This window comes from Chelonia mydas, chromosome 8, assembly GCF_015237465.2.
Source record: "Chelonia mydas isolate rCheMyd1 chromosome 8, rCheMyd1.pri.v2, whole genome shotgun sequence".
Lineage (NCBI taxonomy): Eukaryota > Metazoa > Chordata > Testudines > Cheloniidae > Chelonia > Chelonia mydas.
Window position 1 is genome coordinate 52,903,893 of NC_057854.1, and position 71,355 is coordinate 52,975,247.

The following is a 71,355-nucleotide window of genomic DNA, read 5'->3' on the forward strand; positions in this document are numbered from 1 at the left end:
TAAATGGAGCTGCAGCTATTTATTTTCCCTGTATTAAATGACCGTTTAGAACAGAGGGTCTCCTACAGTTGTGAACTGTTTGTTAAGATAGCAGGCTTCATATTGACTCATTTCCCCCTCTAGCCTTGATTCCACGCCGTCCAATCTTACTGATTGATGGCATGAAAACCTATTAAGACAGTATTAAGGAAACAAGCTAAGAATACGAGTGCAGCTGTTTAGTTGTATTCCACCCCTTCTTTTTTTATCTACCATTAGTTTCTTCTCTGATGAGGGGAATTACATGCATTTGTTCTGAATAGCCCCTCTTCCCTGCAGCTCCTATTACTTTAATATCCTCAGACTACTTTGCAGCTTGGTTTTGCATCCTGAGGGTCTGGTACCCTTCTATGGTACCATTGATGTAATGGGACTAATTGTGCTTTAAGTCAGGCATATGCTTAAGTACTTTGCTGAATCAGTGCCTAAATGTTTGCAGATCTGTTTGCCATTCATTATTCACCAAAGAAGTATCTGACAAAAGCTGGCAAGCCGCCAGGCAGAAAGGAGATTGTTGTTTTTTTTCAGTTTAGGTAGTGAAAAATGGCTCTGGGTACCCCCCCGCCCCCCAAAGAATTCTCAGCTGGCTCAAATTTAGAAGCATTACCTCTTCGAGAGCAATGAACATTTTGGCATTGTGACAGAAGCATCTCCATGAATCTCCTGAAACAGATTGAGAACCACTAGCCTAGAAATTGGCATGGTCTATACTGTAAGGTTCAGCCGTGTGCTCGTTGCAAGCTCAGAATAAGAATGGAAGATGAGCTGTGAGAGAAGACTTTTGAAAAACCTGTTTCTGTTTTTTGTTATTCCTTATTTTCAGTTTTGTAAAGTGAACTTTGTGCTTGTGAAAGGTGCTGGAACGATAATTGTGAGATGGGAAGGAGCCTTTTATCTTCGCCCCAGGCACAGTACAGTCAGTAACACAGCATATTTGGCCAGGTGACATAATTCTGATCTGGAAGGACCAGCTCTAAGGGTGAAAGGACAGTCCCATTCTCATGTCCATTCAATCTTCAGCATCAATGCAGAGAAGGCCAACAAGATACAATGCCAGTTGGCATGGCTTTGATGATGTGAACACCTGTTTGAGGGAAAGGACTAATTTCACACAAACCACCAAACAGGTATATTTTGGGAAACTATCAATATTCCATTACTTATTCTGGGGACCACCCAGCATTTACTAGACATGTACATTTTAATCAGTTATCGAAAGGGACAGGGCAAACTACTGACCATTTAAAATAGTCATGTTAAAGTGTGATATCAATTAATATAGTTTTTCTAGAGTGGGATGATCTCTCTAATTAAGGCCTGCACACAGAAATTGCACTGATTAAATTACATTTAGTTAAATCAGCCTTTGGATAGGTACTTGTAAACTCAGTTATGAAATGAATTAAGCCAAATCAGTATTTGCCCCCCTTTCATATCTGTGTGAGAGCATCTAGTCATAGGGACTGCACTGACTTAACTAAAGTGATTCAGATCATGAATTAGTTAAATCAGTGCACTTGCTGTCTATAGACTCTAAGCGCTCAATTCACTGTTGCTCTGCACCAAGAGTAGCTTTTTACATGAGTGCAAAGTGGATGTAACAATCCAAAGTGCAAGACAACAGAGAATCAGAAACCCTTGATTTTATAGGAGTTTTCACAAAATTGCACACCTAATTTGCATACATAAGCAGTCAGTTAAAAGCATAGCAGACTGTTTGCATAGATGCACAATTTACACACCATGGTAATTATACGCTCAAAACAGGTACTCACTTTATAAACTCTAGGCCCTAAAAGCTAATGAGCTTACTGCACATACCTCAGAGACAACCAAGCTGTGTAGTTGTACTCACTATCTAAGACCTGCCAATAGACTATAATGTTAAGGCTTAGGAGGAATCCTTGTTTTGTACAGCAGTAATCTTTCTTATGAACAAATTTGTTACACAAATGTTCTCATTCTGTTCAAGTGCAGTGTGAGAATCGTCTTAAGTTGTTGCCATCTGTTTAAGTGTACCAGTTGCATTGAACTGTTGAGGTTGTAGATGGATCTGGCATCTGGCCTGGAAAGACAGTCTACTGTATAGCTTCTTCTCTCTTTACATACTGCCTCCTGGCTTTGCAATGTTTGCTCTTTCCTCTATGTAGAGTGGGCCGAAGCAGGAATCTTTGACCTATGCTAGAAGCAGGGAATATTGCCTGGCAAAAGAGGTCAATCATTAAAAATTAATGAGTGAGGAGTTTGTAATCTGCTCCTATAATACAATATGTGATTCTTTGCTGGGCTCTTCCTTTTTGAAGTAAGGCTTCATCAAACAGTGATCTCATCCCTACTTTGTAAGAGGATTTATGTTGTCATCGGGAGTCCCTCTGACAGAGATTTGCCTCTTTCAGAATGGAAATAAGGATTGGAAGTGCTTCAAGGCTCAGACTCAACTGTAGTCTAGTGAGTGAATAAAATTTTATTAGGATAAAGTTTTGGAACCAAACAGGAAAATACTACCTTTCTTCTTAATGTAATTGTTTCTTCCGTGTCAGGAACTGTGAGAGTATGCTATTGGGGCATATCGACCTTGATATGGTAAGAGTCACCCAGTGGAATGATTATCCAATGGGAAATGCACTGTGATATTGATAGTATAGATCTCTGAGATGATGTGGCCACCATGATGAATTTACTGTGGGATGATCACACTTTCAAGCCTCCTCTCGCTACATATATATGTACTGGTTTTCGTGTGAGAGAGAGCTCAAATAATTCTGTTTGTGATTCGGGGAGTAAGTTTTATCATGCTTATCTACCAGAGATATATATCAGAGCTCTTATTCTGATTGCAGCTGCTACCTTATGTGTCACCACGGTACTTTAAATCCCAAAGTGGGAATAATTATTCATCCTGCATTGGGGGTCTATTCCTGTTCAAGTTGACAGCAGAATTCCCTTTGACCTCAAGGGGAGCAGGAAAAGGTTCTTAATCTTAAGAGCCTTTTAATAATTGGACCATTTTTGGTAGAAGAGCGTCTCCCGTACAAGAGCTTTGTTGGCTAAGGGGAAAACAGTGCAAAGCTTTATCAAAAGGGTCAGCCCATTTTGTGGAGATGGTTTTTGCAATTCAACATATCCTGTTTGAGAGAACTTGAGCTAATTTTATTTGCCTCTGAAGTCTTACCTACTTTTTGTACTCCTTAAAAAGTGATTGGTATTGGTAGCACTGCAGAGATCTTTAAGCTTGTGCTTCACATGGGTTCTCTCTCTCTCCCGTTGATTAATACTGACGCACATGGGGAGAGAGGTTACTTCAGAATGTTACTATGAACAAGTATAATTAGATAGCTGTGTAATTTGTTCTGGAGATTTTTGTTTTATAGGTGTTGTGAATTATATATGATGTATCTTATTTTGTTGGAAGGGAAAATCATAGTGAGAACACAGCATGTGTTTTTTCTTAACCCAAACTTCAAAATGAAATTGCACAGGTTTCCTGTATAATATCACTTGATGAGCATTAGCATTTATATCATGATACTCATTTTCAAAGAGTTTTACAGTCATTAGCTGTACTTGATTTCATATTTACATCTTTCTTAATTTTTAAAAATAAAATGAATTTACCTGCTTTCTGGAGTCTGTCTATATACTTTATGTGCAAAAATCATTGCTCCACCAGCCTGAAAAGAGAAGGTCCTTTCTAAAGTACAATTGTATTCAGGCTTTGACATACATGTTGAGACAATTACAGCTAGTATGGTTCAGTGTATCCCACGCAGCAATATTCTCCATGGCAAATGTGTCAGTTATTTGTAATGTGTCAATATATTAGTGCTTACCATGCTACAAGCCATGATTGTACTGGTGCACTGTGGGAAAATCTGGGCACTTATGTCATACTGCCTCAGCTGATGAGACCAAATCCATAGGATTGTGGGTGTTTTTCACATGTACTTTATGAGATGTTTCTTTCACAGACACTGGAAGGTGGGGGGACTGGATAACCTAGATACAGAGAGAGGATTAGTTGATCCCATCTGTACAACTGAGTCACCATGTTAGAATCCAGTTACAACCTAGAGTTGTGTTGCATCCCTGTCTGTGAGCAGAATGACAGTATGGTATATGCAAAATATTAAGGGCCATGTATTAGCCACGAACCATGTGTGGAACCAGTATTGATATAGCTTGGTGGCAAACTCATTTCAAAATCTGTCCAGTTGAAATGCCTGCAGCTGTGCAGGGCAAGAGGCAGCACTAGGTTGTGTCTGCAGGCTTATGTTCATACCTACAAATCAATGTGCACAAAAACACGTCTGTGATCAGTCACATGCTTTCATGCTCTTGTGCGCTTCTGAATATGCTCATATGTTCTTGCTGTTGTGGACACAAACAGGCTTTGGCTCAGGTCCAAGTGCAGAATTAGACAGTGAATTACACCATGCATCTATATTTACACCTTATCTACGAATTACTCCTGGGGGAATTCTGCGCCACTGTGCACATGCAGAATTTATGTGCTGTGCAGAATTTTTTTCCCCCCCACAGAAAATACATTCTGCCAGAAAGGTGCTGCAGTTAGCCCTTTCACCCACCAGGGGCTGCTGTGGCAGCGGAACAGAGAGCAGCTGCTGATAGGGAAGAGAAAGAAGCTACATTCCTCATAGCTCCCTGCCTGTGGGGCCTGGTCAGGAGGCACAGGATATGGGGGGATGAACAGCATGGGGACACATGGGGCTGGTGGGGGTGACAGACTGGGGTGGGGCTGCAGGGACACATGGGGATGGGGGAGGGTGCAGGGACATATGTGGGGAGGGGGCAGCTGAGTGGGGCGCAGGGACACATAGGGACGGGGCTGCAGGGCCACATGGGGGTGGCTGAGTGCGGGTGCAGAGACACAGGGGGACAGGGATGCTGGGATACATGGGGATGGGGGGAGAGAGGTGGCTGAGTGGGGGTCCAAGGACATATGGGAATGGGGGGTGGGGCAGATGTGCCTGACTGAATGTGAGAGGCTAGGGGTCAGCCAGGATCTGCATGGTGGAGGCTCCCTAACAATCCCTCCCCATCCAAAAACTCCCCATTTCATACTTCTCCCACCCACACACAACAATCCTCCAAGTTCACACCCAGGCTCCTTCCCAGCAATTACTTCCCTCTCCCTCAGCTACTCCATTACCCCTGACTCCCCCAAGCCTTTGCATTGCTTCTGAGGGGTGCGGGAAATATGGTTCTGTATTGTAGTTTAAATGAATTGTTACTCAGAGTTCTGTATTAATATGCCTTGTAAGGAATCTGTTTGTCAAAAAACATTTCTTGAATCTTTTTTCTCTGTATTGTTACAAACATAGTTGCTGACGAGTATTTCAAAATAAACTACCAAAATAATTGAAACTGGCATGATTATATTGTGTTATTTTGACAAATAAAATATGCAGAATTTTAAAATATTGTGTGCAGAATTTTTAATTTTTTGGCGCAGAATTCTCCCAGGAGTAACTAATGCATACCACAAGACACATGAGAGAGCTAGAGCCTGGTTCCTTTAAGCTACTCATGGAGATACATGAGTGGCAATAGAATATTTATTTTAGGTGTATTCGCTTGAGACATAACAACTTTAATAGCTCAAACATTGGGGAGTTCAAGGGAACACAAAACAATGTCCCCAATGTTATTTCCCTCTCTGTCCACATGGTATATTACAGCATCCAGTTTGTAATAATCAGAAACGGCAACCTTTGCAAGTGTAAAAAATAAAACTAGACTCCCACTCCCCAGCTAGTTCTTGGCAAATATAACCCCATTACAATACGAGCACATTTATTATTAATTATTATTATTACTATTATTTACAGATAGTTACATGCCTCAAATATCACAGCGTGTTCAAGTAGTTGGTTCTATGTGGCGCCCACCAGCTTCAGCACAAAGGACGGAGTTAGAGAGCCATGAACAAAGTGTCACGTGAAGCATCCAGTCAAGTACAGAGGTCAGGAGATCTCCTCCATGGCAGCAGTAACTGATAGCATAGGTCTGGCCCACTGGAGAGAGAAGGTCAGAGACCCTAACCCTCCTCCTAACTGGAAGCAAATAAGTCCTCCTTTCCTGGTGAGACATGATTAAAAGGGGAAGGTGAGGCCTGTCCTATCCACTTCCTCTCAGTAAGGGGAATTTTTCCCTTCCTTTCAGAAGCAAAGTGTTGGGCTTTTAACTCTTTCCCTACTGAAGATGCTGCACTCAGTGGCTAAGTTGTTCAAAGGTTCATTTTGCACTCCTTTTATTTTAATCCCCTGTATGTGTGTGTTTGTTTCTTGATGGTTTATTCATTTTGGCTCATGACTTTGTTGTAATCATTTGGTACCTTTTCATCAGGAGCTGCGCTTGTCAGGCAGAATTTTAAATGCCTTATGAGTCCGGGCCTGCTTTGTTACTGAAAAGATCGCCCAACTTTGCTGTCTTGCTACCTATGGAACCTTAGTGAGTTGGCCTGATGGGGGAGAGGGGCCTACCTCACCGGTGAGAGTGAATGGAGACAGTTCAGTGCACTCCTTTCCTAGCTGCCCAAACTAATGTTGTACCCTATCCAGGAGGAGCTGGAGTCTTGTGTGCAGGAGAGGACCAAAAATATTAGGATGAAATGGAAGAATATGGAAAGCAGAGCCATATGTGTCCACTACAGCTTTGTCCCTGGCTGCTGCTGATGTGAAGGAGGTAGCACTTGGATGATGGAGCTCCTCTTATTACATTGGAGAGGCCCTTTCTCTCTGGAAGATAGTGGTGGCACAGATAGGCTCCAGACGGAGCTGTATCTAGCTCTCCTAGATCCGAAAGGTGGTCAGGCACAGTAGGGAGAAGAAATTAATGAAAAACCCTCTTAAAAGGGATGTCTTGGGGCTGTCTGGATAGTGCAGCGTGCTGCCAGCTAGGGAGCCTAAATACCGTACGGATCTTGAAACTCTTAACTCTGGGGAGACATGGAACATTTGCTGCTTTCCTTGGTGCTGCTCCGTCTTTCCTGCTGCTGAGTGACTGGCTATAGAATAGCTGCAGTTCTCACACAGGTTGCTCATCCTTTCTGCCATGAGGCACAGTCCAACAAGTGTTGCATCTACACAGAAGGGCAGCTGTAATGTGAAAGGGTTTGTGCAAATATCTGAAATATGTGGGATGGGCGAGAGCGGTGGCCTAGAATGACATATGCAGCACTATCTGGAGACAGATGCAGAAAGCAAGGGGGAGACCACTTGTGAGGTCTAGAGGCAACAGCCTAGGGAGAAGTTTAGCCCCATGAAGCACCCAGTTGCTTGGAAGGGTAGTGTCCCTGGACCCTGTTTGTGGGTTCCATCTATTGTATCAGCCTCTGATGAGTAGGTGCCTGATAAATTTTCACTCCTTTAGCACAGGGGTGGGCAAACTATGGTCTGCGGGCCGGATACGGCCCATCGGGGCTTTGGATCCGGCCTGTAGGATTGCCACCCCTGTGGTGCTGTGGGCCCCGCGCTGCTCCCGGAAGTGGCCGGCATCACGTCCTTGCGGCCCCTGAGGGAGAGGGGGCAGAGGGCTCCACGCGCTGCCCTCGCCTGGGGGTACCTCCCCCAAAGCTCCTATTGGCCACGATTCCCCTGTTCTGTCCCCCATTCTGCTGCTGCTACTCCGGAGCCACTCCAGGTAAGCGGCACCAGGCCGGAGCCTGCACCCCTTCTGCACCCCACACCCCAACTCCCTGCCCTGAGCCCCCTGCGGCACCCCAACCCCTTGCCTTGAGGCCCCTGCCACACCCTGCACCGCTCCTGCACCCTGAGCCCGCTCCTGCACAGTGCACCCCCTCCTACACCCCACACTCCCTTCCAACCCCCTGCCCCAGCCCTACATTCATGGCCCTGCTTGCAATTTCTCCACCCAGATGTGGCCCTCGGGCCAAAAAGTTTGCCCATCCCTGCTTTAGCAGCTGGAAGGGAGGAAGGAGCTTTCTGTCTCTTCTCTCACTCCTTTAGAGCCACCAGGCTGTTGCGAGGTGGGAAAATCCTCTTCTTGACAGCTGCCAGGAAGGTGAGAGGAAGAAGTTTCCCACAACCTCTGCTTTTTGGGTTCTCCTCCCTGGTGAGTAACTCCAGTGTCACCTCTTAGGCTATTCCTAGCTTTCTCAAGCACCACGAAATTGACAAGATGCCTAACATCTTCACTGCTGCCCACCAGTTTCTGAAAAGCAGCAGTGGAACTCCAGGGTGCTGCTAGCCAGTAAAGTTTTTGAGCAGCAGCAGAGACATTGGAGCTGGCTGTCTGCAGACTCAGAAAGACTGGTTCACATTCAGAAAGCTAGCTTCACCAACAGAGAGAGAGAGACGCTAAAAGAAAGTTGACTTTGTTAAGTCTGCGTAATTAGGGAACCGACTGATGCCAACTGGTAATAAAACAGCAAGGAATGGGACTGCTGCTTAATCAGGAAGCTAATTCTGCTTAATTGGGATGCCGCTTGCTGGAAAGTCTTGAGGACAGACAGATGTTTTAAAGCAGAGCTATCTGGAGCTATGAATACTTCAAGTGCAGAATTGAGCAGTGGGGGGTTGCTCCCGCTCCCACTGGCAAAAACACCCATCAGCTTCAGCGGTGCAGGATCAGACGCAAGACGAGACAAAAACTGATCAGTTGTGCATTTGCAACCCAGTATCTCTGCAGTTATTGGAAAATCGCTGTGTACAGTGTCAATAATTCAGCCAGCCATGGCCAGCACAACCCCATTTAAAAAGTGCTTTCATCCTTTTCCTAGCAACAGGCCAGTAAGAAGGGAATGATGCCAGTGCCTTCATTTGTAAGTATCCCACAGTACATATATTTGTTTTGTTTTGTTTTTCATGGTATCATATGAGAGATACTTCAGGAAAGCTGTTGACAGGCTGGCCACTCCTCATTACGGAGATTATAATATCTCAAAGTGCAGTTACGCTCTGACAAAGGGATCTCTAAAAATGACATCGTTGGGTTCCATATTTACATTCTGTGAGTGATTTGTGTGCAACTTACAAGTAATAAGATATATTTTGTAGCTGACAGAACTGCATATGCAACCTGGGCTCTGAGAATTAAGAAGGGTTTTTTCCTTCTCCTGCATCATCACCAGTAACAGAGACTCTACACGTAAACCATGCCCTAAGTGATCCCTATTCCATCCTGTTTCCTTCCAAGGTGTTTCACATGAACTGCATGGAGTGTATGTTTTGTCTTGCATCACTTTAAGCAAAAGTGTATTTTTAAATCTATTTAGTGAAACCAGTATGATTTCTACATGTAGACAGCTCCTCATTAACCATTCTCTTAAGGACACACAAGCAGGAATAGACTCCAGCTCACACTCCGTTAGCTGAGCTGGCTCTGCAGGGCAAACAGGAGTAAAAAGCAGTGTTGTGTCAGATGCAACTCTGAACACATGTACTGGGAGCGGATCTGCCATTTTCTTACCTAGTCCCTTTTCAGAGTAGAACTACACTTGAAGGGGCAGCAGGAATTGGCATGAGGGCCCATGAAGGAGCAACAGCTATGGAGTGTCAGTCAGTTTGGGATGTGCTTTTGAACTTTTGTCCAGCAGGAAGATCTTGGTAAACAGCTGAACTTGGTGCCTGGACAGATGACAAGGTGGGTGTATTCTTCATAATCTCTCTCCTCGTCTGTATCCCCTGTCACAGGAGGGCTCTGGTTGGATCCTTTTGTGTGCATTTATGAAGACAAGTACTTGGAGATCTCCTCCTTTAGTCAACAAGCAACTTGGTCAGAGAGTGGTGCCTGCTCCATGTTGTGTACAAACGCTCTTTCGTATTTGCTCTACCCGATGAAGCCCAGGTCTGTTGTATTTGACCCCTCAGCAGACAGGTGTGTTGAGTGCCTGGTGTCAGCTGCCCCACTAGGGAGGGACTCACTCGTCGGAAGAGGAGAACGGCTCCCCATTGCTGGCACCATGCTTGGCCTGGTGGCGGATGAGGTGGGTGGACTGAGTGAAGGCCTTGGCACACTGGGCGCACTGGTAGGGCCGCTCCCCTGTGTGCGCCCGCATGTGCTGGGTAAGCTGCGAGGCATGGCGGAAGGCCTTACCGCAGTCTGAGCACAGGTAGGCCTTCTCCCCACTATGGATCTGCTGGTGCCTCTTGAGGGTGGAGGAGCGGGCGAAGGCCTGTCCACACTCGGCGCAGGCGAAGGGCCGCTCGCCGGTGTGGATGCGCTGGTGGCGGATGAGGCGCGAGGACTGGGCGAAGGCCATGCCACATTCCGAGCACTTGAAGGGGCGCTCGCCAGTGTGCAGCGTCTGGTGCTCGAAGAGGTTGGAGGACTTGGTGAAAGACTTGCCGCAGATGGCGCAGGAGTAGGGACGCTCGCCTGTGTGGATGCGCTGGTGCTCCACCATGCGGCTGGCCACGGCAAACTCCTTGCCGCAGTCAGGGCAGTGGAAGGGCTTCTCACCCAGGTGGGTGCGCTGGTGGCGCAGGAGCGAGAGTGGCTTGTTGAAGGTCTTGCCGCACTCCTGGCAGGGGAAAGGCTTGTCGTTGCTGTGCATGTTGCGCTGGTGCTTGCGCAGGTCCGAGGAGCGCACAAAGGCCTTCTCGCAGTCCAGGCACTTGTAGGGCTTCTCGCCGGTGTGCGTGCGGATGTGTTTACGGTAGTCCGAGGACCAAGTGTAGGCCTTGACGCAGAACGGGCACTTGTAGGGGCGCTCGCCTGTGTGCAGACGCTTGTGCTGCTGCAGGGTACCCTGGTGTGAGTAGGCCTTGCCGCACAGCTCACAGGCATACGGCTTGGCCCCACTGTGTGTGTCGATATGGCTCAGGAGGTTGCTGGATTTCTTAAAGGCCCGTCCACACTGCATGCATTTGTAAGGCCGCTCCTCCACCTCGCTGCTGCCCACCTGCTGTGCCCCAATCCTGACCCTCCTGACCGTGGCTGCTTTCAGGGCCCCGACACTGCCCGCTATCTCAGCTGGCTTGTTGGCAGCTTTCGGGTTCAGCCACTTCACCCCTCTCTTTCTTTTCAGGGGAAGCTCTTTGCTCCCCCCTGGCTTGCTGAAGTCCATACTTGGATTTCCTGGGAACACCCCTCCCTCTACTTTCCTGGTCATGTAGCTCTTGATGCTCTCCATGCCATTGCACGGCAGGCTGTCCCTGGCTGGGTCGTCCAAATCGCTGTCCAGGGTAACCACAGTGTCCACGTACTCCGTTGAGCTTGGCAGCACCCTGCCAAAGTGCTTTATGCCCTGCGGGCTGCGCCGAAGAACAGCAGGCTTCCTCACTGGCCGGCTGTGCCACTTCTGACACAATGTCTCCTTGCTGCTTTCCTCATCGTCCTCATCACTCTTGGTGCGAAGACTGACCATCATGTTCAACTTCTTGGCCACGCCATTGGCATTGATAAGGGTGAAGGTCTCATAAAAGACCTCGTCTTCCTCACACAGAAGGTCCTCTGCCTTGCTCTCCCTTGGCATGGAGCTGCTGGACACTGGATCTTGGTCTTTCTGCATGCCGCTCCCAAAATGATCACTGTCGCTTTCCTCAGCTTCCTCCTCCTCATCGCCTTCATCATTTTCACACCATGTGTTCGTGGTCTTCTTTCTGTCCCCATAGGATCCCTGAGCCAAACTGCTGCTGGGGTACTCCTGGTCCCGTCTCTCAGAGCATTCTGTGCTTGCCATTTTCCACTTCTGCTTCTGAATATCTGCTTTCAGGATCCTTCAGCCTGAAGCTGACCTCAGGGTAAGTGACCTGTATTTTAGAACAAGAGATGAATGGACAGGGGATGGGGACATTTGTGAGGAACAGAAAGCAGCTAGGGATCGTTATTACATTGACACCCAAAGTTCCCAGTTGGGCTAAGGGCTTACTGTGCCAGGCGCTGTACAAAAAGGGGTGGCTCATTACTTCCTCAAAGAGAAGGGAAAATACAAGACTGGCTACGATAACAGAGACACACAAACAAGCAGCATTTTAGAGGTGATCTGGGATACATATCTTGTTAGCTGGTAATATTTTTTTAATCCTTTCCCTCGTTACTAATTTTAGTTTATTCTTAAAGCTCACCTATGTAAAGCTCATCTGTTTGTTACTTTGTTCTAACCCAGGGTACTGTTGTTTTAATTTCTATCTTTTCTATTTTAAGACCATTGCCTCTCTTCTGTGTTTTTAAAACAACATATTTGCTTTTCTGCTTTCTAAACACAGGAGCACCAGGAAGCAAACAGATGCTCTTAATTATGGAGGCCCTGATGCACTATGGCGCTGGATATCAAACTGCTGTTTCTCTTGATTACCAGGGAGCTAAGACATCTAGAATGCTGGGTAAGAAATAAAAGTTAATTTCTCTGACAGAAGGTCTGAGGAGGATTTCTGGGAAGCAAACCACAGTCTCTCTCTATTTTGTGGAGAATCAGATGCTCTGAGGACATGATACTGACAAGGGAAGCCAGTTAATTCAAAGTTTTGCTATAGAAATAAAAATAGGAAGAGGGCAAGAAATCAGAGAACTGACTTTCAAAACATCAGGAGCTCTCAGTTCTCCCCTTGAATAATAACACTTTCTCTTCCCTTGCTTTATTGCAAGATGCATGTAAAAAAATGACCACAAAATAGGCTAATAAAGTCACCTGCCTGATGCCACCCTGAGGGTTAGTTCACTACTGAAAGTTCTTGAATGTACAGTGCCTATAGCTGGAGACAAGATCCATAATGGAATAACTCCCTGGATGCAAAGTGTACACCTGCCGCCGGTGGTGTAGCAAAAAGGGGCGCCGAACAACTCAGCCACTCAAGGATCTATGCTGTGATGGGGCCCACAAGTTTTTTTACTAGAGTGTGCATGTAATTTGTGGACAGGTTTAGGGCTCTGCACCTAGCAGTTGTTTGATTCAGCCTTCAGAGTGCTGTGCATAAGGGCCCACACAGAGTTAATGTGAGGTGTGTGTGCAAGACTTTATACCTCTAACGCTACTGGATGGCAATACAGACATGGTTTGGCCAACCCAATCAAGCAGTCAGTTCTAAGGGTGGCAAAAGTACACCTAACCGTAGAGGAATAGCAAAGGAATGCTACTCTCCACTGACAGTGGCCAATGCAGAAAATTTGTTCTCAAGCATATAAACAACCCAGGGATGCAGACACTACAAAGTCTCGGTCACAGACAGCAACTGCAAACAAAAAATAGCTCCCCCTCACTTCTTTCTGCTGAATCTAATTTTGCAGTATTTCCAGAGCTTCCTTGGATAATTTACAGGAGATTGGCTGCAACTCCAGCAATCTTACGAGAGCTGTTCAATCTCCAGGATTTGCAGGCATTTGTGGAACACAGGGATCTCTGTGTCTTGAACAAGTTCCTGTTGGTACCTGGGGAAAAACTGTCCAAGTCACTGCATCTCCCCAGGTGTATGACACAGGGAGAGACAAGTATAGAGACTTCTGTAGAAATCTAAAGCTGCCCACAGGGTGAGGGTGAGCTCTCGCTCCTGATCCTCAGCAGCCTGAAAAAACAGATTTGGTCCCAAATGCAATGCATGGGCTGCCTGGAGGAAACTAGGTCTGACTGCAGCAAGTACCAGACATCAGGTCTTGAGAGCCCAGCTGCCTCCAGTCTGTGCCCTCTGAGATATTTTTCATAAAGCTCCCCCTCCCATTTCTCTTTCCCTATTGATTTCTGGCCTGCCTCTCCCCATTTCCCATTAAGCCCAGGTCTAGCTGCAATGACTCACCCTGGTATTTAAGTACAGGTGTGTCCCAGGCGGCTGCCCCCGTGGGATCATCTGCTCCAGGTTAGGAACGAGAAAAGGCGGGGAGTTTGGTGCAAAGCAGCAGTGGCAAATGTACCAGTGTCTCTCACCCTTTTGTGTCCAGTCTAGCAGCTGCAGAGCCTCAGGAGGTGGGGCCTGTGAATACACACAACCTTCCTGCCTGCATCACAGAGAGCAGCCTGGGAAATACAGCAGGGCTGCCCTGTCTGACTGCCTGACTGAGCCATTCTTCCAGTTCACTCCTCCTCCCTCTCTCCTTCCATAGATTCCAGTGATGGAAATGGACTCTGAGCCAGGTAGATTTTTGTCCACTCTGAATTGAAAGGTGGCTTCCACTTCTACTAGGAGATTAACCCATAGGCTGATAGAGCTCCCTGTCTGAAAGTTTTTCCTAGTATTCATCCTACCTGTTCGTATATTGACTCCATCCTATCGCTCTTCGTTACACCCTAGTTTATTATGCTAATTAATCTCCCTTCCTCCCTAATTACACGTTTCAGATGTACACCCCAGTTGATTGTTGCTTAGTCACAGTGTAAACCAATCACTCCAGCCCCAAAATCCTGGTGTGTGTCTCTTTCAGTGTCTGAACCTTCCTGCAGTCATCCTCTGGTCTCCCGCTCCTTCCTCCCCTTACTGACTCAGATCACACACACCACTCAGTTCTCTGACTTCGGTAGCAGTGATTCTCCTCCTCTCACTAGGAATTAAATAGTTTTAACCTTTATTTCTTTGTTTAAATGCTCTGGAATCTTGTGCTTCCAAAGCACTGGTCCTCTTTTTTTAAAAAAAGACTACCCCATCCCTATTCCTACCAGGGAGGAGAGATTCTTCAACTGTAACTTGTTCCCTTGGGGTAGCAGAAGCAGATACATTTTGCTCTCTTGAAGCTGACCTGTAGAACAGTCCAAGTTCCTCTCCACTCCCTCACCTAAAAATGTTTACTTTGAGATTTTTATTTCTGGTGCATTTGAACTCTTTAAAGAGGGCTGTCAGGAGTACTGGATAGCTGCTCATGGGATTGAATCTGATCTGCTCACTTTCATCCCCAAACCACAGGTTCAATGGCCCATTTTGGTATTGATTGGAAAGTATTTCTCATCCGATGGCCTTTGAGAAATGAGTTAATGGTTTCAGGCCAGTTTCTAATGGCCAGAACGCTGTCCACTCTGAAGCCCACCATCACAATCAATGCTAATTTGCATGCTTTTGTGCGGACTCAATGGGCCAGGGAGACAGAACTCTCCTGTGACTCCTAGAGGCAGTCCCTTCAGGGGTGAGTTTGAAACAGTGGCTTGGATACTGTGAAGAAAGTTCACACTGCAGCAGCCTGTGCTGTATCTGTTCTCTTGATTAACAGAGGCTTCAGTCTCCAAAGTGGACAGCCTGCCACCTATCCCAGGCACGTTTTCAAAGTGTATTAAAATATAGAAAAGGACTGCCAGATTTAGAACTACAGAAAGACAGGGTTTGCCATGCTCAATCACAACTTGGTCCATGGAGGCTAGTCTGCGTTCTGCTTCCAGCAGGGACAATTAACTGAAGCTCCAGAGGGATGAGAAACCCCACTTACAATGCCGCTAGCCAACTGTGCAGTTCTCCCTCTGGGACCGAGAAAGGAGTGAACTCAGGCTTGTCAAAGAATGGTGTTTCAAAGACAATTTTCGAACAAAACCAACTTTTCTTCAATTTTGCTACAATTTTTTTCACCGTTTTTAAGTTTTCAATAAATCAAAATAAAAAATTAATTTAGTTAGTTTGAACTCAAAATCTGCATTTCAGGTTTGGTTTTTAGCGACTTTTCAATTCAAAACCAAAACCAAAATGTTTGTTTCAGTTCAGTCTGTTAAAAAATTACAAAGAATTTTCATGAAAATGTTCCTTTTCCTCAAAAGTCCATCTCTCCTTTAAAAAAAAAAAGTTTTTTGACCAGGTGTAGGTAAAAGTTCCTTCCTGACCCCCAGAGGCAATTAATTTCTGCGGTGGAGCATGAGATATGATAGTCTTTATCATTACTTTAGCTTGCAAAACTAATTGTGTTGGCATGAAATTAACTAGTTCTCTTTTAAAATTCAGCCACAGTACTTGAAAGACTTATGTAATATTTTATTATTCTCTGAGATTGGCTTCAGCATTTACAATGCCTGCTTTTAAGACAGTTCCACAACAAAATGCTATTTCTGATTCATAAATCACACAATTGTTGCATGAGTCATGCTAAAATAATCTTTTATGGAAATGTACCTTGAGGGAGGGGAATCAGATGGAGAGGGGTTTATGCTGCCAGAGAGGGCTACAGAAGATATGAGAGAGATGATTATTCGGAGATGGAGATCTAGTTATGGAGGAATATGTTATGAAGTTCATTTTTGGATCTGGATATGGGAGTACAGGGAAATACTCCTTGCACCTTATTTGTGGGAGCCTGGGTTTGGACAGGAAGGAGGATCAAGAGGCATGACTGTGAGGGGGCATGAGACCTGGGTGTTGGTCAGAGAGGGACAACCTGACATAGTTAGGAGAGGTGTTTTTATTTTAATCATTTGCTTGTGTGTGTCTGCAATAGTGATGCTGAAGTTCTGCATATTTTTAATTTTGTCCCATTGACAGTCAAAAAAATAGGGCAAGAATTCAGTCAAACCCTGCTCTCTAAATACATGCACACACATCTGCACTAGCCCCTTCCCATTGTACATAGCACCTACCTGCACTCCATAAATGAATTCATAAATTCACAGAGTTTAAGGCAAGAAGGGATCATTACATCCTCTAGTTCAGGGGTGGGCAAACTACGGCCTGTCAGGGCTTTGGATCCAGCCCGTGGGATTGCCATCCCCATGGCACCTCAGACCCCACACTGCTTCCGGAAGCCACGTCCCTGCGGTCCCGGGGGTGGGGGAAGAGGACTCCGTGCACTGTCCTCACCTGCAGGCACTGCCCCCCACAGCTCCCATTGGCCAGAAACAGGGAATCGCAGCCAATGGGAACTTCGGGGAGGTACCCGCAGGCGAGGGCAGCGCGCAGAGCCCTCTGCCTCCCCCTCCCCCAGGGATGTGGTGCCGGCCACTTCGAGAGCAGCACGGAGCCTGCCTTCGCCCCACTGCGCGCTGCTGCCACCCCAGAGCCACTCCAGGTAAGTACACCGAACCCCTCCTGTACCCCACACCTCAACTCCCTGCCCTGAGCCCTCTGCCACACCCCTCCTGCATCTCAACCCCCTGCCCTGACCCCTTCCTGCACACCGCACACCCTGCACTCCCTCCCGCACCCCAACCCCCTGCCCCAGCCCTATGTTCATAGCCCTGCATGCAATTTCCCCACCCAGATGTGGCCCTTGGGCCAAAAAGTTTGCCCACCCCTGCTCTAGTCAAACCTCCTGTATACCACAGGCCATTTAACTTCACTATATACACTTGTGCACATACCTCCAGCGTGCCCTTACGCACGTATCACACACTATGCCCTACCTCTAGGCACTGGTATATGTATGCATACAGCCATGTGTGTCAGAAAGCACACTACTGTATGTACATGTCCCTGTACACTGCATGTTCATAGAGACCCACATACATCAGGACGCGCAAGGTTCCATCGCCCTGCCAATCAAAATCTGGAACTCAGGTCCCCTCTGTGCTGGGGTTTGAATTCCAGCACCCAGGGAAGCAGAAGGGTCTCAGTAGCTGCACCCCACCCCAGGTCTGGCACCACGCTTTCATGTTGCTCAGTTTAGCCGTCAGGACACTTGAAGTTTAGATAGACACAGAAGGGTTTTTTAATCACAAACTGAATGTTTTATTCTGGCTAGAGAAGAGACAGGATTAGTAACAGAGATTTTGTTTCATCACAATGAGGTGGCAGTGTCTTAGCTACTTGCCTGCTCCGCAGTGCTTAGGTTCTCGATAGCAGCATCCTTAGGAAATGTTCTGTTCCCGTGTAATTGTTTATTAAAATAAATATGGACTCTTCCAAAGTTGCTGATAACATGATCAGACCCAAGCAATGGTAGTGATCATGCAGAGTCATACAGGTCAGCTGTGGCTACTTGTCAGCCCACAGCCTATTCCATGCCCCCACCTTCCTGCCAGCAAGACTAGAGTGGGAGGCAATCACTGCCAGGCCAGAGACCCTGGAAGCAGGACTAGAAGAGGATGAAATGTATAGGCTGATTTCTCTTCCTTACCACTGCCAGCACACCTCTAGCAGTTTGGAGTCTCAGAAATCTCACAAGTGGGTCTATAATGGATCCCATTTTGCTGCTGCTGCCTAGCCTTTGATCTACCACATCTCTGTTTGGACATTTCACACCCTCTAAATTCTGCAGCCTCAGTAGATCATCTTGGAACAAATATGTTACTGTTCCTCCCTATCACTTGCTCAGTTCCAAACGGGGGTGGGGTGGGTACTGATGAGATGAAGAAAACCATTTACCAGGTAATATTTCTCTCTCCCCCATATCCATCAAAGCTGCTTTATCTGAGCCACCTCTTGCTGCAAGAGAGGAGGAGGATTTGATGAGGAGACACCCCTCTCTTCCATTGGGTTTCCGTAAATTACAGTCTGTGTTCAACTCTTTTCTCTTCCCCCCCGGAAGAAGAAAAGGAAAAAACAGGTGCAAAATACAAAGAGCTCATGATAACACGGGCATCATCCTGGACTCCCAGGCTGAACGTTTTTCAGGATGGGAGATTTCTTCTGGTTTCAAAGAAGAACGAAACTTGAATTGGGAGCACTTGGAAAAATGGTTTCCAGAGAAATGGCAGGAATTCATCATCATGCTAATCTAGAAGGACCCTTTACAACAAACTGGAGGGGTCCAAGTGGCACCAGAGACTGCCCAGCAGACTCCTAGCATTGGGTGAGAGGGTGCTGTGTGGTCCAAATGAGATTGGCAGGGCTGCAGGTTGAATGGGCTCCGAGTGGTTTCAGAGACAGCAAGTTGAGCGCAGAACACTAGGAGAGAGGCAGCCTCTTTGCTGGCCATGTTGAAATTGTAACAAGAGGAAGGTCTCTGCTGGATTGAAACACGCCTGCCATTGTCTACATCCAGTGATTCAAACACTTGAGAGAGTGGGGACTGGTCCTCAGCAGGCATAAGGGGAGCACAGAGACCTTGGAGCTGATAAGAGCAAGGCTAGAAGTTGGTGCTTGATTTCTTTAGAGCTAAGCTGAAAAGAAAGGGGCTTGTACTATGTTAAAGGTGAGAAGCCTGGAATTGCTCCACCTCCCCTTAGGCAAGTGTTGCCCCCTTGCTTATCCCATTACACCAGGGAGAAGCAGATTTCAGTAATATAGTGACAACTGCTCACAAGGAATTGGCATTTTGCAAGCCACCCCTCGTGTTGTGAAGTAGAATGAAAGTCTTGCTTTGTTCCCATGAATTCCAGTGTGCAAATGGGAATTCTGGTGACAGTGAACCTCCGCTTATGCAGAAGTTACAGGAAAATTGTTTTGTGGGGAAACAAATGACCTAGTTATGGGAGGACTCCCCTGTAGCAGATGTTTTCAAATTCTGCAGCATAGATCGTGATCAAGACCTCCCAACCCACCCTCTGATTCAGGTCTCTTTTCACCTCCTCACACCCAACTTCCCTCTCTAGGCTTTGAAGCTGCATTGTATTTAGCTCCTCCCATCCCAGTGGGTGAAAAGGGGAAGCTGGAGTTCCGACAGCATCCGCACCCTTGGTTCAATAAAACATCACTCCTTTCTTTTATACGTAACCAACCTTTCTGCACATCCGCTCTCCTCTATTTACCTTCCTCCTCCCATTGATCTGTGAGAGATGGACAGAGAGAAGGGTCCATACTGAGACACAAATGGCAGAGCTGGGCAATCAATTCCTGATCAGTCATTTTAAAAGTTGGTTGAAATTTTCTGAATTTTTTTGGTCAAAATGTTGATGGAGGAGAAAAAGGGGGAAAACATCTGGACAGCTTTTTCTGAAATAGGGCTCATGGCATGTTTCTGTTCCCTGCCTGGATGAACATAACACTTCAGAATCAGGCTTCTAGTGAGATAACAGCAGATCTGTCTGGGATGGAACATAAGAATAGCCCTACTGGGTCAGACCAAAGGTCGATCTAGCCTACTATCCTGTCTTCCGACAGTGGCCAGTGCCAGGTGCCCCAGAGGGAATGAACAGAACAGGTAATCATCAAGTGATCACCCCTGTTGCTCATTCCCAGCTTCTGGCAAAGAGGCTAGGGGATACCATTCCTGCTCATCCCGGCTAAAAGCCATTGATGGACCTATCCTCCATGAATTTATCTAGTTCTTTTTTGAACCCTGTTATGGTCTTGGCCTTTACAACATCCTCTGACAAGGAGTTCCACAGGTTGACTGTGCGTTGTGTAAAGAAATACTTCCTTTTATTTGTTTTAAATCTGTTGCCTATTAATTTCATTGGTGACCCCTAGTTCTTGTGTTATGAGTAGTAGTAAACAACACTTCCTTATCTACTTTCTCTACACCAGTCATAATTTTATAGACCTCAATCATATCTCCCCTTAGCCATCTCTTTTCCAAGCTGAAAAGTCCCAGTCTTATTAATAAACAGGAGTACTTGTGGACCTTAGAGACTAACAAATTTATCTGAGCATAAGCTTTTGTGTGGGCTACAGCCCGCTTCATCAGATGCATAGAATGGAACATATAGTAAGAAGAACTATATACATACAGAGAACATGAAAAGGTGGGAGTTACCATACCAACTCTAAGAGACTAATTAGTTGGTATGGCAACTTCCACCTTTTCATGTTCTCTGTATGTATATAGTTCTTCTTACTATACGTTCCATTCTACGCATCTGATGAAGCGGGCTGTAGCCCACGAAAGCTTATGCTCAAATAAATTTGTTAGTCTCTGAGGTGCCACAAGTACTCCTGTTCTTTTTGCGGATACAGACTAACATGGCTGCTACTCTGAAACCAGTCTTATTAATCTCTCCTTATAGGGAAGCCGTTCCATACCCATAATCATTTTTGTTGCCCTTTTCTGAATCTTTTCCAATTCCAATACATCTTTTTTGAGATGGGGCGTCCATATCTGCACACAGTATTCAAGATGTGGGCATACCATGGATTTATATAGACGCAACATTATATTTTCTGTCCTATTTTCTATCCCTTTCTTAATTATTCCCAGCATTCTGTTCGCTTTCTTGACTGCCTCTGCACATTGAGGGGATGTTTTCAGAGAACTATCCACAATGACTCCAAGAGCTCTTTCTTGAGTGGTAACAGCTAATTTAGACCCCATCATTTTATATGTATAGTTGGGATTATGCTTTCCAATGTGCACTACTTTGCATTTATCAACATTAAATTTCATCTGCCATTTTGTTGCCATCACCCAGTTTTGTGAGATCCTTTTGTAGCTCTTTGCAGTCTGCCTGGCTCTATCTTTAGTAATTTTGTATCATCTGCAAATTTTGCCACCTCAAAAGGGGAATGGATGAGAGATACAGTAATAATCTTACTTTCTATTATTGGGCCGTTCACTCAGAAAGATTCCAACAGCATTGGCTGCAGTGCTGGGGGACCACTCGGGCCATCACCCAACCACTTTTTGGCCAGGCCAACTCTGAGTGGTGCTGCAACCCTATGTGCCAGGCCATAATGCCACTCACTCACATTTGGCCTAGCCATCCCTTCATGATGATTGGGCAGCGTTTTTCAAACTTCGGGTCACAACCCAGTACTGGGTCGCAGCATGTCAGGCACTGGGTCACTCTGGTCAGTCCTACCGACCGGGACGTTAAAAGTCCCGTTGGTGGTGCTGCCCAGCTAAGGCAGGCTAGTGCCTACCTGTTTCAACACCACGCTGCACCCCAGAAGCAGCCAGCAGCAGGTCCAGCTTCTAGGCAGGGGGCCCACGGGGATCCGTGCGCTGCCCCCGCCCCGAGCACTGATGCCACACTGGAAGGTGGAGCTGTGCCTGCAGGCGAGAGTTGCGCAAAGCCACTTGTGCGCCTCTGCCTAGGAGCTGGACCTGCTGCTTGCCGCTTCCGGGGTGCAGCGCAGTCTGCGGTGCAGGACAGGCAGGAAGCCTGCCTCTGCACCCCAGCTGCACTGCTGACCGGGAGCCACCGGAAATAAGTTGGTGCCCCAATCCCCTGCCCCAGCCCTGAGCCCCCCCAACCTGGAACCCCTTCCTGCACCCCAAACCCCTCATCCCTGGCCCCACCCCAGAGCTTGAACCTAGGCTGACCAGACAGCAAGTGTGAAAAATCGGGACGGGGGTGGGGGGTAATAGGAGCCTATATAAGAAAAAGCCCCAAATAGCGGGACTGTCCCTATAAAATCGGGACATCAGGGCACCCTACTTGCACCCAGAGCCCTGACCCCCTCCTGCACCCCAACCTCATGCCCCAGCCCTGAGCTCCCCCCAAACCCAGAACCCCTTCCTGCACCCCAAACCCTTCATCCCCGGCCCCACCTGAGCCTGCACCCCCAGCCCAAAGCGCTGACCCCCTCCCACACCCCAACCCTCTACCCCAGCCCTAAGCCCTTCCCACACCCCAAACTCATCATCCCCAGCTCCGTTGGGTCACAGGCATCAACAATTTTCTTCAACTGGGTCCCCAGAAAAAATATTTGAAAACTACTGTGTCTGGGTCAAATCTGAGTGAGTGGCATTGTGATCTGGCAGCATGGGGTCACAGTGCCTCTCAGGTTTCGGTGCTGCGATGACATGCACCAAGTTAGGGTTATTCATTCAGATTTAGATGGGGGTGGGTGTAGGGACTCATGGTTGGGGGGAGTAGGAGGGAGCCTGAGAAGGGACGAGGAGTGTGAGATGGAATGGGGGGAAATCTATCCCCCCCTCACTCTAAATGGTGCTCCGCATCCCGATTCCAAATGCTTTACAAATTACACATAGGAATACCGTTGCCCAGCAGTGAAATGCAGCCACTTCTAGGATATAGCACAGCAGTTCAGGAGGTGAAGTGAAGAATACTAGACCTAGTGAAACTAGGTTGGAGTGTTCAGTGAGTAGGGTAATTAACCTGGAATTTGGCCAGGACATTCTTGATAACATTTCTACTGTTGCAAAAAGTGCCTTGGAGCCTTTAATGACCACACTAGGTTGGAGGCTCAGTGCCCCTAATACCAAGGTTAGTTAGTTCAGTACTGACTTGGAGGGAAAAATGCCAGATGAAATCACCAAAATCCTCTTCCCCCCTTACCTGTGCTTTCCCTGGAGGTCTCCCATTGAAGTTCTGGCCCAGCATGACCCACCTAGCTTATCAGACTGCATGAGGTCATAGGCTGAGAAAGTGAGGTAACTGCAGCAGGATGGAGAGGGATTCAGCTCTGAAAGGTGGGACAAGTGAGAGGTATGATAGTAAGCAAGGTGGCCAGTCTATGTGATATGGAGGAGAATTCTGGTCTATTGTGAAGGACAGGTACTAGAAAGTGGAATATCAGCAGGTCTGTATGGGACGGAGAGGAATTTGGACCTGCATACATAACATTTTCATTGGCAATATCTCCAATACCCAACTACAGCTATGTGAAACTGGGCAGGGTTGAATATACAGTACTAGGATTCCGGCTGCACAGCCAAGCTGGGGAGGGGACAGTCCTGGGGCAGAGGGTCATAGGCTTGGAACCTCAGTGTGGGAACATTCCAGCGGCTCTGCTCCTCCTCCCGCAACTCCATCTCTATCCGGTGGCCTTGGGCATGCATCCGCTGGTGGGAGCGGAGGCCTGAGAGCTTGGGGAAAACCTTGCCACACTCCCCACAGCGAAAGGCCTTCTGGACATGGGTCTGCCGGTGCTTGAGCAGGGCAGTGGAGCGGATGAAGGCCTTGCCGCACTCGGAGCAGACAAAGGGACGATCATTGGTGTGAGTAGCCCGGTGGAAGGTGAAGCTGGATGACTGGCTGAAGGACTTGTTGCAGATGCCACAATGGAAGGGCTTGAGGCCCATGTGCATCTTGCGATGCTGGAGCAAGGTGGAGGGGTCAGAGAAGGTCTTCTCGCAGAAGGGACACTCGTATGGCCGGTCGCCAGTGTGCGTGTTCTGATGGATCAGCAACGAGGTAGAGCGGGCGAAGGACTTATCGCACACAGAGCAGCGGTAGGGCTTCTCGCCAGTGTGTGTGCGCTCGTGCCGCCGCACCATGGAGGCCTGGTAGAAGCCCTTGCTGCAGTAGGTGCACTTGTAGGGCCTCTCGCCTGTATGGATCCGCTGGTGCACTTTGAAGTCCGACTTCCTGGCAAAGCTCTTGCCACAGTCCCCGCAGATCAGAGTGGTGGCACCAGCAGCTGCCATGGGCTTGCGGTCTCTCAGTACAGGGGCAAGCTTGCTGATTTCTGCCACTGCTGCCAGCTCTGTGGACACAAAACCAGCAAAGACTCTGCCAAACTCTGCCCTTCCCTGGCCACATTCTGCAGGACTGTCCACCATCATGCTGTCCTCACCCTGCTTGCCAATGACTGGCAAGGCCCTTCACTCATGGGCAATCCTCGATCTGTCCGATCCTACCCTTTTCCTTTGCCAGGTTAAGGCACAGCTGGATTCCTGTAGGGCTGACTGCCGTGAATGGTGACCTGTGGAACTGTTGTGTGCTCACAGTCCATGCCTCCCAGCACCTCCGAGGTCTGAAACCAAAGACACACAAACATGAGATGCAAGTCCCCTTTTCAACAAACTTAGAGCTCAGCATTCCTTTCACAGGTCTCCCCTCCATCATCCCTTAGGGGCCTCTGAGCCCTACCCCTTGTCTATGCAGGGATTAGCGATCCCTGATTTCAGTCATCAGTGGCCAGTAATCAGAGTAGCTGCACCAGTGCAAACCCGTAGCATAGAGAAGGAAAACCATGATTTGCAACAACTGAACTTGCCCATGCAAATCACAGCTTTCCTTGTCTACATTAGGGCTTTCCACCTCCACTGCTGCATTGATTGCTGGCCACTGTGCCCAGTGTAGACATGGCCCCCATTCTCCCTCCACAAATGTTGAGGTCCGTGGTAATTTTAAAAAAAACGTTGAATGACTGAATGACATAACCCCCCCTTCCCCATGTCCGTCACTAAGTACGGTTATTTTGCCAAGTGTCCATCGTGCAAAATTGTGGCGCCGACCCCTACAAGAAAACCAGGAGTTCCCTTAACCCACAGCAGCCTCCTATCCCTACCCCTCTGTTGTCTGGTCGGTGCCTACTATAGTGTGGTAGGTTCCCCCTACAGTAGGGTGACCAGATGTCCCACTTTTATAGGGACAGTCCCGTTTTTAGGGACTTTTTCTTACATAGGCACCTATTACTCCCAACCCCCGTCCTGTTTTTTCACAGTTGCTATCTGGTCACCCTAACCTACCATGACTTTTCCAAAAGCTTCAGCAGCTTTCTAGGAAAAATCCCATTTAGCATCGTTCTCAAGGAAGAGTCTAACACAGGCTGGAAGCTCAGTGCAGAGAACGCAAGCATGGGGGAGACTTCCCTTGTGTTGAAGAGCTAACAGCCACCAGCTGAAAGGGCTGGCTCTGGTTTGTCTGGCCAGGAGCAGCCGGGCTCCGGAGCAGGCTGCCTGGCGTGTTTCACATGAGTGGGGACGGCCTGGGGTCAGGCCGGCAAGGAAGGAGCGCACTGGCACTCAGGGAAGGACTGAGGGATCAGAGGCATGCTGCTTGCCTGCTCTCCGGCTTCAGGGGCATGGCAGGGCTGCTGCCGCAGGCACCGCTGAGCAGCAGGGCAGGGGGTTGCCAGTCTCCCAGCTGGCACGTATAGGGGGGCACTGCGCCTCCCGCGTCTCGCCTTCCCATGGCTGGACCCTGCCAGCTCCAGCCCCGCAGGGTGCCCGGCTTGGCCGGCCCAGGCTCACCTCCCTCGGTGCTGCCGCGCCCCGCTGGCTCTCCGCGGGCCCGGAGACATGCGCACCGCCGCTGCTCTCCCGGCCGGTGCGCACAGGGGCCTCCCCTTGCCGAGGACCCCAGCGCACAGCCCGTGCGCGCACACACACATACACACACACACACTCTGCACAGGCAGCTGTCCGCCCTGGCTGCCTGTGCCGCGGCGGGGAGACTCGGCGAGGCAGAGCCGGGCTGGCAGGGCGAGCCCGGCTAGGTGTGTATTTTTAAAGCCCCCCTCCCACCCAGGGCCGCCTAGTGCTTATTGATCCACACGCAGGCAGCAACCGGGCCGGATCGGGGAGGGCTAAACCGCCAGCCCTATCTTTGAACTCCATTCGTTTAACACGTGCTGAAGGCACCTGCCCTGGACACACTAGGCTAGTAACACGAGTTAGCCAACACCTTCCAACTCATAGGGTATGGCTACCCTGTAAGCAGAGGGGTGACTGCACCACCCATGCTGGCTGTGAGGGCGTTAGGGTAGGTACAAATAGCAGGGAAGCTGCAGCAGCAGGGACTTCAGCACAGGCTAGCTGCCTGGCCGAGTACCCAAGGTGCCGGGGTACAGGGGTAGGCTGGTACAGCCACCCTCCTGCTGCAGTGTCACTGCTATTGCTACCCGCGGTCAGGGCTGAAAGTGAGCCGGTACGGGCCTCCCCATTGGCGGCTGTACCGGCAGGGTCGCCGACGGGGGGCAGGAGGGGCAGCAACGTTAAAGCACTACCAGAGGGTCCTTTGCCATGGCAGCGCTTTAACGTTGTTGCCCCGGCTGCCAATTTGGGGGGGAGCAGCTGCCCCAGGGCTCCGGCTGCTGCTACCGCGGCAGTGGCCAGAGCCCCAGGCCATTTAAATCAGTGCTGGAGCCCCGAGCAGTGCGGGCCAGGTGGCCTGGAAGGGCTGGCTGGGGCACGCTCACCCCCAGCCCCGCCCCTTCTACTCAAGGCCCCTGAGTGGACTGAGGAGTAGAGAGTTCAGTAAACACAACGTGTGAAATCCTAGTTCCAATTAAACCAGTGGAAGTTTTGCCATTGAATTCCCTGAGGCCAGAATTTCACGTTAAGTCTGTACAGGAGTCCATTGGCAGACCAGCATGGGGAAAGTCATCTACTCGGTGATCCTACCAGGTCATTTTAGACCGCATATTAAGGAGGAATGCTCTTCTAGCAAACACCTACCCAACATAGTTGTGTTATTAGCAGTGGCTATTGATTTAGTTCACTTCTGGCCAGTCCGAATCTGAATTAACCATGGTGCCAGTCGATCCTTTAACAATGCACTGAGATGAAACACAGGTGGCGTGGCAAATTACTGTTTTTTGTTTTATCCAGCGGCCTCTTTGTTCCCCTTATTACACGATGTATGTTTTCTCCTTTTAGGAAATCCTTACCCCAATTCAGGAAGTCATCCCTACTCAGGAAAACTTAAGCACCTGCTTAAGTGCTTTCCTTAATTGGGGCCTTAATCTGAACGGGGAAAAGGGTGCTGCTTTCACATTCTCATATAAAAAAGTATCTACCAGAGTCCTTAACTACAGCGTGCATACAGGCATCAGATGAAGGGTTCTGCACAGAGAGTTTATGAGTCATGCTGTTGGGATGGAAGGAAATGGGGAGTAGAGGGGAAGGTCACCTGTGTTTGAGAAGACAGATGAGTTTCCAAAGGCAGGAAGGTACAGTGAGACCCCAAGAAAACGCTGAAAAGGGAGAGGATTCCTGCATTGTGCTCTAGTCTAAAGGGCAGAAGTAGGCTAGGAAGAAAAGGGTGCCAGGAACAGGTTACTTGCTATTATGTCATCTTGAAGTTGAATGGAAATGCAGGAGGACACCACACTAAGTTGTGACATTTTGGGTTGTCATATCTAGCACTGAACGGCAGGTGGCATCATCACCCTTCCAGTAAGCAGAAATTATACCAGGCAGTGGCACAGAGAGGAGACCCTGAAGGGAGAATCATCCCAGGCAGTGAGAAGACCTGTGTGTCTGTCTTCCACACTGGATTAAGCTCTCACCTGCAATCAATGCACTTGAAAAAAATCAGACAAACCAAAGTGTCTCTGGCAATGGTGGGGGAGGGGGCGGTAATTTTGCTCCTTTATTCCCATCATTCTGGGACTCACTGCAAAGCCCCTACCCCAGGTAATCGCACGCATACCCTTGGAAACACCCAGCTAAGGGTAAGAGATGTCCGGTCTCCAGATCCCCTAAACCTCCTCATGACATCTACAGAACAGCCCCTGGGTAGCATGGCCTTTGCAACAGACATTAGGTAACTGGCCCAGCTGAGCAGGGATTTGATATGACCTGCCCTGTCACTGAAGGGGTAGCACACGGCTCTGAATACAGGGCAAGGGCCAGATCCTCAGCTGGTGGATATTGGCTCAGCTCTGTGGAAATCAGAGGAGCTAGGCTGATTTACACCAGTTGAGGAGCTGGCCCTGAGTTTCTAAGGCCCTTTTACACATTGACTTTTAGCCACCTTTGTTATTAGTGACATAATTGGCTCTGAACATTTGGCCACCTAAGGTTTTTCTGAGCCCTTTCCCAGCACAATGTAAGTGATGGCAGGGTATCAGCACAGCCATCTCCACACACTCACTGCTGCAGAAGATGGAGGGGTAAAAGTCATGAAAGGCTAAACTGTGTTGTTGCTGCCAGAGCGGGAACAGCCTGCAGTATCCAGTGATTGTGCTTCCCCCAAGCTCCACGGCCTGCGCTGGGGACATGAGCAGAGGACTCAGACCCTGGCCATGCCCCTTTGGGGTGATGTGTCCCTCCAGGGTGCAGAGAGGGACCGCCCTCTGCATTCCACCCAGCACTGGGATACAGTTGTCACAAGCCCTTTGTGGGTGGGAAGAGAGCAGGCTCTTTTCCCTCTTCCCCGTGTGACCCCAGCTGTGCAGTGTGACCCAGAGGAGAACTCCAGTTGATAGCCAAGCCCTGCATCTCCTTATTTAACGGGCACATCTGGGTGGATGGATAGGGATTCCAGTGTATCAGCCCATTTTTACAGGTGGAGAACTGAGTCAGAAGGAGGGTGAGTGACTTGCCTAAATCCACCAAGAGAACGAGTATGAAAAGCAAACTTGGGGCTCCTAGCTCCCAGTTCTCAGACCTCTATGTCACACCTCTCCTCTCCCAGGAGCGTGGTTTGGGTGAGTCTAAAAGATGCATGTAGGGCAATCAGAGCTCTGGATTGGTGACTGCATGTGTGCTCACTGCCACTTGGCTGTCTTTGCATTGCCCAGAAGAACTGTGCCTCACCTACTTGTCTGATAGAACATGGGCCAAAATTGTGTCCCCTCCCCCTCAGCTCCATTGTGTCCTTCATCAGGCTGGGCTGCTGAGCTCAGGACAACAGAGAAGAAAAGGACACTACCCCAGCAAGCTCAGCTGCCTGTTCTCAGCTGGCTTCCTGGGAGTGGCTGGGTAGCAGGGGGCATGGCTGAGAATTTCTGCTGACTCCCTGCCCCACACACACCTGTCCCTGGCAGCAGACCCTGGTGTTGCCCCTTCCCAGCAGAGGTAAGACTCCCCCTGTAAAAGCACTAGATGTGCTCCACTCCAAGTGGCAAATTCGTCCCTGCCCAGACACCAGGGATGCACCTGATATGGGGCTGGTTCAGCCTCTGCTGCAGGGTAGGCCAGGCTCGAGGGCCGCCCTAAGTTGTTCCCCTGCTGCAATGGCTCCTGTGGGGCTTTGCTGGAGTGTAGGACTGCCAGGGTGCAGGTCTTCATTGCCTACATCCCAGCTACCCCTGCTTTACCCTTGCATTGACCCAAAACACCTCCTGCCCCAGAGATAGTGCAGGTGCAGCTTTGTGCTCTGCACCCAGGTTATTTCCTGGTGGAGTCTGTCTTACAACCTTTGGCACTGGCCTAGTTGGCAGAAGGGGGCATAGTGCAGTGATTAATGGGAGGTCCTAGCTCGCCAGCAAAACACAGGGGACAGCTGAGGTCGGCAGACAGGAAGCTCTGACAACAGATGGGGTTCATCGTTTTCACTTGTATGGGCTTTTCTTACAACCTGTGTTCCTGTGATGCAGCACTCCTGCCACCAGCAGTGTGCAGTAATCATGAGATAGCACAAGGTCTCTGGGGGACAGAGGCAGGGCCGTTCCTACTCATACACAAAGTATGCAGCTGCGTAGGACACCAGGAAAGTCCCCTATGCAACTGCGTGCTGCTCCACCCCCTGCCGTGCCTCTTCCCCATGGCCCTGCCCCTGCCACGTCCCAACTCCGCCCCCACTCCACCCCTTCCCCAAAGCCCACGCCCCTGCTCCGCCCCAGCCCTGCCCCCACTCCCCCAAGGACTGCGGGCAGGGCTGGGCCTGCACTCATAGGTGGTGGGAAGTGAGGTGACCTGGCCCCAGTCGCACTGCCGGTGAGTGCTGGAGGGCGGTTCCCCCCTGCCCCCTTAGCCAGCCTTCCCGCCCGTCTGCAGAGGTTTGGGGCCCACACATTCCCCCCACGAGGGGGCTGTGTAGGGCCCCAGAATAGCTAGGGGTAGCCCTGGACAGAGGCCATGGCAGGTCTGATCTCTGCAGTGTATCTCCTCATTGGGGCAATAGAGAGAGACAGCTAATGCACTCGCAGCAGCAGCAGGCCTGGAGGTGGCAGCTGGGGAAAGGGCAAGGGGGAGATGTCTGATGTAAGCAATGAGGGGAAAATACCTCTGGAATTTGATCAACATGTTTGCGTTCCTATGGTCAGTGCTGGAGCAAGTCTCCGGCCTGGGGCTAGGGGGTGCTGTGTTGTTGAAGATGCTGGCTTTTGGATGCTGATGCTTTGAGCATTGGAGCCCTTGAAGAGCCCATGGCGCTTTTCATCAGAGGCATTGACCCCAGTGCCTGGCCGGACTGCAAGTCGGGTAATTACATTCTGCATCAAGGCAATTACCCCTGCAGGCTCAACTGAATGCTGCATTTTCCTTTTATTATTTGCCCACTGCTGTATGTAGTGTTACCCTGTGGTGTTAAATCGCTGCCTTGTTCTATCCCAGAGGAGGCTGCATTTCAGTGCTGAGTGAAGTGATTGCTATGTTTGCAAAGATTTGGATCCTTCATGGGGAAAGGTACTAAATCAATGTGAGATTAAAATAAGAGTGGCCTCTGATGCCATTCGGTTACTTCTAACGTCCTTCACCAGGAGTTTTGGTGCTGTGTTGTCTCAGAAAGGAGAGGCCCATTCTGCTTGACCTGGGAATTAAGTGACTGTACCCTGGAGAGGTGCTGTGGGAGCTCCTGCCCATGGGCCTCTGGGTGAGCAGGGGAGGCTGCTATGAGCCTAGTGTCACATTGTTTTGGAGGCAGGGAGCTGGCCTCCTCCCTCCCTGCCCTGACTTCTCCCAGTTGCTCCAGCTGCCACTGCTGGTTCCCAGGGGGATATGTAGTCTTAAGAATCTCCCCCTAGGGAGGTGCTGAGGGTTGGGAAGGCGGATTTCATATCCCTGTTATTTTTATTTGCCCTGCTGTTGTGCCTAGGAACCCCATGGCATGGGCCAGGACCCCGCTGTGCTAGGTGGTGTACAAACACAGGACAAAAGGCAGTCCATGCTCTGAAGAGCTAGAGAAGCAGATGGCAGGTAATTATCTGACACAATGCAATAAAATCAAAAGCAGAGTAATAGTGTGAAAACCCTTCAAGGGCTTTCATAAAAGATAATGCTGGAGACAGAGAGAGACAAAAACCCTATCCACAAGCCCTAGCGGGAGAGGGTTGGGAGGGGAGGAGGAAGAAAATACTCTCTCAAAAAATCTCCTGTCTTTGAGTCGCTCTTGAGATTCAGCCTGATCCTTCTTGGCATATTCTTGTAGACCATCCACCTCAAATTCCTGGCAGGTTGAATAGCAAAGAGGAAAAACAAGCTAAAGTATTGCTTGCTCATGGTGGCCGTTATATCTATGCCAGATAAGGAATGCGCAGTCATTACAGTCAGACTGAGGGAATCACTGACATTTCAGGATCAGACAAATATCTTTCGGATGTGGCCCATGATGTAGCCCTACAAAGAGACCCTCAGCTGATGTAATGTGGTGTCATTCCATATTTCCATTGAAGTCAATTGCCCAGTAATGCTTATCTGTTAAGGTGGATTTTATTGAATTGGGAATGGATTTTGCTGTCTGTAACCAATTCAGTAAAATCTACTTTTAGCTACTTCAAGCTGAAACGAGTTGTAGATAGCTTGGCAGGACAAAAGATGTATTTTCTCTCATCGTGATGGCACCAGACAGTTTGTTGCATTCCATGCTAGTATGGCTCACAGCTGAGGGCTAATGATACAGGCAGGGTGGGGGTGATCCTTGAAGATCTTACAAAACATTATATGCGCGTGAAATTCTGCCTTCTTACGAGTCCAGTCCGGCATGTCCTTTGGGTGCGGAATTCCCAGTGAAGTCAATGCAGGAGTTCTGCAGATTTGAGCCCTTAACGGCTGGTCTCTGCTTTCTTGTTCAGTATCAGAGCTCATTATACGCACGTAATTGTCACTGTTTTTCCTTGTTGTTTGTATTACAGTAACACCAAGATGGGCCGACTACATAGTAAGAGTCAGCACCTGCCTCGAAGAGCTTATATTCTAAACAGACAAGGAAAGAAAGGAAATATTGTGATCCTCATTTTACAGATGGACAGGCTGAGATGCAGAGAGATTAATGACTTGCACAGGGTTACAGAGGAAATCTACGGAAATGAAGCCAGGTCTGTTGAGCCACAGTCCAGTGCCTTAGCCACAAGACCATCCTTCCGCTGGAAGTCACATTACTGTTAGGATTTTGCTAATTATTCTCTCGGCCTTTCTTCTTCTGTGATAGCCTTGGATTTGGCAGCACAGGTCACAGTTCCCCTTGGTTCTTCTTTCCTACTTTCTGCCAGTCCTGAGGCCCTTCCTTTGTTTTCATTCTGTCCTCACTTAAGCAGAAACCTTTTGAAGTCAAAGGGAGTAGTGCATGAGTACAGAATTTAAGATTTGGCCCAGTGACTAGAACTGGGACTTTCTGGAATTGAATGTGTCTGCGAAATGCTTCTGTCCTGTGGTTATTTGGCTCCCTTCTCAGTATTTGTGGTAAGGATTTGTGCAATTTTAGTGACGTGTGTAATAACGATCTAATCATCATGACCAGGGCAGTGTCTCCATTTCACACCCAATCCCCTTGTCTCCGGGGTTGTTTTCTTAACTATCACTTCCATGTCTAGAGCTCTGATGCTCACGTCACTTCGCGCAGCATCCTGGACAGCACCTCCCTGTGCTGCTCTCTCCTGCTTCTTGTTCCCATTCTCGCAAGGGTGGCACCTTCTCTGGCTTGCCCAGCTGAGAATGGGGAGGGGGAAAGGCCGTAGGGTGAAGGGATATTTTTGGACTGAAGTTGTAAAGTGCCCCCTTGTTCAGGCTTTTCCTCGCTCCGGCACTTACTGTCCCCTCATGCTCCCGACTACCATCTGCCCCGCTGTGCCTCCGCCCCCTCTCACAGGGACTTGGCCTAAAGATAGTATTTATAATACAGTGTTTGGTGCAGGATGATGGTGTTAACAGCACAGTGACAGAGGAGGGAGAAGAGACTATAGTAGACTCCTGTTTTCCTAAGTTAACAATAACTTCACAGGCCTGGTGAGGGGGCCTCAGGGGCAGTTGAGGCAGTCATGTTACTACCCACCACCCCTTCTCGAACAGCGGTTGCTATAAGAACTGCAATTAGCAGCCATTTGTTATTAACCAAGAGAAAGGTGCGTTCCTGGCCGTGTCGCAAAGAATTGGCTGGGAGTCCTGGGCTAGATCTGGATTTCTGGCCAGGTTTCAATGGACTGAAAGGCAGCCAGCCCTGCCTCGAACTGTAATGGTGTGTTTCTTTCCAGATCTTACTCTCTAGAGGGAGCAGCAGGGGGCACTGTCTGCTCACAGATCCTGGAACTCTCCAGCTGACTTCAGCATTAGAGGTAGCAAAGTACTGGAGAGGGACAAGTCGATAATAGAAGGTGCCCTCTGGAGCTTGTTTGTGTGACTGAATTAACTGGCCTCCCCTGACCTCCTGCCAGACCTCCCCCCTCGGGTTTTCAGGGTTGCACCTTTATGGGAAGGCTATTTTTGAAAACTGTTCCGCCCCTCTCTCTGCCCCAGGCCCCATAATAACAGAATAAGGAAGCACTTTGTGAAATGAATGGCTGGTAAATTTAGATTAAATAAAAGGAAATCCTTCTTCAATCAGCATGTGCTGCCACCCTGATGGAAAGCACCGTCGGGAACAGATCATCCAGGACCAGCACTGAGGCTGCATTGTAGTAGGGCCTGCATGGCTGGTTTTCTGACCTGTAATAACATGGTAGTTATATGGGCTAAGATAGTAAAGGTTAAATTCAGGCCTCTGATTCAGGCATACGCTCGAGGAGTGCGGGGGTGGGGGGAGGGAGTCAGGAAGGAATACCCCACCCTCTCCAGTGTGCAGCACTATACAAATGGCTATATTAGTGAGGAGGAGGGGGACCCACACTCTTAAAACAGGCTGGCAAGCTGGTGTTCGAGCCGGGGAGGGGGGCCATGGAGACGCTCTGAGGTGCACTGCAAACTGAGTAAATGCCTTGATTTTTGTTACTGTCCGGGTAATTAGCGTATCGGGGAATTCCCCCTAAGCAAAGCATCCTGACAGCAAAATACCGCAGCTCTCAGCATTTCTTCATCCGCTTCGCAGCTGATTCACCCCAGCTGAAGATGTGACCCTTTGTCTAAATAGTAGCCAGTAAAGTTCTGGAGACTAGGGGTTGGAAAGATAAATGGAAACTGGTACCTCTGAATTCCTGGGCCTACTTGTCAGTTTCACTGCAAAGAAGCAACTTCACCATGCACCCATCTGTCCCCAGTCACCATGATGATGGACAATTGCCTCTTGACCTCTGTATCCCATTACTGCAGCATGGCTCACCTCTTAATACATCTGGTCCTTCCTTTTCAGCCTCTTTCAGGGTTGCTTCTCCTCAGCGTTCTTTGGGCTGAGACCCAGAACTTCATTTAATCTAGGTGAGATCCAGAGGCCTGGAAGCACATTCATGAGACAAATGGATGTACTTGCATATTCATGAGATGCGGGTTGCAGGCCAGCTGCATATCCTTGAGCTCTAAGTACCTCAGTTTATATTCATAAACTGCAGAGGGTTAATTTGATGTTGATGGACTGAAATCATTGCAGTGTTTGTGGAATCAGCCTCTTAGTTCCTAGTTACAAGTTCTCAGTCTGCTTTTATAAGATCCAGGATAATTTAACAGGAGATGCCCTGGATCTGCCTATAATGTCCCATTTCTTAGTTTTACCTTGCCTTGCAGCCGGGTACAAAGCATAAGCCAGGGCAACATGCAGGGATTTCAGTTAGAAACGTCTGGGTATGTTCACTTCCCCATCCCCTTCGTTGTACAGCGTTATGGGTCACTCATGGAATTCTGCACTGCTTGGGCAAAAATGTGTCTACAGTTTGTACATAAGGTCAGATGCAGCGTGCGTGGTAACGCAAATCAAGAAAAATGAGCTCCAGGGCACCAAGATGCTGAACACATCCATATCGTGAAAGCAGGTCCCCTAAGAGCAGGCCAGAAGAATTGGAGATGGGTCCTGTGCAGTAAAGAAGCTGACCCATCATTCCCTGATGCTGGTGTGAGAACACAAGACCATGCAGTTCAAGAGAGGTTGCCCTTCGTTTCAGTGAGCCAGTCTGCTGTTTGTCTGTCTTAAAGTGAAGCCCCTGAATGGCATCCTTTTCAGTGCTGTTGTTTCCAAGCACGCTGCTGCTGTGTCTCTTACAAAGGCAGGAAAAGTGGGGTTGCTCAGAGGACAGATAATGGGGTACAGAATGTTTCCTTTCTAGTTCCTTTGCTGGTTCAAATTCCCAAAAGGCTGGTAGTGACTGAAAGTTATTGCCGTCGGATGGCTGGTTGGTTGGGCATGTGTTTGGTGGACTGCATTTGTACCCACCTAATAAAAAACCACCACGTTGGGCAGTCTCTACAGAGCGATCTGAAAGGCGGGACTGGAGCTGTCCAGAAGACACGTGAAGCTCTGCTGGGGAAGCCTGTGCTACCCCTGCGGCTTGCGTAAGCACAGGACTTCAGTTCTCCAAGCCACCAAGGCAGCATTTTTCATGAGAACTAAATAAACAGAGAGAAACAAAGGCAGAAAACCTTCACTTCCCTGGGAACCTTGCTGGGCCTGTTTTTGGTTTGCTCCCTGAACCTTGATCAAGAGTGGGCGTGGCACAGCCATTCTGCAAACACCATTCAGGTAATAACCTGCCTGGGATTTCTCAGCAGGCCAGGGTTTGCAGGTTTGCCCTTTGATAACAGCAAAGATAAAATTAGAACCCTGCACTCAGTTAGGCTCCCCCTCCTGTTATCATCCTCTTGAAATGTGCTTTGTACCGTGTCCTTATCCCTGCAACAAGGCATTGAGCAGGTACAAACAGCCGTCCTACACACACTCACACTCCTCTCCTCCAACAGCCCTTCTCCTAAGCACCCTCTGTGCTTCATTTCATACACTAGCTCTCCATGCTACAGCTTAACCCCCAGCCCCATATCAAACTCTACCAGAACAGCTGGAAAACAAACAACCAGAGTAAACCCAGGTTAGCAGTGACTGAAACTACCAGCTCCTGGTGGTTTGGTGGCCTCCATTAAATGAATTGGGGATTTCATGGAAGCCACCAGCTAACTGGCACCCGGGTTGCAGAGCCAGTGCTAGGCATAAGCAGACTAAGCAATTGCTTAGGGCCCGAGCAGCTCAAGGGGGCCCCCTATTTGCTTTTCATTATGTGTTGTGGAAAGGGGGGGATATTCCTGCTTAGGGCCCCCAATGGTACTGCCTCTGCTGGGTTGACAGTCTCAGCAGAGAGGGCAGGGCCTGTATGGAAGCTAAACTCCCAAGGTCTCTCCAGCACAGGGTTGAAGTACACTGATGGGGCAGTGTGGGAGAAGCTTGCACAGCCAATGTCCACACTCTATCAGTGCTGTGAATAAACAGAGCACCCCAGGGCTATTGGTCTCACATCTTTCACTCACCCCAGAAAGGGAGTCAAGAGAGAGATTTTCTGGGTGTTCTATGACAGCATGTTGGACAGTGCTGGTCATGCTGATGTCTGGATGACATGCCTGATTGCATATGTACATTCCATCATTGTGCCAGTATAATACACTTGGTGGGTGCGTGTGATCACGTCTCCCTCTAGCCACTGGATATAGCGAGGCTAAGAGCATGCTGCTTTCTAACTGCTAACGCTTACTCCCTTAGCACAGTGATAAGGACTTGTCAGTGCTTCTCGTACAGCAATGCGGTGTCTGTGTGTGTGTATGTAGTAAAACACAGCGGGCCATACCCTCCCAAAGAGCTCAATGGAGCTATGCCAATTGACTCCAGGTGAGGATCTGGCCCGGAGTGGGAAAGGTTTCTGAAGCAGAGCCAGTTAGGAAGAGAAAAGAAGTGCAAGGCCATGAGAGAAGACGAGGATGTGGATGTGCCAACCAGGAAAGATAAAGGGGAAACGCTAGATGAGAGAATCCATTGACTGATGGAAGAAACTAATAACAAAGGATATGGATAGAGAAATTAGTTTCTCTCCAAGGGAGATGGGTGGCAGACTCCATCCACAGGACCAGCATCTGGGACAGAAGAGAAGATCTAAAGTGAATTGTGACCACAGCACGTTTGGGGGTGTGATCAGGTAAGATAATGTAAAGATCCTGGGATGAATGAAGTACACCAGATAGCCCAGAAAGATACCAAAGAAGTTCTAGCCCAGCAGCAGGAATCTCCCCTGGCAGAGAGGGGAGGTATCAAAAAAGAAGAGGGAAGGGACGGAAGAAGAAAAGCATCATTGCCAGAATGATGTTTAAAAAGGCAATGCAGGTGAAAAGAGAATGTAAGTGCAAAGGTGCTGTGTGTGTTGGGGAAGGGGAGATTGTGGAATGTTCAGTGACTAAGGGTGTGTCTACACTCTAATCAGAGGTGTGATTGCAGAATGTGTAGATGTACCTGAACTAGCCTCAATCTAGCTATAGTGCAATAAAGCTGTGGCCACACAGACTTCAGTGTGGTCTAGCTGCCCAAGTAACTACCCACAGTCCTGTGTAGGCTTATGCAGTTCGTGCTGAAACTTTGTGTTACTGCCACCTCCCTAATCCAGGACCCAAGATAGATAGATTAAAGCTATCTCTAGTACATCTGTATGTGCTTCCGTCACATACCCTGATTGCAGTGTAGATATACCCCAGAAAAGAACGAAGCTAATATGGTTCTTAACCAGCAAATATATTGGGTCAAGCCCTGCTCGTTCACACTGGTGTAAATCTGGAGTATCTCCCTTTGAATTGGGCCTGTTGTCTAGTATTAGTGAATATTGCCACCAGCTAGTTTACTGGACTGCAGCTGGCTGGCTTCCAAGCCAGCTCCTGCCAGTTTATTATCTTCCTGAGTGATATCATCACAGCCAATGTAAAACATGCTGGAAAACGCTTGATTGTCCTGATCCCCAGTTTCAATTACTTCCAAATGGACTCACAGAGGGGATCAATATGGGGAAGCAGGTATCAACACAAGCCCTACCAGAATAACAGACACCACATCAACTTCCTGCCATGTAAGCTGTATAATTCCCTCAGTACAAACTCTCCCCTTGGCTTCAATGAAGCTAGTTTCATAAATCCCTTCCTTGTGCAGTGCCATTGGACTGTGAGGTTTAAACTGGATGGCAGTGGAGATGTTTTCCGTCAAAGGTCTTTGACTCTGAAATTTACACACCTGCAGTGGTCTAATAGCACCCATGGTCTGTTGTGATAATTGAGTCTACAGCTTTACTTTCATTGTGAGTTTAACTATAAGCAGTGAGTGAAAGTTTATAAGATGTAACAATAACTTATAGCAACAAATGTTGATCGGAAAAGGTATGAAAGGGAGACAGAGACTGAGTTAGTCCAAACAAAAAGGCCTCCTGATAGAACTCAAGGACTGTGTTAAGATCATGCCTGGTAAACAGGAAAAGTGTGGAACTAGAAATCAGTGAACAAAATTGGTGTGTCGGAAACTAGGCCTAATTGGTGGACAAATTAATGAGGGGATGGGCTATTCCACCCACCACTCCCCTTTTGGGGTCCTTAAAGGAAGACTTTGGGAAGAAAAATTAGCATTGGAGTGAGCTTCACCATCATGGCTGCCACCCCAACTGTCTCCTAGGACCCCAGACCTTCCTCATCCTAAGCCTGAGAGATGTCTGAGCAGCCCAGGTCAGAGAGAGGCACCCAGATGACATCAACACCTCTACCAGCTCCGGCCGAATCCCAAACACCACCTCGGATGAAACAGGACTGGACTTCAACCACAGCACCAGCAACAACCGCAGCTCCAGCTTATCTCAGTTAACTTCTCTTTTTCCCCATAGGATGGTTATTGCCATCTTTGTTATCATCTAAGAGACTGTGAGACACGGGGCTTTGCCTTCAAAAACTCTCTCCAGCCCAAGGAAAAGGGAACAAGGCTTATTGTTAAAATGAAAGCCTCACTTAATACTTTACCTGTCAAAAGCTTTACTGTTTTCCCTTCTTTTCTTTACCTTTAATAAGAAGTTAAAATAATTTGTAAAAGTGTGTTTGCCACAGTGCTAAGCAATATGAGGTCTCTATAGAGCAAACCCCAAATGTTGTTTAATGTTGGACAGTGACTGTGCTACGTTAACCCCTTTGGCCCAAATACTCCATGGAAATGCATACAAAATTTTTGGGTTCCCAATGTGGGACCCAAAGGGTTAAATACATAAGCAGAAGCTGGCACCTTGGCAAACAAGCAATTGTTTCCAAGGTTAGTTTAAAACAAAAGTTTGTTTTAAAATTCTTAAATGTGTTGAGTTTGTTTGAGATAAGCATGCAAAACAAACTGTTAACATTTTTGCTTGAAAAAAGAGAGGGTTAACAATTGTTTTATAGTTATTTTAAAAAAAAATCTTGTAAAATGCTTTGGTTTGTTTTTTTCCCCTTGTGTTTTGAGGTGGGTAGTTTCTATGATTGGTAATTTTTAAGAAAAAGCAATAGTAATAATGAGTCATTTAAAATTGCTGAAGATTAAGTGGCTAAAGCAGACTTCTTGAAATAACATCTTGGGTAACTCTCTTCTTAATAAAATGCCAGCTTTATTCCGGGCTGCTATTGCATTCACTGTGAATTAAATCTCAAACCACCGGAACCAAGGGTTCTTGCAGCACCAAACGGTTTGTGGGTTTTTTGGTGATTGTTTTGGTTTTGCAATGTTTTTTCCTTGTTGTTTTTGTGCTTTAGCAAAGGTTTTTCCCCCCTCCCACTTTTGTTTTTTTATGTGGATGATTTCTGTTATTGTTCTCTGCAAATGAGACAGCAGCACAGTGCTAGTGTTGTAGCTCAGATCCCCAGAATGGGCTAAGTTTAGGGTGACCAGATGTCCCGATTTATAGGGACAATCCCAATTTTTGGGTCTTTTTCTTATATTGGGTCCTATTACCCCCCACCCTCTGTCCTGATTTTTCACATTTGCTGTCTGGTCAACCTAGCTAAGTTGCCAGGATGGCCATGTTGTCCTCACAAATGGTGGTGGTAAAACGCATGCGCAAGGTCTATCATAGACTAAAAATGTCTGAATTTTTACCAGCGTTGCTCATGGATGCAAAAGTGGTTCCAAAAGAACATCGTTTTGTTGCTCCTTTTTAAAGGAGGCAACACACTTGGTTAAAAATGCCCTCAGGGCTAAAGTTTTTCTCCAAGTGAGCAATCTTAACCTCTAATGGATAAAATCTTCCTGGGTTGTGTAAATGTACAGCCTTTACTGTGTAAACAGCAAAAGGGGGGGGGGGGGAGGAGCTCTTTCCATTGTTACCCACCCTGGGAATACAGCCAAAGAAGTGAGAAGAACTGGTTTGTTCTTAAATGTCTTACAAACATCTGACAGCAACGGTTCTAAATTTAGTTTTCATTACAAATGAAATGAGTTATAAGTTCTTAAACCTTTCAGATGTTAACAAAGCGTACCTGTAATCTTTGCAATATTTGATCAAGTAAGATTTGCAAATCCCGAACTTGGGATAAGGAATTTGCTAACATTAAAATATATCCAAGGATCTTTTTTCTTTGCCTTTTTTGAAATGCTTAAACTAAAATAAGGTGTTTCTTTGTAATTGTGATTTTAAGAACAGATGTCTGATCCTAGGTGGAATTGGTTCATAAAAGAGAGGGATTATGTTGTGATAATTGGGCCTACACACTTACCCTAGGTGTGAGTTTAACTGTAAGAAGTTAATAAAAGTTTATAAGATGTAACAATAACTTATAATGACAAATGTTGATAGGAAAAGGCATGAAAGAGAGACAGAGACTAAATTAGTCCAAACAAAAAGGTCTCCTCAGATAACTCAAGGACCGTGTTAAAATCACTCCTGGTAAACAAGAGAAGTGTGGAACTAGAAATCAGTGAACCAACAACAGCTCCAGCCGGAGGTGCGGGAACTCAGGTTTCTGAGGGTGCAGAAGCACCCCCTGGCTTGAAGTGGTTTCCATCATATGCAGTTTTGTTCACTGATTCTCAGCACCCCCACTATAAAACCTGTACCAACACCACTGTCTGCAGCTCATCTCAACTATCTTCTTCTCTTTTCCCAAAAAGGACAGTTATCACATGTTTGAGACTGTCAAACAAGGGGGCTTTTCCTTCTAAAAACTCTCTCCAGCTCCAGGGAAAAGGAACAAGGGATGTTGTTAAAATGAAAGCCTGCCTTAGCAATTTACATTTCAAATGCCTTCAGTGTTTTTCCTTCTTTTATTTATCTTTAGTAAAAGGTTAAAGATGTTTAATGGTGTGTGTGCCATGGTGGTGAAGTCTCTGTAGACCATATCTGAATGTTATCTAACACTGTTTAATGTTGGACAGTAACTGGGTTATGCTAACACCTTTGGCCCATATATTCCGTCTAAATTAATACAACATGCTCCAGTCCCGTAAGGAGCACCATTCCTACATATAGCTCCTTGCTGGATCAGGGTCCAAGTGTGCTGACTGCCAGGCCATGCTGCTGGACCAAGCTTTTTCCAGAGGTTTTTCCTGAAATAGAGAGAGGGGCAAGATTGGTTAACATGGCTGTTGGGCTGATAATGACTTTCATATGTTGATTTTAAATGGATCATTACACTGGCCTTGAGGTTTGCAGAGATGCATTTCAAAAACCAGAAATCAATGCACTTGAAATATTCTGTATCATTTTGCTTGCTGTTCACCCACTGAGGGCAAGATTAAAAGAAAGATGCAAAAGAATTGGAAGTTAGCCTTTAAAAACTATTCTTAAAAAGTTAATAAACCTCGTGACCTAGTACTTTGTTTAAAATTAAACTCATTAATTTTAACAAAACATCAGTGTTTTAGATATTAATGTATGAATGATGGGGTAAACAACTCTTGAGCTTCTAAGGAATGCATATCAGGCTGTCCTGCAAGGGAATACTTTGTACTTGCACGGTCACCTTCCAAGAATTTTAGTGCTTTATAAAAAAAATAAACAAAACTGCTCTGCCTTGTAAGATCGTTGTGAGGGATATATATGGAGCACTTCATCCAGCACTGAAATGCAGCCAGCTCTGGAGCAGAACTCAGCAACTCTATAATAGTGGATGATTACAGTACATGGCAGATTATAGTAAAATATGAAATACACATGAAAGGTAAAGAAGAAACATGGGGAGGGAGGGACAGCAGCTAGTCAAGACATTAAAAACCTTTGCTTTCACTATGGTTTAGCACACAGCTCCCCCCTACCCAAGCATGTGATGCTGCCTGTGCTCATATTTAGCTTGTACTCACACTGCACTAGATTGCTAAGAACTGAGAAAGGATTTGCAAGTCCAAGGCCTTTTAAAATCAGTCAATAAAATAACCAGCGGTGGGGATTAAAGGGACCTCTCTCTGTGTCTCTATTCTTCCTCCCCAGCTTTCACTCCCCATCACTCATTGTATATGATTCCTTGTTCTTGCTTCTGCCACATGGATCATCAAAATAACTGCTTCCATTTAGGCAGGCAGGCCCTTCTTTCTGCATCTTTCTGTGAGCTAATGGCACCATTGCACGGCTCCAACCCCCACACCCTCCAAAGCTGGCAATCTGCCAATCCATGTCCCGGGCTCTAGCAAAGAGGTTTGTGAGTTTCTGGCCCCCTCCTCTATCCTCTGAAGAGGACACCAAATTTCTGGGTGACTCCTGATCAAGAGAAAGGGAAGCCAACTTTCTGGCTCCCTCTGCCTTCATGAAGAGACCTCTCCCGTTTCCAGTCAATCCTTCGGAGGTTCCCCCCTCCCACTCTGCTTCAACAATAGGGCCCTTAAGTATAACCTGAGGTGAAAACCATGCCCTGGAGCAACTAAAATGTGCTTTCATGGTCTGAACTTCTCCAGCCATTCTGGCTTTATTATTTGTGTTAATACTACACTTGCATCTATAGGCCCCAGGTGACATCAGGGCCCCTTTGTGCTAGGCAGTGTAGACACATGGTTAGAAACAGTCCCCATCCTGTAGAGCTTGTGGCCTAAATAGACAAGACGCATGGGGAAATAAAGGTACAGAGAAGTTAAGTGACATGTCTAGGATCATCACAGAAGGTCACAACCCAGGCCAGAACCTTGGTCTCCTAAGTTCTAAGCCATCACTTTGCCCTCTGGGCCACACTGTATTACAGGTCTGCAAATGCTGTTACACTGCTAGCCCTGGACTAGTCCCCAGATAGAGAGACAACAGCAACAAGCTGAATGTGGGGCCTGGAACTGACCAGAGTGAATGACCCAGCCTTGCCATCCTCCCTGGAGCAAAGGGAACCAGTGCATAATTCCTCCCCCCAGGTTTTGTTTCCACAGGTATTGGGCCAACTGGGTTTAGAACAACAAGCCGAGGAGGACGAGGGAAAGAAAACCTTGCCTCTCCCTGTCTCCTGCGTGCCCTAGTCCATAGGAACTCTGCTGGCATTGCCTAGATGGGTGACTGCCACTGTAGTGGACAGCTACCAGAATAGGATGGCTTTAGAAACCCTGTACTATTTTTCTCTTAGATAGCAGCCAATGTTGGCTACTTGCTATCAGGAAAGGCTGTGATGAGCCTCGTATATGTGATGATGGATTTTTCGTGTTTGCCTAGCGATGGCTGGGCATGGTAGCCTCAGCAAAGCCCTGGTTTTTTTTGGCAAGCGCTCTTTATCTTCCACTCTACAGTTCTGAACAAATGGCAAAGCAATGAACATCTCTAATGGAGCAGGTACAGCAGCTGCTTTGTTTCAGCAGTAATCAGTGCATTCAATAGAACCACACTTTAAACCAAACCCAGCATTTGGAATAGAATAAGAGCTTTTATAGCAGGGCCAGTCTTTGTTTGGCTTTTTACCATCCATAATGCCCCTCCCCCCGCGTTTATTTTTTTTTAATCCAGTGAGATATAAGGGCCAGAAATGGACATTGTTCCCCCACCTCTTTCCCTTATCCCAATTTCAAGCTGTGGGCCAAGCTTTCCAATAGTAACCAGTTGTAGTCAAGCGGTCATCAAGGGGTTAACTGGGCTGCTCAGCATATTATGGGTTGGACCCACTCTCCACCTCTCCCTAACTTCCTGTTTAGTTAGTGGGCCCTCCCCTCACTTTCTGTTTTCCCACAGCTGAAGCAGCAGCTTGTTCCCAACCTGCAGAACTGTAAGTAACGTGTATTCCTTGGGCACCCAGCGCTCCCTTTATACAGCTGGTGATGAGGATAAACGTAAGAATGGGCGACTGAGGAGTTTACTGCAGAAAATGAGGCTTGTCAGCAGTACATGGGAAAACTGGGCCACTGTTTTCTTGCAAATGAGATTATAGAGCAATTTTCCTGAGCATCTGTGGCAGTAAAACCTACCCCCTCTCAAGGAGTTGGGTACAGCCAAGGAAATCAGAAGATACACATTTAGAAGGCCTGCAAAAGGCCTTAACAGAGCACTGCATGCCAAACGCCAACCACGTTGGGACATTGCAGAGCAGAACGAGAGGGGCAAAGGAAGCGTAGCCGCGTGTGTGGCAGAGTGAAAAGGATGAAAGGACTGTGGTGCGCTCAGAAATGTTCTAGAGGATGTGCCAGGTGCCACGTTGGTTTCTGGTAGTCACAATGAGAGAATTCAAAGGCAGTTGCTGGCAAAGGGGAACTTAACGTGGCCCAAAGCAGTAGAATTAGCAACAGCAATGGAAGCAACGGTGAAAAACTTACCAGCCTTGCTCTTCGAGCGCAGAGCCCAGCAACCTGGCTCATGCCACCAAATGCAAAGCCAGTGGCAAGGGAGTGGGACTCCTGAGGGGTGTTTGCGGCTGCTGAGGAGGAGTTCATTGTGCATCAATGCTTCAGGGTGGGAAACGGAGCTAGAAAATGCAACGGTGACCGTCAAAGAGCATCTCAAGCCAGGATCGTGACCTGCCCCCCGGAAAAAAAATTAAAAAAGGAAAAGGAAGACAGCAGAGGGCCTTTTCCCTTGAGGGGAAGAAAGATACAGAGGAGGGGGCACAGTATATGCTGTCTGAGGGGACCTTACGAAGTAACGGTGGAGTTAAACAGTCATTACAAATGTAAATAGATTCAGGGGCTTCAACTACCATGATCAAGCTACCAAACCAGTAATAGGGGATACTTCCATAGGTGGGCACCCAGCTGGAGATGCACCAAACGGAAAGTGCTAAGCACTCGACCCCAGATCCTCAAAGGTATTTAGGTGCCCAGTTCCCGCTGAGATCAATGGGAGTTACGTGCCCATACGTCTTTAAATGGACTTCTCCCCCTGAAAATCAGGCCCCTTTAAGGTGTCAGGTCGGGCTCCCAAAGTCACTTTTGAACATCTTGGCCGTAGTCCATGACCTTCCCTCAAAGCAGTGGCGTGAAGGATGTAACCTCTTCTGCCTGTGTAATACTCAGTTCCTGTCTCCCAATCCCACCAGCCCAGTACTGCTGAGCAAGCAGGGCTTGAAAACTCCATTCACGAATGTTGTGGAATAAGCCAGACATTTACACAAATTATAAGCTTGCTTGCGCTTCCTCTCCCCCCACCCCAGTTGACTTTCTAGCCCTTACGGTTGCAAAGATACACCCAAGAACAGAACTCCAGCCCAGGATTTGGCCCCTGTGGAATGAGTTAGTTTAGAAATAAATCTCCGAGCTGGTTTGCTAGCACACCCATTGTATTCAAGGTGTCTGTTCTGAGTTAGATGCTAGAAGCTCAGTGACTGTACTGGTAAATGTGGCTGTCATATATGATGGCCTTTTTCCTGTGCTTACTAGTGCACACAAGGCACTTGCAGGTGACCATCAGTGCCGGAACCACCGTGCTGTCTATACCTGCTCTGAGCGGGGTTAGGTAACATGTTGGTTAACACATCAGCTGCTGATAGGCAGTAGCACTCTCCCCATTTCTTTCACTAGCCCAAAAGCTATTCTAGACCCAGGGTCCAAGTTCTGGTGTGGAGCTTGAACTGCCAAATATGTGTCCCAGAGGCCAAAGTGTTACCAATGAGCTGATGACTCATCCTTGCTGGACCTGCTCACTGTAGCTTAAATTGGAAGAACATATTTTTCTCTGAGGAAGCCTATAAATAGGCATGGAAGGATTAGATTTTCATCAGTAGAGATCAGTAAACTTTGATTTCATTGGAGGCATGCAAACCAAAATATTTTCATTGATAATTATCAAAATTTAAGATAGACAAAGTAAGAAAAATGCTGTTTGAAAACTTATTAGAATTTAGCTTCAGGATATTGACTCTGTATATGTTGACATACATATGGCTTTTAACTGTTATAAAGCCTTGACTTTTTTGAATCTCAGTATCTACGGTCATGAAATAATTATGGCCTGACCTCCTCCACAACTTCCCACAACTGTGAAAATTTAAATAGATACAATTTTAAAAAGATTACAGATAAACTCCCATAGCATCCGTCGAAATTATAAAAAATAAAATAAAAATCTGCCACGCCTACTTATAAACTCTAGCTGTTCCCCTTGTCCAGCTCAGTGCAAAACCAAACACTACTGAAGTATATGATTATAATTTAGAAATATATGTATGTAAAGTTGAAAGACTCCTTATGTGGTCCATAAGGGGAGACAGTTTGTTGCCAGGTAGTTTCATGTTAACATTAACCATAGTCAGCTATAGCTGCGCGGCCTCACTCTTGTCAGATCTTCCAAACAGAGGCAGGTCTGGTCAGTATTTGGATGGAGACCTCCAAGAAAAATAATCCAGGCTGCTGTAGGAGGCAAGTAATGTTGGGGATTGTTTAGGTGCCCTCTTCCCTCTGATTCAATACTGGATCGATGTCCGGGTGTTGGACTGGAGGGTGCTGTATTGCTGGAAAGGTCAACTTTTGATAAGGTGTGAACTCTCTATCCCGACCATTTGTGATCCTCGAAGAGCTGATGGCACTTTTCCCCAGAGGTAGGGTAACCTCAGTGTCATGAATGTTGTACAATTATCTCCTGAAAATCCCCTTGCAATGTCAACTGGATACAATCTTCATCTTGTAGCCTGAGCAGTGGTTACATTTCTTCAGTGCGGTTAAATTGTGGCTGTGGTCCACCCCCCGGCAGGCAGCATTTCAGTGGTGGATGAAGTGATTCCTGTGGGGCGGGAGGAGGGGGAGAGAGAATAAGAGAGAACGTCTGCACAACACAAAAAAACAACCCCGTGGAAGCAAGTCTCAGAGCCTGGGTCAGCTTACTTTGGCTCGTACTACAGGGCTAAAAACAGCATGTAGATGTTTGGGCTCAAGGTGGAGCCCGGATCTGAAACACAGTGAGGGGGGAAGGATCTCAGAGCTTGGGCGCCAGCTCCCTGCCATGCAGCTGGTTTTTTTTGCTGTGCAGACATACCCAGAGATACTCTGTAAAATGCTTTGGTTCCTTTGGGATGGCAGGAGCTGTATACATGTAAGATGTTATTATCATCATCCTCAATTCCGATCTGATTCAATGGACACCAGAAGAAGGAGATTGCCATGTCATAGCAGGCTAATGTAACAGACACGACAGATGAGCAGGGCTTTCCTTTCTGCAGACTCCAAGGACAGAGCCGGCAGAAGCCGCAGAGGGTTGCTGGATGACACGCTGTATTGAATAATTCAAGTAATTTTCAGACAGAATGAGGATAATGGAGCTCCGAAGAGCTTCCCTCTACATTACAAACTGCTGCAATGCCACTGCATGTGAGCTGGTGGGACAGGAGCCCCTCTCTCTCCAGTTCCACCAGCCAGGTTGAGGAGCCCTGCGGGTTAAGGATGTGGCCAATTCTATGCTCTTTATGGAGCAATGAAGGTTATGGGGAGAGGCTCTGGGGGGAGAGGTGGATGCTAGGCTGGATTGAAACCCCCCTGGGAGACTGGCTTCTGCACAACTGAGTGGGTCCCTCCAGAGCAAGGTTGGACTCAACGGCTGGAGCTGTGCAAGGAGCCTCCTGGCACAGGGGGTCCCTACATCCGGGTCTGGCAGGCGGCAGGCATGTTGTTGTTGGAGCCATCGGGGTGGCTCCAGATGGAGTGAACAAGGAGCCTGAATGCTTCTCTGCTTAGAAGAGAGGGTCACACCAGGAGCAGGTCAGGGAAGGCGGCCTGGTCCTTTGTGGGAAGTATGCATTGGCAGGGGCCCTAGTGTACAGCGTGTCCCTGTTCTGAAAGTATAAACAGTTTTGTAAAACCCTAGCCCCTAACAAGCCCTCAGCTTATCACTCCGGCCCATAAGCCCAGAGCTGACAGGCTCCCTGGTTTTCCAGCTGGCATGACATCTAATCTCTTCATTACCCTTTGGGTTTTCCTTCTGATCTCTTTTTTGATGACCCTTCTGCAGCACTTGCATAACCGGCCATTACTGTCCCCAGCACCTATCCAAGAGGTAATGACAGCTTGACAATGGCCGAGCGAGGTTGCTGTGAGAGAGTGGAGCGCTTTGAGAGGCAGCTCTGTTCGGAACTTGGCTCTGGGTTAAATGGAGGGCAAGCTGGACAAAGGACAAACTTGACACTTTAACGATTTTCCCACAGTGGGAGGCTCACAAAAACCCCAGTGCTGGAGAAGAAAAGGCAAAGATAACCATGGGCCTTGCTTGCCCTTATTAGATAGCTGTTTCCCTGCCAAGCTCAGAGAATAACCTCTCTGTAGGAAGGAAAGGTGGGGCCATGGCTTGCTGTGGAGGTGGGTGGGTGGAAGGCAGAGCACATGCAATTATTTTAACGCTCCCTCGCCTGGCATTTAATTTCCTAACATGCTGAAAATTCACCTGCATAAAGTCTAGGGAACTCAGGCTTGTTTGCAACACAAACCAGCAGAGTTCTGCTGGGAATTACTTGCCAACCAGTGTTTAAAATTTTCACACAGAGGGAGGCATGCAGGGGAAAGAGAGCGCTCGGTGTCAGATGCACGTAAAACCTAGGGCGTTTTTGGAGTGGAGGGCAGTGAGTTCTGAGGATGGGGCCCCCGAGCTCAGCGTCAGGGATTTTGGAAAGGCCACAGTCACGTTATGTTATGATCACTAGGCGGTGCCAACCGGTTGCCACATGCAAAAAAAGTGCCACTCCACTGCCCATGCATCCTAGCTCTCATCAGGGAGCTGAGTTGGAATCACTGTGTGACCGCTGTCCGGGTCAGGTGAAGAACAACACAGGCCCGGGAAGTGTACAAGACTTAAAACTGCAACTGATTCTGTCTCTCTCTCTCTCTCTCTCTCACACACACACACACACACACACACACACAGCCCATATGTGTGGAGTAAGGTTCTACAGGAGGCATTATGGAAGCCCTCAATGTGCATGCAGGCCATTCACTATGTCTAGCCGTGGAGGAAAGGGGGCTCTTTCACAGAATTTGTGCATGATTCCCAGTTGTCTCTGTCTGTGCATGGTTATAGATTCCAAGCTAGAAAGGACCATTGTGATCATCTAGTCTGATGATCAGGCCAGAGAACTTTCCCCAAATAATTCCTAGTGCAGATCTTTTAGAAAAACATCCAGTCTTGATTTTAAAATTGCCAGTGATGGAGAATCCACCACGACCCTGGGTAAATTGTTGCCATGGCTAATTGCCCTCACTGTTAAAAATTTTACACCTTATTTCAGTCTGAATTTGTCTAACTTCAACTTCCAACCACTGGATCGTGTTACACCTTCATCTGCCAGATTGAAGGGCTCATTATTAAATATTTGTTCCCCTTGTATGTACTTACAGACTGTAATCAAGTCACCCCTTAACCTTCTGTTTCTTAAGCTAAATAGATGGATCTCTTTGAGTCTGTCACTATAAGGCACGTTTTCTACTCCTTTAATCATTCTTGTGGCTCTTCTCTGAACCCTCTCCAATTTATCAACATCCTTCTTGAATTGTGGAACCAGAACTGGACACAGGATTCCACCAGTGCCAAATACAGAGGTAAAACAACCTCTCAGCTCCTACTTGAGATTCCCTTGTTTATGCATCCTAGGATTGCGTTAGCCCTTTCAGCCCCAGTGTCGCACTGGGAGCTCATGTTCAGCTGATTATCCGCTATGACCCCCAAATCTTTTTCAGAGTCTCTGCTTCCCCTCATAGAGTCCCCCAACTTATAAGTATGGTCTGCAGTCTTTGTTCCTAGACGTCTACATTTATGGTAAGCCAAATTAAAATGCACATCCAGTTTGCCAAGCGCTCCAGACTGCTCTGTTTCAGGGACCTGTTCTCTTCCTTATTTACCACTCTCCCAATTTCTGTGTCCTCTGCAAACTTTACCACTGGTCATTTTGTGTTTTCTTTCAGGTCATTCATACAATTATTAAATAGCAAAGGGCCAAGACCTGATCCCTGCAGGACCCTCTAGAAGCACACCTGTTCAATACTGATTCCCTGTTTACAGTTATATCCTGAGACCTATCCGTCAGCCAGTTTTAATTCCTGTAACCTGTGCCATGTTAATTGTGTAGTGTTCCAGCTTGTTGTGTATTATGCAGGTCCTCCTCCCAGGCAGCAGGAGCCAGCGGAGGGGCTAATGCCAGTAGTGTCCCCAGTGGCTGGTTGAAAGGTCTCACAGCATGTATGGCCACGGGGGTGGTAACCAGCCTGGCTCCTGTGTGTCACCCTCTCCCCGTCACCTCTCAGCCCATCACCTAGATGCATGAGGGTGTCGGTTTCAGGGTAACTGTGCCTGTAATCCCCCTCCGTGATCCGCCAAAGGCACCCGCTCTAGGCTCCCAGCTGTCACCTCTCTTGGGAGGAGACCCACATCCCAGTCCCTCCTGACCAGTGATTTTAAGGTGGCCCAGTTCCCTGCCTGTGCTGTGATATCCCCAGCAAGCCAGACTGACGAAACAGGCCAGCGGCTGTGCTTTGCTTTCTCTCTGAGCGCGATGGCCCCTGTATTACCAGCAGTTACAAGTTATCACCTAGCTTCTTCTAAGCAAGCACCTTTATTCTTAAGGTGAACACATTATAGAGAAAACATACTAAAAATGATAAAAGAACCTGCACGCATGGTCACCTCCCAACTCCAGCCTAGGACTCTGGTAGGTTTCAGACTTTCAAAACCCACAACTGGGTTTCCTCTGTGGCTACAAGTTTATCCCTCTTAGACCCAGAACAGACACTGGGCAGATCAGCCATTCCTTTACATAGCTCGGGCCTTTGATCTTGGCCTCCTGTAACAGCTAATCACCAACAATGACCCTCTTCCCCAGGGCCTAGCTCCAAAAGGCTGGGTGTTTTAATAACTGGAGTTGGGGAATTTGCATTAACCACTCCCTAGGAATTCCATACGGGACTGGCACATTTTTCAAGGTAGTCTTTTGAACTCCCAATTCTCCCATCCGTCACGTCTCCCTGCTAGAGAGGTTACATACAATCCCAACCCACAATAATACATAAACTAGTCACGTCCTCAATACAGTAGGGTATCCCAAAGACGCTGCAGGAAGTTGCCCTCTCTGTCACAGATGGCTTCCGGGGTGAGCTGATTCTGGTGGACAACCTGCCCTTCCAGAACAAGCCCTTTAACAACCGCTTGCTCTCTGATTCTCCAACGAGTGGCTAGTGTCTGAGTGGCTTAATCTCTGCCTGCTGGTGTCATTCTGCCCCGGGCATGACTGGGATGGGAGCAGCCAGCCCTCTAAGGGCTGGATTTGAGAAGAGCGTCTCTCCCAGTGTGCACCCAACACAGTGAGCTCTCTGGAAAATCTGGGCTACAGAGTCGCCCCCCTCCAGCAGGAGCGGGTGCCACAACTTAGCCAGGGTCTGTGAAGCGGGCACCGTGCACAGCTGTGGTGTGAGTGAGCATCCAGGACTAGAGCTGGTTGGGAAAAGGGAGAAGGTTTTCCAGGGAAAAGTTTAGGGGGAAAATGAATCTTTTCCCTTTTTCCTCCCTAAACTTTCTGTGGAATTTTTTCATTGCCAATGGGCAGATTGTGCAGGGTGTTTGTGTCTCCTCAGCGCAGGGGATGGGAAGCCCCTGGTGGAGGTGAGAACAGCCCTGCTGCAAGGATGCTGCAGTACTGGGGTTCAGGTCTGTCCCAGCCCCATGCTCTCCTGCACCCAATCGCCCCCTTCCCGCCTCTGCTCTGCCCTTAGCCTACCCTGCCTGGGGCTGCTGTGTACCTTCCCCTGAGGGACGTAAACCTGCTCTTTGGCCCCTTGGTGGCAGCCTAGCCAGCACAGGAACAACTCAGGCCCTGAGACTGCAACCTCCAGGTCAGAAAGGACTGAAGATGGGTCTGTGCAGGCAGCTGTTTGGTTAAAGCCTTGAGCAGAGCCGGCTGCTTATGTAAGACTCTGGCAGCGGGGCCAGCCATGCGGAAGCACATCACGCTGCCAGCAGGGCGTAATCATCTTGGATTTCTCTGTTTGCTCAGCAGCTTTCATGTGGTCCGGGAGCAGAAAGAGGGGGTGGGATTCCTGCACACTGAACTCCTCTGTTCCTCTCAGCAGGATGAACCGAATATAAAACCGCCAGCCCAACAGCCAATGCAAACCTCCCGTGCAATGCAATGCACTGCCAGACCCACCCAGGAGCAGCCACGTGGGGCCCACCCTCTCCAGGGGGAACTCAGGCTCTGGGGTCAGTCCATCCTTAGCTGCCTGACACTGTCCCACCAATGATCCCCATCCCGTGGTTATCCGGGCTTGGATTTTCCCACGCCTTCCCCTGCCATCTTTGCAACCCCTGATGGCCACGCACCAATAACTGGCCCCCCATTGGTTATAGTCCTGGCAATGCAGGGGTGCATTGCCCTGCAAGTAGTCATTGAAGCATTGTAACTGGTGGATGCTGGGGATGAGTTGTGTTCTTAGGAGGGCTCCAGATTCCTAACGGCCCAGGCTGCTTCCCAATAACTGTGAATGGGGAGGACACCCTCTGTTGGGCCAGAGGAGGGAAACCGGCCCCCAAGCTGAGTCCTGGAGGGCTGCTTTAAAAACCAGCTTTGTGCAACTTCGGTCCTTTTGTGCCTGTCCTTTTTGAGATCAGCTAGAGCACTGTGGGGTGGTCTGGGACAGGTCAAAGGCACCCAGGAATTCAATCAGCAGGTCTCAGGAGGCCCAGAGAAGAAGGCTGTGCTCTGCACAGACTAGCACCCCTATACTTGTTGGCTCAGGAAGAAGAGGAAGCGTGCGTTCCCCGTTCTGAACATAGCAAAACTCAGAAAGTCATTTCTGCAGCAGTCCCTTCAGGATGTTGTTAGCATTTAGGGCCGGATTGTGACCTGCCCCAATGTGTCCATGCTAGGAAGGCACACCCCTGCCCCCATGCATCTGTGTTAGCATTCCCCAGACCACATCTGCAGGCATGGTAGAGAAATGAGGGGCTCTGCACCCCGCCCGCCTGAGAAGATGGGCAGAGAGGAGAGGAAGATGGGCAGGGAATGGGCCCAGCTGTGGTCCACCCCACACACCAGTGTGCCAGCCGGCAGTGCTGAGCCAGTGTGATGGAAGCTGTAAGATGCATGCTGGAAAGCAACGTCCCTTCGGAGCAATGTGTGGGAAATTGAGGCTCAGTTCCTTCCTTTCACCAGCTCAAGCACCATGGGCTACACACTGCCCATAAACCAGGGTTGGAGCTAGGGCTTAACCTGTCCCTTAGTTTGTATAATCTCTGTTTATGCCCCATTTACTAAAGAATATTCATTATCTTGCAGTGGAGGGATAATTTCCCCAGATCTGCCCTCCTTTGAGCTCCCCAGCCCGGGTCTCACTCAGTACTGGACAGTGAGTCTGTGATTGCAGATTAGCTCCCTGGAAATCAGCTCTTTCCTGAGATGGTTGTTGGCTAAGCTCCAGAGGTGAAATCTTGGCCCTAGTGAAATCAGCTGGCACCACACCCTTTGATTTCCGGAGGGCCCGGATTCCACCGCTGGAGTCTGCCTGGGTCATGCAGGGGCCAGTGCCTGGTGGGGAGTCTGCCTGTTGCTTTCTTTTGAATAGCTCAGCGGATTTGCGAGCCACCCGCTGCCCTCTCAACTCTCATTTATTTCAGCTCCAAATGTAGCTAAATTCACGTAAATCTCCCATCAGCTCCTGTAGTGGTGTATTCCTGAGAGCTGAACGCTGAGCCTTGCTGAAGTGGCCAGCACAGGAAAACGTTACTGAAGATAAAGAACTATACCCCAGTCCCACACCATTTTGCTTCGCTAATGATGTTCTTGTGTCTCATATTCTCTGTGCCACACGGTGGCCCATGCTTGATCCTTTGTAGGTAGAGCGGCACTGCCTGAGTCTAAGAAAGCTATAATTCTGCAGGCGAGCAGAACCCATCTGAAGCTTGATGTCATCCCAAAAGGATCTGCAAATGCAGCCCCTTTCACTGTGGCTGCACCCCTTATTCAACACCCCCCCTTCCCTGCTCCAATGTTTCCGGCAAAAGAAACCTCATTGCAGTGAAAAATCCTTCCCTAAAAGAATTGTTTTACTACCAGCGGGAGGTGAGATGCAAGGAGGAAAGTCAAGGGGATTTAGACTCCTAAATTCTATTAGGTCCTTTTGAGAATCCCAGCCCAAATATATATGACTGGCTACTAATATCCTATCCAGTGACTACTCATTCCCCTGCTACGCCTGCAAGGACACTGTCACAGTATTCTTCAGAACTAGTTTTGGTTGTTTATAGTCAGGATGAGGGGAAAAGGGCTAAACATCTGAAAGCTAAGCTCAAATATTTGCCCTAGACCCCATTCTGCAAATGTTCAACCAAAATAACCTGCCCAACGAGCCTAAATGCTACGTCACATACAAATAGCTCTGCTGAAATGTAGCCACCACCAGGTAGCATACTGCATAACAGTGGGGAGAAGGGGGCATGTGGCCAAGCATAGCAAGGCAAAGCCCTACTCTTTTGAGACGGGCTATAAGATTTTTAATGTCCATAAACAAGTGAGGAAGTGAGCACAGCTGAGACTCTCAGCTACTTATCCGAAGCTCTTGGGCTGGGGTTTTGTGAGAACTGGCTTTCTCATGGGATTTCCAGTGTTTGCTCACTGGGCTGGAATCCTCACAAGAGCAGCCTTTGCTCATGGCATTTGGGCATTTCCATGGCCGGCCCTGGTCAACGCTAGGAAGTGCCGAAGCACAGGGGATACTGTAGAAAACAAAAACCCAAAAAGGGAATGAAACCCATTTGAGCCTCCAAAACATTTCCATTTCAGGTGAGGGCTTTGTTCTTTCCTCTGTGTGTTCAATGGTTTGTCCAGCCCTTATGAATCAATGCAGTGTTATGCAGTGTCCCATCCAGTGAAGAGCTAGGATTCCATTGTAATGACTATGAAGGGGGTATTTTAGACTGGCTCCTGGACACAGACAAGACCACCTGGTTCTCTCTGACTGTCTACCTTCCAGACTAACCAGATGGAGCTTGTGGTGCTTATTGTACCCACACAGGGTCTCCCTAAGCCTGGGCCTAGACAGAGCAGTCATGAAAGGGACTGCTGATCCCATTACCTCTGGCATATATACAAACAGATCAGTAGCAGAGGTGGACCTCAACTGCAAAGTGTAGAGTGGATCTAAACTTTCCTACTGTTCAGAGTGTTTGGATGTGGAGATTTTGCCCAGCCTTTCATAGAGATGCAACCAACCAGGAACTTCTGATTTGGATCCAAACTTCCCCAGAGTTTGGGCTGTTTGGGCGACGAGGTTGAGGGGTTAATCCAGGGCCCATTTCTAATGAATGCTGAAGATCTGATTTATGTATGAATTGATATACATTAGTGATGTGGTCACGTGGAACAATGGAACAATCTGGCTGGGGCTCTAACTTCCACCTTCTCTGTATGTATATATATCTCTTCTTACTATATGTTCCATTCTATGCAGCCGATGAAGTGGGCTGTAGCCCACAAGAGCTTATGCTCTAATAAATTTGTTAGTCTCTAAACTGCCACAAGTACTCCTGTTCTTTTTGTAAATAACTCCATGGATTTTGTGAAAAGATCTAAAGAGAAAAAGATAGCTTGGCTTCTGATCTTCTCAACCTTGGATGGGTACTTCTGAAAAAAATGTAATTTCCAGTACTGCAGATTATGTGCTGTGTCAAGCAGGAAATCTTCTGGTTTTGAGCAAAAAATCAAGACACACTTTAAACCATGGCACTATTTGAGCTATAGACCAAACATAGACATAGCACTGAAGCAGCAGCCTTGACTCTTGTGATTATTGAGTGAATGGATTCCTTGCATTCTTTAATAGAGATGAACCTGAGCTGCAAAGTGTGAACATGAGACAAGCCTGCTCTCAGATTCAGGGCTGATCAGATCCAGGCTTTCAGTTGAGGTCAATCTCTACTGTTTAAAAATACCTCTCAAGCTACCAGCCGGCGATCTCTCCACTGCCATGTATCTAACCAGCATACGTTAGCAGCTTCATTGAATTTGCTGGAAGGACTAGTTCCTTGTAAGTGAGAGGGCAGAATTAGGTTGTGAGATAATTATAATCAATGCAGTAGAACTGGATGGCTCTGGGGACTGGCTATTGGAGATAGTACTTTTTGCCTCTAGGTCACTGATCCAAGTCCAACACAGGTTGGTCCTGATTGGAAGTTGTTACCGTCTGTGGTTGAGCATCTTCGTTGTGAAGAATTGTCTACAATACACAAAGAACAGAGTCACAACTGGCTCTAACTGGCCTCCTTTTCAGCACTCTCAGCAGAAAGGCCAGAAGATAATCGAATGGGCCTGAAGACTGAGCTACTGTTCCATGCCTTGAGGTGGTCTCAGGGTTGATGCAGTGCAGTACAGTTATGCCATGCAGAACCTGTTCTGTGGAGAACTAAATTTGCCAGGTCTGTCAAGCAGGCATCTGTCACAAAAATTCACACCAAAAATTAAACACAAAACCCAGAATCCAGCCTGAGACCCCCCAAACGATGAGATGAGAATGCCTTTAAAAACTTGCAAGTTAGCACGCTACATTGCAAGTAAACCATAGGCATAGGACAAACTGGCAGGTGAAGGATGTGGGGTCTATAATATATTAATCCCATAATGCACTGGTTATTAGGGTTCTCTGTGTTCTTGCACTCTTAGTTTTAGCAACACAGCGAGGCCATGTAGCAGACCATGTCATGGAAAACATTAAGAAACGCGTACACAGCTGCCAGGGAAGCGTGGTGGTTCTGCATGATATCTGTTCTCCACAAATGTTGGAGATGAGCGTTGGAGGAGGAATAGCAATTAATGGGAGGAGGTGAGGAGTTTCTTTCTTTTTCTCTGTGAGTGCTTAGTGATTGGTTTTCCAAGGTGAGTGTTGGTTCCAAACTCCAGATTGGGTGGATCTGCTTTGGAGCAGATACCACTCCATGAAGATGCCCCCCAAGAGCTAGAGAGATGCCTGACCAAGCCACGGGTGCAATAAGCTTGAGGCTGACAACAGTCATGCCTCCCCACATTTCACCTTTAAAACTGGCAGCCACAGGCTCTGGACCCAATTCCCACAGGGAGAACAGCCCCATAACCAGAAGGGGAAAATGTTCTTCTGATTTCTTCTCGATGATGATTATTATCTCTTGGTGTCCTAGCTAGGAAAGAACATTCTTCTTCCTGGTGCTAATGTTCCCAGCTCTCGCCTTAGAGGGTTATGTGAGCCAACAGGACAATCATTTATTTCTCTGAGAGTCTATTTGTTCAGTAATTAATACATGAAACACCCACCCCAGCTTCAAAGAGGTTTAATTAAAATCCTTTGGCTTTGGCCAGGTTGCAGGGTGAGTGAGAGGGGGTACGAGAGGGGGAGAAGGAAGAGGTCATGCTCACATGTCCTCCCAGGTGACTGACCACAGGGGTTTTCCTGAAGCAATCCAATTTGCATCTCAATACAAATGAGTGAAGGGAAGGGAACATTTCTTAATTTTGTGGGACCTTTTTTTTCCTTTAGAAACTGAATCAAAAACTTGAATTGATTCAACTCCCTCCTCCTCTTCTTCCTCCTAGTCTCTCTGCTGCGGCCAAGCAGAAGATTATGAACTAATGAGGGGCTCAGATCCTGCCAACCAGAATTTGGGAGAGCTCCACAGGTTGTTTGTGTCCTAATGAGAAACCATGAATAGAAAGCTCAAGACCAAACACATATCTAAAATACCCTGTCCCGGTCCTAATGAGCAAACTCTGTGGACACCTTGATTTGTTTTCAAATTTATACAAATGTGCTGATTGTTACCTCTTCCCAAGCAGACTCCCAGTCACCATGACACATATCAGCCACCTGTCCTGTCTTCCCCTCTGGCCACAGGTGACCTTCCGTAAGATTTCTCATGCTTGCAAGTTTCATACTGTGATTTTTCACTGCCTTTAATTTACTCCTGAGGGCATTCTGCGCTAAAAAATTAAAAATTCTGTGCCAAAAAATTAACAATTATGAACATAATATTTTAAAATTCTGTGAGTTTTATTTGTCAATAAGTAAATGCGGAGGCTCCAGCATGGCAGTGGGGAGCACAGGCCACTGGCTGCATGAAGGTGGGAGATCACCCTGCAGCCCCACCACCCCCAGGACACAGATTCAGCAGTGAGGCTGCACCCGACTCTGACTCAGCACAAGGCCTGGGCCTGCCCCAGAAACGCCCTGGGGCCCTGCCCCTCTGCACCAGGTGCCCCAGGTGTGAGGCAGGCAGGCTCAACCAGGCAGGATCCAAGTGTGAAGGGGCTCCGTGTGGGGTGAGAGGATTCTGTGTGGGACAATCTGGGTGCAGGCAGCTCAGTGGTGGGGTCTAGGTGTGGGGGGATCTGGCTGCACAGAGGCTCATTGAGGGGGTTCCGGGTGCAGGGGCCATGGGACTTTGCGGGAGCTTCCAGGTGAAGGTGGTTGGGGCTCTGTGGAGAGGTCTGGTTGTGGGGGATCCCAGTGGGGGGTTCTGGGTGCTGGGGGAGTGGGGCTTGGTGGGGTGGGGGTCTGGGTGCAGCTAGTTGGGGGTCAGTGGTGTGGTGTGGGGGTCTGGATGTGGGGGCTCAGAGTGGTCCAGGGGGTGGAGCATCAGGGGTGGGGGTTTGAGTGCAGGGAGCTCAGTGGGCAGTATGGAGGCAGGGGCTCCAGATGCAGGGGGGCTGCAGATGCAGGGGTTGAGGTTCAGTGGGGTGGGGTTAAGGTATGGAGGGTTGGGGGGTTCTGGATGTACCCAGTGAGGCTTGGCAGGGGTGTCTGGGTATGGGAGGTCCGGATGAGCAGGGGTTGGGTGGATGCGGGAGCAGCTCCCTGTACAGTGACCCCTCCCCCCAGAGTTGAGGAGTGATAGGGGCAGGATGCTGAGCTTCCTGCAGCAGGGGGAGGTTTCTGGGGTCTGACACAGCCCCAGACACTCCTTGCTGGGGAAGAGGAAGTCCTGTCCTCTTCTGCCTCCAGCCCACCGGGGCTAGCAGCTGATCCCAGCTCAGGGGAGGAGCCCCTGCCTGGGGTGTTACGTCTCCACCGGCTTTACCTCTCCACCGGCTGCTCTGGGTGCCTGAAATGTTGTACCTGCACGGCTAGGGAGTGATGTGTGACTGCTCTTGCAGATTCCCTTTGCTTCCCTATCAGAAAGTCATTTTTCTGCAGGAAAGCAAAGAAGTCTGTGGGGGATATGAATTCTGCACATGCGCAGTGGTGCAGAATTTCCCCAGGAGTAATTAATTTAATGTATGGGGCAACCATGCAGGGACAGTGCAGAAGTGTTGCTGTGTGTTAGCTTCTACATGGAAACATGGTGTGATGAATCCATGACTATGTACATAGACACACTATGCTCACCAGCTAAAGCTAAATCATACATATGCAGAATGTGGAATACATTGTCTGCTCTCATTATAACCAAGCTTCTAAATGAGCTAAAGGAGGCTGTCAAGGAGTTATCACTAACAAGGATTGGAGCTTTCTGAGAGGATGCCATAAACCCCAAACACTTAAGCGGGTCTGATATTCCAGCCAGCACAGGGAAGTGCATGAATCATGGGAGTCATGTATGACAGCTAATAGGAATTGCCGTTCCTGAATAGATCAATGGTTCATCCAGTCCAGCCTCCTGCCTGAGAACCTGGCCAGGCTGGGTGCTTCAGATGATATAACTGAGAGCCTGCAGGGAGAGGTAAATAGCACAATTACAGGACACTGTCTGGATCCAAGAGAGAAATTTGTATTGGGATTCTGACCAAAACAAACTGCCTGTTTCTTACCCATTCTGTGCCTGCACTTTCTAAAACCCTTTCCCCATTGCAGTTAGTCTTGGGCCTTCTCTTATAGGGGTCAGTCCTGCACCATCAAAATCAGTGGGAGTTTGATCCCAATTGGGGGCTGCTTCTGAATTGATGACCCTATAGCCATCCATGTCTTAGAAATCATGTGAAGGAGGATGGCACATGGTCTGGCTAATGCGGAGCTAACTAACAGATTGACAATGAGTGTGATCCTGTGTACTCTATTAGCTTATTTCTTCAGGGTGCTTCTGCACTAATAATAATTAATAATAATTTATTGTACTAAGGGCCAGCGTTTTCAAACTAGGACTCCTGTCATAAATATAAAGGGAAGGGTAACCACCTTTCTGTATACAGTGCTATAAAATCCCTCCTGGCCAGAGGCAAAACCCTTTCACCTGTAAAGGGTTAAGAAGCTAAGGTTACCTAGCTGGCACCTGACCCAAAATGACCAATGAGAGCACAAAATACTTTCAAATCTGGAGTGAGGGGGGAACAAAGGGTTCTCTCTGTCTGTGTGATGCTTTTGCCGGGAACAGATCAGAAATGCAAACTTTCCAACTCCTGTTAAATTAGTAAGTAATCTAGCTAGAAAATGCGTTAGATTTTCTTTTGTTTAATGGCTGGTAAACTAAGCTGTGCTGGATGGAATGTATATTCCTGTTTTTGTGTCTTTTTGTAACTTAAGGTTTTGCCTAGTGGGATTCTCTATGTTTTGAATCTGATTACCCTGTAAGGTATTTACCATCCTGATTTTACAGAGGTGATCCTTTTACCTTTTCTTTAATTAAAATTCTTCTTTTAAGAACCTGATTGATTTTTCATTGTTCTTAAGATCCAAGGGTTTGGGTCTGTATTCATCTGTACAAATTGGTGAGGACTCTTATCAAGCCTTCCACAGGAAAGAGGGTGTAGGGCTTGGGGGGATATTTTGGGGGAAGACGTCTCCAAGTGGTCTCTTTCCCTGTTCTTTGTTTAAAACGCTTGGTGGTGGCAGTATACTGTTCAAGGACAAGGCAAAGGTTGTATCTTGGGGAAGTTTTTAATCTAAGTTGGTAAGAATAAGCTTGGGGGGGGGGGTCTTTCATGCAGGTCCCCACATCTGTACCCTAGAGTTCAGAGTGGGGAAGGAACCTTGACAACTCCTAAAATTATTTAGGCCCCATTCCTCCAGTCACCTCTGGAGTCACATGGGCAGACCCTTGTGCTCAAATGGAGCCTCACTGTTGTTAATTGAGTCTGCCTGCAGGGAACAACTTGCCCAATGGGGGCCTGAGATTGTAAGCCCTTAAGAGCAGTGACCGGTTCTTCCTAGGTGTTTGTACAGCGCCTGGCACAACAGGGCCCTGATCTCAGCTTTGCTATGAGCAGCCATGTAAGAAGCAACCTTAAGAGATGGAGGTTATCATCCCCTTAAGGCAAACCTGCTCTAAACCATCACCCAAAACATACAGTGACCTCATGTTATTTTTGGAGGTTCACAATTTTCCAACTAAATATTTCCCCACAAGATTTCATTTCTGAGCTGCCTCTGCCCTCACAGATTCTGTCTGGAAGGAGAAATGCCCAAACACTGGGGGCAAGCTAGTTCTTATGGTATTTTCAGACAATCCGAAGTAATCTCACAAGGATACCTCTTCTTCCAAAACCTCCAGCTCAGATTGGAATCCAAGTAGTTTGGCCGTGTGTAAGCATGGGAACTTTGCACCTCTGTAGTCCTGTCAACCCCAAGCAGATAAAATCATGAGCTGGGTTTAAAAATGATATTTAAAAAAAAATTGGAGTTTCTTTTTTTTTGCCTTTTGGTTTCTGAGCCTTTCGGGTGCACTCAGGTCATGTTTTCAATTTTTTCTCTGGAACCAAGAGGGCTAGAAATTTTACTTAAAAAAAAGAAGCTAAGATTCTCCCAAAATCACAGAACTCCAGGAGCTGGGGCTTTAATTAAAAACACCAGATATTGCAAGACACTCAATGAAATCATGGGCGTTGGCAACACTGAAGTCTCTGCAGCCTCTAAACTTTTGCATGCTTATGAGACAGGACCCAAGTAGGTCTTTCCATCATTTCTCTCTTCCCTGTGTTGCTATGCAGAAAAGGAAAGGGAAAGGGCTAATTCATGCCAATAGAGTCTAGTCTTGGCAGGGAAAATGTAAAGGACATTAAATAGCAACCCTGAATGAAAAAAACAAGGCACCTTCTCCATTAACCATGTCAGTGCCAATAGAAGGCGCCAACCCAGGAGCACGCTGAAGCTCTGGACCTTTAACACTGATGACTGGGAAAATTTATGAGCAATAAACCCAAATAAACTCTCCCCCCTCCCCCGTAGGAGTGTAGTGAGGATTAATGGGACAGATCCTCAGCTGGTGTAAATCAGTGTAACGCCACTGACATCAATACAGGTACTTAGAGCTGGTGGAAAGTGGCTTTTTGAATGAAATGAACGTTTTCCTGGGAGAAAGTTTGTTTCACTGAAAAATTTTCATTTTTTTGACAAAAGCAAAAAACAAAAGCTGAAAGTGGCTCTTTAGTTTGTGCTTCTCCCTTTCTTTCCCGTTCCCTTTTCCCCTCTTCTCAGTGGCAGCACTTTTGGTTTTCAGTTTTTTGTTCAAAACCCGACTTTTCTGTTGGCAGAAAATCAAAGAGAATTTTTCCCAAAAAGTGTGTGTGTGGGAGGGGGAATCTTTCCACCCTGTCCCATTAGCTACACTCGTCCCCACCAGTTATGGATATGGCCCCGTGTCTGCAGAAAACTTGGAAGGAGGTCAGCGGTAGATATGAAAGTGTGATTGTTCTACTTCCAGCCGCCACCCTAACTACACAATAGCGACATTCAGCAGCACAATAGTCAGCAGGCCCCTTGTTCCCCAGAAAGATCCCCGCTTCCCCCCTCCCCCAAGTTCCTGCAATCTCCATGTCCTAAATTATGATCATAGGACCCGAGCAGCTGACACTCTGTCCCAGAACTCTGGAAGAGGCAAACTGGAATCCCAGAGCACAAAACAAGTGCTGTACATGTTCCAGCCCTGCCACCCCCCAAAACTCCTCACCCCCACCCCATTAATGTATTTCAAGTCTGCCCGGTAACAGTTAAACCGCCTCTCTTTCCCTCCACCATCCAATCAGCTTGCAGCCAGCACCCCGGGGCCTTTGTGTCTCAAGATGTATAATGCAAGCTGCTCTGGCAGAGTTTTGCAGGGAACAACATGTTTTCCTCCAGCTTTGCTTGTTTTCTTCAGCGAGGGGGAAGGAGGGGGCTGTGTGAAGTTGGAAGCAGCCCACATGTCCCTCCCCCCAGCCAGCTTCAGTCAGCCATTCTTTTGAGTTCTACACAGAAACTTCCCAATCTCCTTTTGAAATCAAGCAGGGACCGCAGCCAGATCTGTGTTCCCTGTTTATGAATTGACTCAGCAAGAGCCAGGGCCAGCACTGGGGGAGCGGGGAGGAGAGATTGAAAGAGGAAGGCAGGGATTGGCTCTCACCAGTTCTGCATCTGACCAGATCTTTAAGACTTTCCTGCCTGCTGTAGTCCCCCCCACCACCTCCTGACTTTGCTGAGCAGTCATTCTCCCATCGCCAGCCTGGCACCGGCAGTAGGAATTGCTGCTCCCTCAGTAAACAACCCAGCATATAAACACACAGAGGGCCAGATCTTCAGCTGCTGTAAATCAACAGACTTCACCAAAGCTAGAGAGACTTACAGCAGCCCAGGGATCTGGCCTGGAAGCATATCATAGAAGTGTAGGACTGGAAGGGATCTCAAGAGGTTATGTAGTCCAGACCCCTGCACCCAAGGCAGGGCTATGTAATAACTAAACCATTCCTGACAGGTGTTTGTTCTTAAGAACCTCCAGTGACGGAGATTTCACAGCATCTCTAGGCAATTTATTTCAGTGCTTAACTATCCTGACAATTGGGAAGTTTGTCCTAATGTCCAGCCTCCTTTGCTACAATTTAAGCCCATTGCTTCTTGTCCTAGCCTCGGAGGTTAAGGAGAACAATTTTTCACCCTCCTCCTTGTAACAACCTGTTATGTACTTGAAAGCTGTTACCATGTCTGTAGACCCAGGATCAGATATTAAGGTACACTTCTGCCTTCCCCACTTCCAATTCCTATGGCAGGGGAATGACATTCTGAGGTTGGAATACACACCAATGCCTAGGTTGTCTTTCCCAATAAACCAGAATTAGAAGTGGGGACCAGATCCTGAGCTGGCTTGAATTGGCAAAGCTCCACTGACTTCCTAGGAGTTCTGCTGGTTTCCACCAGCTCAGAATCTAGCCCCAGATATTAAGGTGCAGGCCTGAGTTCTTGTGGAGGATGAATAATAATCAGATGTTCTGAGGTACAGGTCTTTTGTGGGGAATGTGAACCTATAAGTACTGCATGTGCATCCAGACCTGAGCCTTACCCACCCTCACTCTATCAGGAACTAAGAGCTGGACATTTGGGAGCTGTGGCTGCCACTGATTTGGAAATTTCCACTGGAGTCATGGCATCATATTTGCTGAGATGAGGAATTAATCGGGACTGGGAGAGCCCATATGCAACAATGTTCGTGTGTGATTGGGTTGTTTGTTTTTCTTTACTTTGGCAAGCGTAGCAGAGGGAAATAATTCTTGGATGTCAGAGAGCAGATTTTGTGTCTCTTATTTCCAGGCTAGCCAGCGGGTATGTGATCTGTATACAAGCCCTGGTGTCCTAGCTATGTGTTGATTTATGTCCCCACACCCTCCCTGTTCCCTCTGGGAGTTTGAAACAGGCTGTGCCCCTTGCTGTTCTGATGGGTAATTTAGGGCCAGTGTTAGGCAACTCCCATTACTTACGTTTGCAGGAGGTTCCGGCTAACTCCACTGAAGTGGCCACTCATTCGGGAAGTCACAGGATGTCCTGATTTCTGTGGGTCTCTCCCAGGGGGCAGTTAAGTCCCCCAAATCATTTTGGATGCCGTATTTTGTCAGCATGATGTAACGGTGTTGGGTCAATGCCTGGAGATACAAACATCACAGTTATTCTAGGAGAGGGCTGGATTTAGGGACCCAATGCTAACCTGAGTGGGGGGAGACCAGAACCCTAAGAACCCTGCCTCCTGAGGCTGTTCTAGCTCTTGATCTGAGGTAACGGGCTGAGGAGGGTGCTGAGAAGGTAGGTCCATTCCTGGATGATACCCCAGGAGCCTTGCGCCCTCCAGATGACGCCAGCCCAACTGAGATAGTAACTCCTGTGTACTGTGAAACAGCTACACAGGAAATCGGTAGACACATTACGTGCCGCACACAGGAAAGGGCGGGGGGAGTTTTGTAGGGGCTGCATGTGGAGTGCATAGAGAGGTGATGGGAAACCACAGTATTGCCATGTGGCTGATGTTGGGAATGACAAGAGCAGTAGGATAGGCTGTCCTCTGCCATCTTCTCTGGCTGCAGGTGCATGGATAGGGAAGGGGTGTACTTGTGTCTGATATCTAACTATTCTCTCTTTACTAGTGAGCGCTGACAATTGCTACATCTCTTTGCAGGCTGCAATATTGTGCCCGAGCAACGATGTTTCCTCTTCAGCAGTTCTTAGAAGTCAGTATCCATAGGTCTGTTTTCCAGTCAGCAAAACTCGGGTGCTTCCTGCTGCAATGCTCATCCTCCTGTTGGTGCTTGTCTCTCTGCTTTCAACCCAGCACTGCCTGTTCAGATGAGCCCCCCACCAGCCAGCAGGGAGCCTGCTGCTGCAGTATCTCACTCTAGTGTTAGGTAAGAGCTGTGTATGGATTTTGTTTTCATGAGAGTGACACACCAACAGGACTGGCCCCAGTCAGGGTGAGTGCAGGACCCAGACAGGCTCTGGTCACACATATCTTCCCCATCTCTGAAACACCCATGCCAGTCCAGTCCTGGGTTCCCTCCCACATGGCTGTTTTTGAATCTGAATCCTAACTTACAGAATGCTCCTGTTATTCCAGTTCTGGGCTTCTGTGCAGCTCTGCAAAGGCTGACCTGGGTCTCTGACCAAGGACCAACCACAGCCCAGACCACGCCAGGAGAGCCCCTCATAGGTTTTCCATCAGACCCCATATGGTACGTGCTGCAATGGGGCAGGGTGGACATTCAGTTAGCTGAGTAGATGTGCTCCTTAAAGTTGCCCGTGCTGGACCCAAACCTGCACCCACAGAAGTCAATGGGAGTTTGCTCTTGACTTAGACGGGAGCAGGATCAGGCCCACAGAGCACAAGATATTATCTAAGTAAAGGCTCCTCTACAAGCTGAGAGGCAAGTGTCCTCTCCTAAAATATTTCTCCCCTCCCTGTGCGGCTGATGTAGCCTGACAGATGTGCACGCTTGTGTTAAAGTGCCCTGTGCGATCTGTCCCTGGGGCATGTGCTGCTGCCCGTCCCGTCACTTGAGCAGCACGCCCCCAGCCAGAAGGAGGGGCACCTGGCACAGCCAGCTAGTGTTATATAAACTGTTTGTGTAGCATGTGCACGAGGCAGTGAAGTGGCCTGCAGGGATGAATTAGTTCAGTATGTTCCATGTCAGCATTCCTGGTACTTCTCTGTCCCACACAAGTCACATATGTTGGAAGGTGTTTTGCCCCAGCTTTCTCTGCAAACAGGAAACAACAGTTCTGCTGCAGCCCTGTGGTGTGAAAGCTTATTGCCAGGAAGAGGAGGTAAAGTGCCTGCTTCAGTACAGTTAACACCCCGTCATATACCTCTCTTGTCAGGATGGTGGGCCTTGGTCAGCGTTTCCCCTGAGCGAGCAGGTTTCTCAAAGGTGTGCTTAGTGACAGGGTGAATACAACCTTTGCCAGCTCTCATTTTTTGATACTTGTGGGCTGTTTTCTCCTGGGTCCTGCCACTCCTGGTCCTTTCCCCCATGTTCCACCCCGCTGGTCTCTTTCTCCATGTCCCACTAAATCCCCCCTGTGCCCCCCTTCATTGGAGGGAACATTGGCTTCTCCCCACCCCCTCCAGAACCCTGAGGATACACCCACCCCCATTCTAGAACACATTTCCCCGACCCTTCACACCCACCCACACCATTCTAGAACACATTTACACACACACACACACACACACACCCCATTCTAGAACACATTTCCCCCATCCTTGAGCTCCCTCCTATTGTTCCTCATCCTTCAGCCACAAACATTACTTTCTTTGGAACCCCTGAATGCTCTCCTGAATCAGCCAGAAGAGGGTGCTGTGAAGCAATGAGAAGCGCTCCCTCCACCTATGGACTGAACACACTGCCTGCACGTATCCCCCCACCCCCTGGCCAGGATCCAGAAGGGAACACGAGATACGGATAGGGACTGGGAATTCAATTGGCATTTCCTGTAGAGACACTGAGACCACCATCAAAGCTGACCCAGCAATTTCACCATTAAAACTGCTGTCCCGCTTCTTCTGCTGCCTCTCTAGCCTGTTTATGCAGTGCCGGTTGACATTGTGCAAATGAGTATGACTGAGGCATGTTAGTGAGTGCTGGTGTAATAGTGAGATCTCACCAAAACCCAATTAACAGGAGAGAAAAGCAAGCTCAGGCTGACTCCTGATAGCAGCAAAGCAAAACAGCAGCAGTGAAAACCCCCAGCTGCTGAATCCCAGAAGCCTCTGGCCTTGGATTCTGATCTGATGATGATGGCAGCCTCTGAGTCCCATTCTTCCCTTTGTCCTGGGCTCTGTTCTAATTAGCTGGTTTCCTGGTGTATAGCATTTGCCCTGGTAACCCGACCCTGCCTTCAAAGGGGAAAGGAAAGAAAGAGCTTGAATTGCCACTATTGAGGAAACCACAGTAATAAATACCCACGGCGCTAATGCAATTCCTGTTTGTCACAACAGCATGATGGGTCAGGAGTGCTGGCCCATCTTACCATTTTCCAGTGTAGACTGGGCCAGATGCTGAGATTCTTTTCAAGTTGCTGAACATTCCCCCTCGGCTTGGGTGAGTGGATCAATGAGCGGGAGTCCAGGGGGCAGAATCTCGCCAGCCTTTTGGTATGAGGATTACACAATATGCATGTGCATTGGCCCAGCAAGCTGGTGCTGGCTATTTCATCACTGATGTTAAATTCTTCACTACCCGCATGCCAGATGAACCATGTGTGCAGCTTTAGGTAGGAATCATAGAATCATAGGACTGGAAAGGACCTTGAGAGGTCATGAAGCCTAGTGGTGGATCGCTGAGATGGGCCAGGGCATGTGGGAGGGGCCCAGATATTGTAGGTGTGTGTGTGGGGACCATGTCAGAAGGCTAGTATGGTGTGAGTGGGGTAGGGCCCACTCTGTCATCGACTCCCATAGGCAAGGCACTTAGGCTGAGATTTTCAGTGCTTTTTTGCATAGATCCAGGTCCTGTTCCAGCCTACTGGATGATGAGAGGAGAGTCCCTTTTGCTCATATGATCCCCTGCCTGGGCTCTCTCCTTCCACAAGACCAGGGACTCTCCCTGCCTGCGGTGGCCACAGATCAAGGCTCCCTGTACAGACTACGGCCCTCACTCAGCCTACCCACAATAGTAAGAAATCTGGGGACTCTGAAAGCTCTGGACCAGCTCAGGCATTATATTGCTACGGCCAGGTTTACACTAGACTTATGTTGGTATAACTGTGTCAGTCAGGGGTGTGAAAAATCCCACCTAACCCCTGAGTGATGTAGTTATACCGACCTAAGCCCCAGAGTAGACAGCGCTATGTTGGCGGGAGAGCTACCGCCTCTTGCAGAGGTGGATTAACTACGTCGACGGGGGAAGAAGCATTTTAAGTGTAGACCTGCCCTAACAGGGAGGCTGGCTTTCCAGACATACTGTGGCATGCAGCATCCTATAGTGATGGCAGAAGTTATAGGCAAGGCACACAGGGTTTAATTCTGATCTCACCCCGTTTTACATCAGTGTAACACCAGTGGCTGCGATGGAGTTACTCCAGATGTACACAGTGGTGGGAGTGAGAGGAGAATCAGGTCTAACACTCTTGACCCGTTTCTCTTCTGCTGGCCATTGTCGGTCAATGCCCACCATCTTTGCTTCTTGTAACCATAAGGGGTTCTCTTTGGCATCCGGTGCTGCATGCCATGAGTGGAGAGCAAGGTCATGGAGAAGGTGATAGACCTAGGTCTGGAGAGAAATCAACGGGTTAATCTGGGAGGAGGTGAGGAGGGTGGCAGCTGAATGCAGAAATGGCTAGTGCTGTAGCTGTGGGTGACAGGAAAAAGGCTGCGCCAGAAGGAAACACGTGAAAGGTTTACAAATGAAGGCAAACTTTCCCCTTCCCAGCCCTCTCAGGAGAGCAGCCGGCAGGGAGCTGCAGCAAACTGGGTTTCCATGGAGTCATGTGGACAATTCTTATTCTCAGCCATTAACCCAGTTCAGGGTCCGACAGGAAGAATGGAATCAGGGCCCATTTCTGCGGCCAGAGCCCTCCGTAAGAATGAGGTTTAGCAAAGGAGCAGTTCTATTCCTCTGAAAAGTCAGCATTGCCATGGCAACTCACTGTTCCCTTCCTGCCACCAGCTTGCTGCTGGTTGAACTTTCTGGAGAGATCCAACCTGTATTCTGGTGGTGAGATAGCGATTTAAAGGGGACAGCCACCTTGCTCTGGGCCAGCTATCGCACATCAAAAGGGGAGAGCTGGGAGACCAAACCCAGCTGTGTTTATAGTAGGGTGCCCTACCTGTAAGAGTTAAATGGAATGGTACCTGTAGCGACCATAACCCTAACTCCAAGTACCCTACCCCTAGGAACCCTAGCCCAACCCATAGGAACCCTAACCATAGAGGGGGACCCTACCCATGGAAACCCTAAGCTAGGGCAGAGAGACCTACCCCTGGGAACCCTAATCCTAGGACAGGAAGCTCTATCCATATTAGCCCTAACCCTAGGGCTGGGAGCCCTACCCATAGGAACCCTTACCCTAGTTCCAAGTACCCTACCCAGGGGAACCCTAACCTTAGGGCATGGAGCCGTATCCATATCAACCCTAACCCTGTCTCCAATTACCCTACACATGCAAACTCTAACCCTAGCTCAGGGTACCCTGTCTAGGGGAACCCTAACCCTAGGGCTGGTAGTCCTACCCGTATGAACCCTAACTCTAGCTCCAAGTACCCTACTCAGAGGTACCTTAACCTTAGGGTGCTGTGCCCTACCCATAGGAATCTGAACCCTATGACTGGGTGCCTTTACGCCAGCCCTGCACCCTGTGGTGTATTTCAGGTACAGTGAGCACCTCGGGGTGCAGTATTATCAGTTATTAGTTATTATTATTCCTGTTACTTTAGTTCCGAGGAGCCCTAGGTACAGACCAGGACCCCGTTGAGGTAGGCGCAGTATCTTCCTTTGTGCACTGTCTAGCACTGTGCCCCATTTGCAGTATCAAGGAGATGTTAGCCATTTCACACAGTCATTCTTTACATGCTGCAGTCAAAGATTTTCCATTTTCTTAAAATTGCCCCCTTTTGCAGTGGTTACAGCAGCAGAACCCACTGCGGCCCTGCCTTATAGAGAGAATGGAGCCCTGTGTCCATGCCCAGCCCACTGAGCTGGTTTCGGTCTGTCGACTCTAGCTAGGTATCTGTGCAATGTTCCTCACAGCGGTGTCTGAGCATCCTGCCGTCTGGCTGTCTGACTGACACTGACCGGTGACTTGCTGGAGACTCCCACTGCTGCTGAAGCTGCAGAGAGCTGGGGAGGTCCAGCTGCACCCTAGTGGGAGGGGAGGCCTGGCCTTGCAGAACCCTACTGGCATTGACGGGAGGCCTGGACCCCGCCCTTCGGATAAAAGAGATATTTTTTGCATTCAGTTCCTCTCCTGCTGTAGGGCTTGATCCACCAACCGTGGAACTTTCCCTTCCCTTCAGTGGCTTTGGATTAAGCCCACAGTGGAGGAGTAACAATTATTGGAGAAGAAGAGCCCTGGCCCTGCCCTCCAAGAACTAACCATTGGCGGGGGTAGGGCCCCTGCTCACCCCCCAATCTTCCCTGACACCCTCCTCAGGGCGCAGTGGTGGCAGGCCCTCCCCCACTTGCACTCTGGCA

General features: G+C 48.2%; 1 protein-coding gene and 1 long non-coding RNA gene across 2 annotated transcripts; one reads left to right on the top strand and one right to left on the bottom strand.

The window, feature by feature from the left end:
* Window positions 1–7,874: 7,874 nt before the first annotated feature.
* On the bottom strand, window positions 7,875–24,391 carry ZNF648 (zinc finger protein 648). Its single transcript, XM_007061146.4, has 3 exons — window positions 23,333–24,391; window positions 22,976–23,074; window positions 7,875–11,741 (listed from the first exon to the last, which is right to left on the bottom strand). Exons 1-3 carry the CDS (start codon window positions 24,202–24,204, stop codon window positions 9,941–9,943), a joined length of 2,772 nt encoding a protein of 923 aa, XP_007061208.3. The 5' UTR covers window positions 24,205–24,391; the 3' UTR covers window positions 7,875–9,940.
* A 4,523-nt stretch (window positions 24,392–28,914) lies between these two features.
* On the top strand, window positions 28,915–42,361 carry LOC122466783. Its single transcript, XR_006292588.1, has 3 exons — window positions 28,915–29,169; window positions 31,130–31,230; window positions 32,166–42,361. It is a non-coding gene; the product is annotated as an uncharacterized LOC122466783 (long non-coding RNA).
* The last annotated feature ends 28,994 nt before the right edge of the window (window positions 42,362–71,355 follow it).

Coding starts and splice junctions, on each gene's coding strand:
- ZNF648 (XM_007061146.4), bottom strand. CDS start 24,204: ATGATGGTGGACAGTCCTGCAGAATGTGGCCAGGGAAGGGCAGAGTTT. Junction 23,075..23,332: donor GCTGTGCAGCCGGAATCCTA/GTACTGTATATT, acceptor ATCCTGCTGCAG/TTACCTCACTTTCTCAGCCT. Junction 11,742..22,975: donor GACCTCCAGGGAAAGCACAG/GTAAGGGGGGAA, acceptor TTCAGGCTGAAG/GATCCTGAAAGCAGATATTC.